General features: G+C 34.3%; 2 protein-coding genes and 1 pseudogene across 2 annotated transcripts; 2 read left to right on the top strand and 1 right to left on the bottom strand.

Moving 5' to 3' along the window:
- The first annotated feature begins 19,630 nt into the window (after window positions 1-19,630).
- LOC115983858 (NAD-dependent protein deacetylase SRT1-like) lies at window positions 19,631-31,767 on the top strand. Its single transcript, XM_031106693.1, has 14 exons — window positions 19,631-19,820; window positions 21,314-21,343; window positions 21,440-21,532; window positions 21,678-21,797; window positions 22,275-22,375; window positions 22,453-22,552; window positions 24,192-24,271; window positions 26,968-27,046; window positions 27,573-27,626; window positions 28,643-28,748; window positions 29,269-29,351; window positions 29,542-29,609; window positions 30,510-30,612; window positions 31,113-31,767. Exons 1-14 carry the CDS (start codon window positions 19,722-19,724, stop codon window positions 31,404-31,406), a joined length of 1,410 nt encoding a protein of 469 aa, XP_030962553.1. The 5' UTR covers window positions 19,631-19,721; the 3' UTR covers window positions 31,407-31,767.
- Window positions 31,768-32,140: 373 nt separating this feature from the next.
- On the bottom strand, window positions 32,141-35,852 carry LOC115985675 (CASP-like protein 4D1). The gene is made up of 3 exons (XM_031108592.1): window positions 35,740-35,852; window positions 35,367-35,493; window positions 32,141-32,383 (listed from the first exon to the last, which is right to left on the bottom strand). The coding sequence occupies exons 1-3, from the start codon at window positions 35,850-35,852 to the stop codon at window positions 32,141-32,143; spliced, it is 483 nt and encodes a 160-aa protein (XP_030964452.1).
- Window positions 35,853-52,786: 16,934 nt separating this feature from the next.
- LOC115985674 lies at window positions 52,787-55,071 on the top strand (annotated as a pseudogene).
- Window positions 55,072-72,089: the final 17,018 nt, after the last annotated feature.

Here is a 72,089-nt window from a genome sequence, read left to right as displayed (position 1 = left end):
TTCTTGCAAGCTAGTGGTGAAACAGCACTGATCTTCATTTCACTTTCGATTCTTCACCAACTCAATACTAAACCCAATACAATAAAATCCCACAAAATACAAGGAAATAAATTAATGCAATTACAACACTTTTTGTCATGGAATAAAGCCAACATAAAACATAGTTGTAAATCACAACTTTACAGGTACTCATTTTCAAAGCTCAAACTTGCCAAATTCAAGGTCAAATTCTACAAATTAGGAGTCTTTTTAAAGTTTAGCTCACGAATTTTCCAAAGACATTTTATTTTAAACAAAAATATGTTTGAAAGGTCATAAAGTAAGTTTCTGAAAGTCTAAAAATCAAATTTTGGGCTAAACCTATTTTTGGGGTCCACAACTAGCTTGAGAGGTCAACTTTGCACCCAAATTTGATATACAAGTCATGCGTGGGTCATCCAAAAGCTTCATACTTTTATAAACTTGGATTGCATATTTACATCTTGGAACAAACTGTTCCCCAAGATCATCTCCCAATTGTATTATTGGGGATAGTAACTCATAGTAGAAACTTAAGTTAAGTCGAGGACACTTCTATGGAAAAATAAAAGAACTCAATTTCACATCCATAATTTAATTTTGGAAGAACACAAGATGGTGATTTCAAATATTCAAAAGTATAATTGTAATTTTGTCTCTAACTCATTAATCACAGTTCATACAAATGATCTTAAGGTTTCAATGATCATAATGATACACTCAATTACTCAATCAAACAGTCAGATTGAAAGATATCACCAAATCAAGATTTAATGGTTGAGATGACACATGATTAATTGAAATTACTTTCGATTGGTCACTAATTAAAATTAATCAAATGAAATTTTGTGATTGGTTTAGTCTATGTCTTAAAATATAGCTTGTTGCATTGGATTAAAATAAGTGAGCTAATAAGATTTCAAGACTATCAGAAAATATGATTTTTTAAGTAATTATATTCATGAAAATTATTTTAAAAATCCTAATTATCACTTTGCCATGTGCTTTGTTATGGAAATACATTAAAAATTCGTCCAAATACAGTTTTAAATTTGGAAAACAATCCAAAAATGTACTAATCAAGTAGCAGTTTTCAGTCAACTTACGGGACGATTTTAGCATATTAAACGTCATTGGACTAGGCTATTTTTGGCAAAATTATAGGGAATTGAATTTTCCTACAAGTGTCAAAATTTTAGATCAATAAGATTTTTGAGCAAAGATATAGGATCAAGATACTGAAATGTGTTCAGATCTAAAAATAGTGCTTGAGCTATTGGTTTAATATATATTAGATTTCCATACTTGGTAGAAATCAGTAAACAGAAAGAAAAAGGTTTTCAATAATCATGTATTTTATTTAGTCTGTCAATGGAAAATTCTTGGATATGCTTCAAATATTATTACTATTGCAAGGTGGAGATTTCTTTTGTAGATATGTACAACATAGAAGGTGATAAATCATATATCTTTTTCTATTACAAAAACAATTAAATTGATAAATTTGCTTTAATGATAGTCACCACCGGGCCACATAGGAGTGCCTATATAATCTTACCTCTATTAATAGAGAGGTTGCACCTATACTCCAAACCATTAGTTTTAAACTTCACAATAGTGCTCAATCCAAAAGAGAATGGAGAAGAAAACATTGAGTTGTTTAGTACTAGCCTTTGGGTTGATAATTATTTTGGTCCTAAATGCAAGTGCAAGTCCTTCAGATGGCATAACATGCGAGGAGGCTTTAACACAATTGATAACCTGCAACCCATACTTCCTGGGTTTTGGTCAATTGCCCAGCCCTATATGCTGTAAAGGTGTACAAAATGTATCGCAACAAGCAAACACCACTACAATACGCAGGTCTTTGTGTGAATGTTTCGAAAATGCTGCAAAAGCATTTGAAATTATACCCGAAAGACTAAAACAGCTTCCCCAACTTTGCAAAGTTGAAGTTCCTGTTCCTCTTGACCCCAATGTGGATTGCACCACGTAATTTTGCCCCGCCCCGCCCCCCCCCCCCCCCCCCGGGTGCGGGTTTTCCTTGCCCCGCAAAGGTGGTAGGGCGGGGATGGGGCAATATTTTGTCCCCGCACCACAGGGCGAGATGGGGATGGGTTTAGTATTTTTATCCCCAACCCGCCCCGCCCCGTCCCCACCCTATCCCCAAACTAATAAGAACTATAATTGTAAATTTAATAATAAGAAAGTGGTGTCACTATATTGGGAGAAAGTGAAATTTATTCTTAAAGAACTCATTAATTTTTATTTGTTATAGGACAATGTTTTATTTTTTTATGTTTATTTTGTTAAAGAACTAGTCAATTATCCTTGATGATTCTATTCATGCAAAGACAATGTTTATTTTGTTATAAGAAATTTTGAATTATGTTGTTACGTATTAGACTATTTAAATACTTGGTTTATTCAAATGCTTGGATTTTAAACATTTGGTTTTGTTGTGATTTATATTATTGTAGCAAAAAATTTTATTTATATATATATATATATATATATAATTGTATTAGGGTCGGGGTGGGGCGGGTCCCCGCGGGGCCCCAAGGGGTGGGGATGGGGCAAGGTAGTTTGCTCCGCACCCCAGGGCAGGGCGGGGACAGGAAAGGGCAACAACCATGCGGGGCGGGGACGAAGATCCCATCCTCCGACCCCACCCTACCCCATTGCCATCCCTACACACACACATTGTGTGTGTGTAAAAAGGGTCATAATATGTATGAATTATAAGAAAAAAAAATCATTTTTAATGAATCTTCTCGTTTCCTTATTAATACATTTGTGTTTCTTGATGTGCAGTGTCCCATGATGCTCTATGGAGTGAAGATTTTAGTGAAATAAACATGGAGAAGCAAGCTTGCAATAAATATAACCAGTTTTTGTGGTGTAAAACTTAACTGAGCCTCACTTATTTTAACTATTTCTTATATTTGTAACATCTATTGTAAGTGAAATAATAAAAATATTCATACTTTTTTTACCCAATAAAAATAAATGAATGAATGAATAATTTATCGCTTAATGAATCTCACAATATATTATTATTTCTCTCTACTTGTTTAAATTTGACTTAATATCCACACTAATATGTTGGGGCCTTAGTAGAAATTTTGAACAAATTGATATTATCTGTTGTAATCTATTTTTATTTACAGATTATGTAATTATATAATATAATCCTACCAATTTGTAATTAATATGGCACAAACATAAGGAATGTTGCACCTACAATTTCTGAAAAATTGACTATTGAAATTCAATCTTAATGCTTATTATTAGGGGGGTTAATTTGGGTGAGTGTGTGGGGTTCATGTCATGTCAAGGTAGGGGTATTTGACTAAATGCCTCAACCTGAATCTGACACGTTTAATAATCATGTCATGTCACTTCAACCGGGTTGACACGAATGTGGCACAACCCATTTCAACTCACGTAATATTAAATATAACAACCATATAAAAATAAGTTATTTACATCCTGAAAGTAATGCATACACTTCAAATCTTCAACCCACATTCAAAATAGCATAGTTCAACAAAAATATAGCATCCATCTAGAAAATAAGCCCTTTACATTCCAAAAGAAGTGTATACACTTCAACCCAAATTCAAAATAACATAGTTCAACCAAAATATAACATCCATAGAACTTGCCAAATGCAAAGTATCAATATTGAAAGAGTTGTTGCAAATGGTAGACTAATCGTGACTATGACGATGAGTATCATCCATAGATTCTTTGTTGATGTCCAAATTCATAACATCTTCCACAAGCTCATCCAATTTCATTTGTGCAAATTTTAAGCCAAAAAATATATAATTAAGTATTAGTAGTTATAAAAAAAAATGATCATTCCTCAACAATGTTACTAGAACTAAATAATTATTTAAGAGTAATGATAATAAAAAAAATAGATATTTATAATAAGGTTTAGAGATTTAGGGTTTGTAGGGTTTAGAGATCTAGAGTTTGTAAAATTTCAATTTACAATTATATAACTTATAAGTTTTTGAAATTACTCTCATTTCACTTTAAGTTTAAAATATAGGTTGGATATAAATGGTACTTGACAAATATAAAATAAAAAGAATATTTATTTGTTATATGAGTAAAATGAGCTTCATTAAATGGGCCATTTTGGATAGACACAAATAAATTGGCGTTTCTAGCGTGCTATTGTGAGTCACACGGGTTGACCCGCTTATAACACATTAATTATCGTGTTGCTTTCAGGTCAACCTGTTTATGACCCAAACTCGCTAAGGCCCAACCCTTACCTGCAAAAACTTGTGTCTTGTTCATGTCGTGTTTGTGGGTTGGGTCAAACATTGACACCCCAACTTATTATGATAGAATCAATGGCAACTTGAAATGACAAGCCACAATTAAAAATTAAAAATAAACTAGTCTGTAATTCATGCATACACATGTAAGTATTTAAAATATATATATATATATAATTAAATGCTTATTATCATTCCTATTAGAATTGAATACTAATAAGGGTCATTATTTTTTATTTTTTGTCAACACATTTATATATATATATATATTTATATATACACAAAATAGAAATTTTACTCTAGCTTAATCTAAGTGTTTATATGTGTGAAGCTCCCTTCTGAAAACTTGAACCCGAGCCTTTACCCCCTACACCTCACAAACACTTATACTTGTGGAGTGACCACCACGTTAAGGGTGTGTGGTGTTTTGTCAACACTAAAAGACCTTGTAAAGATATTATTTGGTAGTCTCTATAGATAACGTATTTTTTCCAAACTCAGATAAATTTCAATTCAGCATTTACAATTCTAGAATATTCATTTTTTATCAGGAAAATCTGGTAATCATGAGAAATAAAGAAATTTGCACCAATCAGATGTTGAATGCACCAATTAGATAGTTTGATAGCCAAAATTCAAATATTATCCATGTTGAAATAACTTTCCCAAAGCTGATCATCAGTCAAATGAACTCAAAACATTATCCAACCACCAATTTCCATTTCCATCTCATTACACCCAGATTCAATATCCAAGATCATTTGATAGAACCTAACTAGGATTTGATAGGTGAGAAATTCAAGCTTATGAGAAAGATCATAAATTTCTTTTAAAATAACTGTTGTAGGCCCAAATCGGATTTGAGACAAGCAAGATACATAAAGACACTGAAAATTACAAACAAGCAAGGTAGAACATCTATGACAAATACCGAAAAGGGGTTTTTAGGTAAAACTTGTGTTTGGTACCCGTTTTCAAAGCTCAAACTTGCCAAATTCAAGGTCAAATTCTACAACTTAGTAGTCTTTTTAAGGTTTAGCTCACAAATTTTCTAAAGACATTTTATTTGAAGCAAATCTATGTCCGAAAGGTCATAAAGTAAGTTTCCAAAAGTCTAAAATTAAAATTTTGGGCAAAACCTATTTTTGGGGTCCACAACTAGCTTGACAGGTCAACTTTCCACCCAAATAAAATTTGCTACAAGTCATGCATGGGTTATCCAAGAGCTTCGTACTTTTATAAGCTTGGATTGCATATTTACATCTTGGAACAAACTGTTCCTCAAGATCATCTCCAGATTGTATTATTAGGGACAGTACCTCATAGTATAAACTTAAGTTCAGTCAAGGAGACTACTATGTAAAATAAAAGAACCCTATTTCAAATCCATAATTTAATCTTGGAAGAGGCCAAGATGGCCATTTCACATATTCAAAAGTATGATTGTAATTTAGTCATTGACTTATTACTCGAATTTCATAAAAATTATCTTAAGGTTTCAATGATCACAATGATACGTTCATTTACTCAATCGGACAGTCGAATTGAAAGATATTAAAAGATCAATTTTAACGGTTGAGATGTTGATTGGGTGAAACTAATGATACATGATTAATTGTAATTACTTTTGATTGGTCACTAATTAAACTTAATCAAATGAAATTTCCTGATTGGTTGAGTCTATGTCTTAAAATATAGATTGGTTCCTTGGATTTAAATAAATTAGCTTATAAAATTTAAAGGCCGACAGATAATATGATTTTAAGTAATTATATTTATGAAAATTATTTTTAAAATCCTAATTATCACTTTGTAATATGCTTTTTCATATAAATACATTAAAATTTGTCCCAATACATTTTTAAGTTTGGAAAACTATCCAAAAATGTATTCGTCAAGTAGCAATTTTCAGTCAAGTTGCGGGACAATTTTGGCATAGTAAACGTCAGCGTTTAGACTAAACTATTTTTGGCAAAAATTGTTGTGAATTAATTTTTCCTACCGGTGTCAAATTTTCAGCTCAATAAGATTTTTAAGCAGAGAGATAGGATCAAAAAACTGAAATGTATTTTGATCTAAAAAGAGTGCTCGAGCTATTGCTTTAATATATTTTTAGATGACCATACATGGTAGAAATCCGTAATATATAAAGAAAAAGGTTCTTAATAATCAAATTTTTTATTTAGTCCATCAATGACAAATTCTCGGATATGTTTCAAACATGTTAGAAATGGAAGGTGGAGATTTCTTTTGTAGATATGTATAACATAGAAGGTGATAAATCATATACCTTTTTCTATTACACAAATAATTAAATCCATTAATTTGCTTTAATGATAGTCACCACCGGGCCACATAGGAGTGCCTATATAATCCTACCTCTATAAATAGAGAGCTTGCACCTATACTCCAAACCATTAGTTTTTAACTTTACAATAGTGTTCAATACAAAAGAGAATGGAGAAGAAAACAATGAGTTGTTTAGTATTAGCCTTTGGGTTGATGATTATTTTGGTCCTAAATGCAAGTCCATGTCCTTTAGATGGCATAACATGCAAGGAAGATTTAGCACAATTGATAACCTGCAACCCATACTTCCTTGGTTTTGGTCCATCGCCCAGCCCTATATGCTGTAAAGGTGTACAAAATGTATCATAACAGGCAAACACCACTACAATACGTAGGTCTTTGTGTGAATGTTTCGAAATTGCTGCAAAAGCATTTCAAATTATACCCGAAAGACTAAAACAGCTTCCCCAACTTTGCAAAGTTGAAGTTCCTGTTCCTCTTAACCCCACTGTGGATTGCAGGAAAAAATTGCCAAATGGATTATTTGTGGGAAAAAATTAGGCGCGTGGCATGTGTTCAAAGTTATTTAGTAAGTTAGACTGTTTTTGAAAGTCGAGTTTGGTAAACTCGACTTTGGGCTGAAAAACGAACACTATAGTGGCGTTTTTTTAGTGGCTATAGCAGCGTTTATAGAAAACGCCGCTATAGGAAACCTATAGTGGCGTTTTTGACAAACGCCACTAAAAAAAACGCCACTATTGTGTCTGTATTCCAGCCCAAAGTCGAGTTTGGCAAACTCGACTTTCAAAAAAAGTCTAACTAACTAAATAAGTTTGAACGCGTGCTGTCCGTCTAAAATTTTTCAGAATTTTCACTGTTTGGCAAATTTTGCCGTGGATTGCAACACGTAATCTCTCTCTCTCTCTCTCTCTCTCTCTCATTGTGTGTATGTAAAAAGGGACATAAAACTTATGGATTATGAAGAAATATCTTTTTTTAATGAATCTTCCCATGTCTTAATTAATACTTTTGTCTTTAATGATGTGCAATGTCCCATGATGATCTATGGAGTGGAGATGTTAGTGAAATAAACATGAAGAAGCAAGCATGCAATAAATATAGCCAGTTTTAGTGTAGTAAAACTTATCTACACCTCATTTATTTTAACTATTTCTTATATTTGTAACACCTATTGTAAGTGAAATGAATAAAAATATTCATAATTTATTTATCCAATAACTCTTTGCTTAATGAATCTCACAAAATATTAACTACTTGTTTAAATTTGACTTAATGTCCACACTAATATTTCTGGGGCCATAGTAGAAATTTGAACATACCAATATTATTTGTTATAATCTATTTTTATTTATAGATTACATAATTGTATAATATAATCCTACCAGTATGTGATTAACACTATGTTTATTTCGATGGAAAACTTTATGTAAAGATAGTTTTCTATGTTTTTCAATGTTTGGTGACATCAGAAAAAATGAGTCATAGAGAAACTATCTTTGGTCAACAGAAAAAGTATGATTATATTTTTAGAGATTGTTTTCAACTTAATATTTTTGGAAAAATAACTATATCTCACATCAAGCTAAATAAGGGATGTTAGAAAATTGTTTTTTAACTCATTTAAGGTTGCTACCAAACATTGAAAAATAAGATAATTTTATAGAAGATTCTTTTTTGAAAAATGACTCATTTTTTAGAAACCATTATTGCTGAAACAAACAAAGCATAATACTACAGCTCAAACACAAGGAATGTTAGCACCAGTAATTTTTAAAAATTTGACTATTGAAATTCATTCACCACAGAAAAACAAGGCTTATAGTGGCGTTTTACAGATGACACTATAAGTCCTGAAAACACTACTATAGTTCCATTTGGGCTGTAGTGGCATTTTCTATAGTGGCACCACAAAATGCTACTATTATACCGTGGCTATAGATCTATAGTAGCATTTTACAAAAAGCCACTATAGGTCAATACCCTATGGTGGCGTTTTTAAAATGCTGCTATAGACCTTTATAATTTTTTTAAAAAAATTGGCTATTGCAAAGTTTCAAAACACCACTATAACCAACAACCACAAACAAAAAAAAAAAATGGTAAATTGCAAAAATGCTACATAATTTCCATAATTTCACATAAATTAAATATATTTTAACGTTTATAAAACATAAAATTAAATGCTCTAAAATTAAATTCTTTCAAATTTTAAATTTTAAAATTTCAATTTTAATTAAATTTAGAAATACAAAACATAATTAAAATAGAAAACAAAAACAAAATACAACTAAGAACACAAACACAAACCCAAAATAGTTAAACACAAGAACACAACACAAAATACAAACACAACAAGCTCCAAAATACAAAAACACGAACCCATAAACTCTCATCTCCTTCAACGAAATCAACCCAAATCCATTCAAGGAACCAAACCAAACACAAGAGTACAAGCTCAAGAACACAACCCCAGATTTAAACATAAGCACGAGATCAAAAACACAAGAGCACAAATCCAAGAACACAAACCTAGATTTCAACATAAGCACAAGATCAAAAACACGAGCATAGATCCAAAAAATTCAAAATTAAAACCCAAATCCAAATCCAAATCATGACATAGACACAAACATAATAGAATATCAAATAGGAAAGAACAAGAAAAGAAGAAGCTAGTTCTACTAACCAAAACAACGCAAAAAAGCAAAGAGAGAGAGAGAGAGAGAGAGAATGGCAGGGGAAGGGGATTAGGTCTAACTAGAGTTTGTCTGGGCAAGCCAGAGGCGGATCAGCTTTGGTGGGTCAGAAAGAGAGAGATTGGTGTTGGTGTCGGTGGCCTAGGTGGGTGACAGGATCAATGTTGGGGTGGGTTAGCGGTGTGGATGGCCTGGGTGGGTCAGCAGCATGGGTGTTGAGAGAGAGTCACAGATTGAGAGTTAGAGTGAGAGACAGGTATTTTGTAATTTTCAAAACGCTTTTTCTTGTGCTAGACCTATAGTGGCATTTGAAAATGCCGCTATAGGTCCCTTAAATTTTTAAAATTTTTTTTTTGGTTGGGCTATGGTGGTGCTTTCCAAAACGCTGTTATAGGCCCTTGTAAAACCAAGACCAATAATGGCATTAGAAAACGCTACTATAGATGCCTCAAATATATATATATATTCGAATTGGGCTATGGTGGCACTTTCCAAACACTGTTATAGGCCCTTGTAATACCAAGACCTATAGTGGCATTTGAAAAATGCCGCTATAGGTCCTTAAATTTTTTTTTTTTTTTTTTTTTTGGGGTGGACCTATGGTGGCATATTCCAAATGCTACTATATGCCCTTATAAGACTAGAACCTATAATAGCATTTGAAAAACACCACTATAGATCCCTCAAATTTTATTTTATTTTTTTGTTTTTTTTTCTGCTGGACCTATGGTGGCACTTTCCAAATGCCACTATAGGCCTTTGTAAGACCAAGACCTATAGTGGCATTTTTAAAACACTACTATAAGCCATTTCAAATGTTGCTATAGACCCAATGTTTTAAAATGCCACTATAGACCCTTCAAAATGCAACTATACAAAACCTATGGTAGTGTTCTTCAAAAACACCACAATAAGCCTTGTTTTTTGTTGTGAATCTTAATTCTTACTATGATAGAATCAATGGTAATGTCAAATGACAAGAAACAATTAAAAAGTAAAATTAAACTAGCTCATAATTCATGCATACGGATACAAGTATTTAAAAATAAATAAAATTTAATGTAAATTATCATTTCTACTAGAATTGAATACTACTAAGGGTCATTAATTTTTTAATATATTTTTGTCAACTCTAAAAGACCTTGTAAAGATATTACTTGGGGGAGTCTCTATTGATAACACGTATTTTGTCCAAACTCATTAAAAAACCCAAAAGATTCATTTTTTTATATGGAAAATTTGGGAATCGTGAGTAAAAAATAAATTTGTACCAATCAGATGTTGAATGAATAATTTTCATGGTTTGAGAGACAAGATTAAAAATTATCAATATTGAGCTAATTTTGGCAAAGCTGGTCAACAGTCAAACCACCTCAAAACGTTCCCTAACCACCGAATTCCATCTTCTTACACCCAGATTCAACTTCCAAGATAATTTGTCACCAAATTCCTTCTTACTAGAGCATTTATATCTGTGCATCTATTTTAATATTTCAGCAAATATATAGCTAAAGACTAAAAAAAAAAAACTCACGCATCAGTCTCACAAAACTAGTGCAAAAAACTTAGTGAGGACCAATGCCACGCCAGATGTGGCGAGACACTTTCCTCACCAAAGTCAAATTTAATTTTCTTCTCTCTCTCTCTCTCTTCAAATCAAACCTCCATGGCCATGCTCCTACTTGAACAAATCGATTCAGAGTGGAAGACACCATAACTAGTGGTGGGGTTGTGCTAATCTATGATAACTCTATGATGGTGAAGGCTGTGGCTGTTCCTGTAGCAAGTCATTGACAAGAAAATTCCCCTTTTTGGACAAAATTTCCATGATCTAGATGATCTTAGCAAGGTGAGACATGAACTTAGAAAGAGCATTGGAAATGCTGGTGGCCGATTAGCTTAGGGGTTTTTTTTTTTTTTTTTTTTTTTTTCAGTGATGGAAAAGGGAGATAGTGATATGAGGGAAAGAAAATGAAAGAAATTTTACAAAATGAAAACAATAGACTCCCCTCTCTCTACTCTGTAGAAGTGTTGTTGCTTAAGTTGGTAAAGGAAAGAAAAAGAAGAAAGGTAAGAACTGGGAAGAAGGAAATAGATAACTGAAGAAGAAGAAAGAAAAATGGATTTTTTTTTTTTTTCAGTGATGGAAAAGAGAGATAGTGATATGAGGGAAAGAAAATGAAAGAAATTTTACAAAATGAAAACAATAGACTCCCCTGTCTCTACTCTCTAGAAGTGTTGTTGCTTAAGTTGGTAAACTAAAGGAAAGAAAAAGAAGAAAGGTAAGAACTGGGAAGAAGGAAATAGATAACTGAAGAAGAAGAAAGAAAAATGGATTTTTTTTTTTTTTTTTTTTTTTTTTTTTTTGCATTTAGCTTTATTTTTTAAACATGTTAATTAGTTTTCATCTTTGCAAAACTATGTGACAAACTAGCATCTTGAGACTCTAAAACTCGATTTCAAAGATAGAACTCGAGTCTCTAAGACTCAAGTTCCATGTGGTGGCAATCTGATGTGGAAATAAATTCATGTGGAACTTGAGTATATAAAACTCGAGTTCCTGTGTTCACTTGATATGTCCTCTATTCATCTTCTTCCTCCATGGGTTATACTTCTTCCTCTATTCTTCTTCATCCTCCATCAGTGATTTCTTCTCTTCCAGTGGCTTCTTTTCCCATGGGTTCTTCTCTTCATGTGGTTTTTCTTTCTTCTTCGAATTCTTAAGACCATGGGTTCTTCTTCTTCAAATTCTTCAAAGCTCCCGTGGATTCTTCTTTCTTCTTCAAATTCTTTTGTGGAACTCAAGTCTTAGAGACTCAAATTCCATGTGGTAAAAATATCCATATCAGCAATTAGAACTCAAGCCTATAAGGCTCGAGTTTCTTCTCTGAACTTGAGCCTCACGAACTCAAGATGTTAATTTCCTTGATAGTTTCAAAACCTTGCTTACTAACGAAATAGTTTCTAATAACCATGCTAGAGGGCAAATATCCCCAAGAAAATTGGGAGAAGAAGTATATTATATTATTATGGAGTGGAGATATTTTTGAGATCTTGTAGTGCAAATTAAACTTTGGAAAGTGAAACATTGGGTAAATAATTATATTTTAAAAGAAAATTGGATAAGATGAGAGTGTTAGTTGGCAATTCGTAGGTGAATAAAGGGAAAAAGAAAAGAAAAGAAAAAGACAAATTTATTGAGGCTGATGCATATGTATGAAAAAAATAGATAGGTAAACTAGAAAAATGAAAGTTTTTTTAATTAATTTGGCTAAAAAATTGAGGAGAGTGATGTGAATGCCCTTATACCTAGATTCAACTTCCAAGATAATCTAACAAAACTTGACTAGGATTTGACCTCTACTAGACCAATTCAATAGTGGCAAATTCTAGCTTATGAGAAAGATCATGAAATTTACTTTAAAATAACTACTCAAGGCACCAAATCAGATTTGAGATGAAAAACATATCATAAAGACATTGAAAATCCAACCAAAGGACTTAGCCAATTATGAAAAAGTGTCATAAGGATTTGTAATTTTAATCATAATCAAATGACATCCAATTGGTAAAGTAAGGTGTTGTTAGAAAGGTCTAGTGATAAACCATATTTTGGCATTTTGGCATGCTTAGACCATGAAAATTACAAATGAGCAAGGAAGAGCTACGACAAATACAAAGGGGGAATTTTCAGGTAAAAACTTGTGTTTGGTACCATTTGTAAAACTCACAAACCAGATTCAAGGTCAAATTCTACAAATTAGGAAACTTTTGAAAATTTAGCTCACATGCTTTCCAAAGACATTTTGTTTTAAACAAATCTGTATCCGAAAGGTCATAAAGTAAGTTCCTAAAAGAAGGAAAAAACAAATTGCGCTAAACCTATTTTTTGGGTCCACAACTAGCTTGAGAGGTCAACTTTGCTCCCAAATTTGCTACAAGTCATGTGTTTGTTATCCAAAAACTTGTTACTTTTATAAACTTGGATTGCATATTTACACCTTATAACAAACGATTCATCAAGATCATCTTCCAAATTGTATAATTGGGGAATGTAACCATAGTTGAAACTTTAGGGAAGTCTATGGAAAAATATAAGAGATGCACACCTCAAAACACGTCGTTTTGAAGTATATATTCCCACCTTGTATTAAGTGTTTTTCCTTTATAATAACATCATATGATACGTCGTGGCAAGGAAATAACATAAGTGAAAATAATATGTTAAAATTTTATGATTTTTTTTCAACTATCATTAGGTGACCAAATAGTCACATTAAATGCTAGGAGAAAATGGGCAAATGCCCCTTTCAAAAAAAAAAAAAAAATCTAGCATTTTGCCCCCTTTCTCAAACTAATTAGGAAAATACCCCCTGTTATAACTCAATTGTCCAAAAATCGAGTTTCAAAATGCCATTATAGGGTCCTTAAAACGTCACTATAGGTATGGGGCAATTAAACTTAAAAAATTAAAATTAAAAAAAAAAAAATTTGCATGGAACTTGAGTTCATGGAGCTCAAGTTCCAAAATACGGCTATAGGGTCTTAAAACGTCACTATAGTGCTCCTTAAAACGCTACTATAGGACTCTCGATTTTTATTTTATTTTATTTTAATTTTCAATTTGTTATAACTCGATTGTCCAAAAATCGAGTTTTAAATTGAAACTCGATTTTTAGAAAGTCGAGTTTAAAAAAAGAGGCATTTCCCTAATTAGTTTAGGAAAGAGGGCAAAACGCTGGATTGTTTTTTTAAAAAGGGCAGATGCCAATTTTCTCCTTAAACGCTAAATACCTTATTACTTTTGCCTTCCAATTTTATAAAGCTTTCAATTATCATTTATGTAAGTACTAAATGCATTTTATATTCTCAAACTTTCATTTCCAATCAATTATGGAAAACAAAAACAAAAATGATGAAACCAATCAAAATAAACATATGAAATGATGCTGATTAGTTCTAAGCATTAGAAGAATTTTAAACGATGTGTCTGTTTAATTAATCCATTAATTATGAAAGGATTTTCAGTGGTGATTTAAGGGTAATTATTGAGTATACTCAGAGTACCATAAATGTATACTCCTTCCTCTCATATAACTATGGGTCTCACTAATTAAATTTATGGTGAGACCCACAATTCATGTGAGAGAGGGGAGTACATATTTATGATACTTCGGAGTATTCAATAATTTTCTGTGATTTAAAGAAGGAAATTAGGAGAAAATTTAATGTTGAAAGCTTGTAGCTAGTCAGGGTAAATCAAATACAGGGTAGGGTTCTATGAAAAAAAAAATACATGGTAGGGAAAATCAAATTACAATATATTTCTTATTAAAAAAAAAATACAGTATATTTATATGCATTATACCAAAAGGAATTAATTAATTCACGAATTATGTCAGACTCTTTGAGAGGCAATTTGAAAAGGACAAAATTTAGTTATAAAATTGGTTGTAGCCTTAGACAACAATCTTACTCAATAAAATAAACATTACCATATATTTTGAAAATTTACCCCTTGAATTGCATGTTCTTTATGTTTTTAATACACATGTCAGATTTTGTATCAATCGGATATTATTTACTATATGATCTATAAGTTTATGTTTTATGCATAATTTTAAACTACAAAAACTTGCAATTTAAACAATTTATTGATGACATAGCTATTGATTTTTAATTTTTTAGAAAGTTTGTGACCAAGGAAAAAATAAGAAGAATATGTAATCTAATGGCGGATTTGTCAAAATTCACCTCCAATAAAAAGATATTGAGTAAGGTTATAGTCTAAGGCTACCACTAATTTTGTAACTAAACTTTGTCCATTTAAAAATGCAATAATACACATTTAAAGATTTATTTATTTATCTTCTAAAAAAGAGACTTATTTATTTAGGAGTTATTTGAGGGGACTCAAATACATAAGATTTAGTGTTTCAAAAACAAAATACATAACATTTAAATTTTACACATGGCAAATATGTATGACGCTTACAAATCATTTTTACCATATGCAATTGTAAGTGTATATCTTCCTGAACAAAAAGTGAAAGTCACCACAAGTCAAGCATTAGATTCTCAATATATACCTAATAAAATAGTGTTTGCTTTTGCAGTAAAAAATAAAATAAAATAAAATAACGTTTACTTAAGCTATTGCTTTAATATATAATAGTTTGTAATCACATGCATATGCATTAGACACATTTACAAATGAGTCTAACTAAATACGTATTAAAATTAAGGAAAGAAATACATTTTGGGCCAGTTACTATTTTGATCCCTACTTTTTTGGAGCTCCTATTTTGGTCCCTATTTTTTTTTTTTTTTAATTTGTTCTCAATATATAGTCCTTAACATCATCTCATTAACGAAAAATGTCTACGTAACCATTAAAATAATACAGTAATAATAAATGCCACATCAACATCCACATTAGCATCTAATTTAAAAAAATTAATTTATCAATTTAAACAAAATAAAAAGGGAAAAATAAAAAAAATTAAAAACTCAAAAACACGTGAATTCAGATATGGGTTCATCTTGAATATGAACACAAAAATACAAACCCATAAAATTCAAACACAACACAAAAATGCTAATAGAAAAAAAAATTGGAAAAGTAAAATTAAAATGCTAACAAGGAGAACAAAGAACATTACTCAAGGAATTTCTATTCTGAAATTTGTATACAAATTGTTCCACAAAAAGCAATTATACATTCCACCAAAAGTTGTTATCCTAATACAACATTTCTCATAACATAGATTCAACCAAATACACAAAATTTCATCTAATGAAGATTCATTTCTCCAAACTTAGTCAATCAAAAACCAATCTAATCAACAACAGAACACCCACTATATAGAAACTAAAAGAAATACCATCAACATAAAAACACTCACTAGATTGTGTGATACCCACCATTTTCTTTGCTTATTCTTGTGTCTCTGGTCAACCATAACAAAATCGATTGACTTGATTTGCAGATGAAATTGCCTCATCTACTCTAGGCTTGAGAGAGAGAGGGAGAGAGAGAGAGAGAGAGGCAAAGGCCTCTGTGCTTCCATAAATTCTAGCCAAAATCACCAAACCAACTCCTCAAAACCTAGATTGAACACAACCTAACTATCCAGCACCACAGATCCACCATAAAACTCGACCTATGGCCACAAACCCCACAGATGGGTTTGTGTTTTGATTTGGTTGAGAGAGAGAGCTTGGGTTTTTGGGGTTTCTAAAGGTTTTGATTAAGTATAGTATTAGGTTGATTTTTGTGTCCACCTAAATTAAAGATTGGTAAATTTAATTTTTGTGATGTTGTGTTTGGTTGTCAAGAAAGTCAAGAAAAGTTGGAAATGTTACTACAATTTTTCCCCTCTATATTTAAAACTGGGAAAATAAATTTTTTGTTTTTGTTTTTTTATTTTTTTTTTCAATATCAATTAAATTGAGAAAGTATATTTTTAATGTGCTAGTGCACTTTGTGTTATGCAGACACTTTCCATTAGTGAGATGATGGTAGAGACTACATTATGATAAGTTGAAAAATGTAGGGCCCAATTATAATGGGAAGTATCCTAAAATGTAGTGACTAAAAATGTATTTTCCTAAAAATTAGTAGTAAAAAATTTCTGAAGATCTATTATGTTTTGATTCCCTTATAATGTGAGTATGATGATATTAGTCAAATAATACTTTTTTGGAGCATTAGTATGACAAATTAGAACTAGTTGTTCCTAAGGCCTCATGATATTCATGAAATTTTGGGTTTGAAACCTCTTGCCACCCTTATGAGATTCCTCCCTATAATAACCTAGTACTCCGAGGGAATAGTCAGATATTTGAAGAGGTCTAAACATCCTTAAAATAAAAAAATAAATAAAACCTCTTTAACACTTCAACATCAAAATTATTTAAAAAAAAAAAAAAATCATTAGAAACATCAACTAATATGTGGTTTGTATATAGATACAAAATTTTTAACATGTAGTGAGCGAAACTACCTAAAGAAAGGTATCAGATTCAGAAATTTGTATTGAAAGAAAAACAATTTAAAATTGTGAAGCATCTTAACTAACCGAGCACAATTGAAAATAATTTTGACATTGTGTGCGTTTGGATTGAAATGAAAATGAAAATTATTTCACTATTCAGCTTATTTTTGCTACTATTTATGAGCCCTACTGCACTTTTTTGGCGTTATTTATGGGTCTCACTATACTATTTCAACTAATATTTATTTTTATCTACGGTATTTTCAGCAAGAATTTTTCAGTTTCAGCAAAATAAGCAGTATCCAAACATATGGGTATGTTTGGATACTGCTTATTTTGCTGAAAACTGAAAACATTGTAACAAAATAATTTTTAAATGTGTGAATAGTGTTATGGGACCTATTTTTAATGAAAAAGTTATTGAAAAAAAAAGTTTGTGGGTCCCATAAACAGTGCATGAGACCCACTGAACAATGCCATTCCAGTGCAAATTTGGTTGTCAATGAGATGGTGGGTCCCGTGCATAGCAGGTCTATGTTCACATGCTTCTCAATTAAAAAAAAAAAAAAAGGCATGAGACACCAGAAACGCAAACGCAGGGTACCCAAACGCATACTATGAACCATAAATTTGTCAATTTCTCAACAACCAAACATAAGAAAATTGCTACCAATATTTTACACTATAGCTGATAATAAGAACAAAAAAGAAACTAACCTTAGAATTGCTTCTGCCTCTGGCATCACAATTGGGCTTGTTAGGGAGAAAAAGCCGTAAAATGTGGAGGGTTAGAGATAACTAAGTGAAAGGTGAAATCAACAATGAAGAAGAAAACTAAGAAGAGACATGGTTTTGAAGAGAGGAAGAGGAATGGATATAGAAATCTCCATTTGGATTTTTTGGCTGAGGGGATTTTACAATTTCCCTTGCAAAACTAAGAAGCGACACGATTTTGAAAGCTCTATCCGCACTGAAGTGACATTGTTTTTTGAAGTTCAAATTATTTCTAAACTTAGGCTTCAACTTCATTCTTTTGCTAAATAAATGAATATACATAACTTTTTTTTTGTTGAATCGAGCCTAAATTGTTTATAAATGGGCCAATTTATTAACAACCTAGCATCACTAGAAAAACATAGAGGTATCGTATTATTATTTATTTTTGGCAAATTACGTTTTGAAATCCCATATTTTAAGCAATATAACAAATTAGACCTTATAGTTTAAAAAATAACAAATTAAACCTGAATTTTCAAAAAGTTACCACCCTTCCTTAAAAGTTACCATGATTTTTAGTAGAGTTTGTGGTTTTCCTTTGCATTAGAACTCAATCATCTCTTTCCTATATGTGTGTGTTTATTTCTCCTAAAAAAAAATTATTATTGAAATGTCAAAACGTAACATATTAAACCCATATAATTTTAAAAATAATAAACAAAAGTTTCACAAAGTAACAAATTAAGCCTATGTATTGCGTTTCTAATTTAATATGGACCAAGTGTTTGATTCAAATATAATAGTTTAATTTGTTATTTGTGAAATTATAGAGCTTTATTATTATTATTTTTTATAGCGAAAGATTAGACATTTTTATTGATTTGAATCAAGATGATACATCCGCTGTAGAACAGAACCAAAAGTTCAAGGGGGATCGTCCAACCAAACCAAGGCATTAGCATGACCCTCGGCAAATACAAGCTAAACCATTTGTCACACTATTAGAATCTTTACAAACAAAAGAAAAACAACAATGCCGAAACTAGGATAACATACAAAAATTTGGTAACTTTTAATGTAGGGTGAGATAAGTTATACTATATTTAATATACTTTTTGAAGTAACGTGAGATATTTACCCTTTTTTTTTTTTGGAAACAAAAACACACACAGAGGCAAGGAAGAGGGGATGGGGTTCTAATACAAAGGCAAGCTACAAACTCCAATAAAAATCTATTGTAACTATGGCCACATGTAGTAGTTATAGGGTTTAACAAGTTAATTTTTGAAACTTTAAAGGTTTAAATGGTTATTGTTTAAATTATAGAATTTCACTTGTTACACATCTTAAACTAGGGGGTGAGGCAAATACCCGCACAGTGGGGCTGGTTTAAATTGTCATCCCTAAAAGGAACCCATATTTCAAGGTAACCCCATATTTATCTAGTAGTATGAAAAGTCCATTGAGTCCTACCCACAAACCTAACCATTCTCACAAATTTGCACGCTTATTGTCCAATGTTATAAGGGTATATTCTGTCATTTCAAATTGACAAAGATAGCCCATATGAGTACGACTCTTTATAGTGGAAATGTTTGACGCAACTATAAATGTTTCACCTTCAAGCGCAAGGAAGAGAAATCATAAAATAGTTTATAGGCTCTGAGAAAAAAACACACACAAACATGTCTCTGGGTTTTGCAGAGAAGCTTTCTTACAATGAAAATGTGGGCTCGGTTGGAATGTCTGAGATTTTCGACCCACCTCATGTTTTGCAACAAAAAGTAAGGTTCCAATATATTCCCACCTGTCTTTTTAGTTCAGATAATTGTTTATGTGTTGCATGTGCTATTTTATTGTTGTTTGTGAATGTTCTTGTATTGTTGTTATCACTATAGACTTATTATTTATGATTTTGAAAGCCCATGAAAGTGTTTTTTTGTGCTTGTATTTGTAGGTAATATGTCATATGGGTAAACATAACATTGGTTTGATTCGATATAGGATTGTGCTTGATGGGCTAAAATTGTTTTTGTATATGAAAGGTTTTGATGGGTGTGTGTGTGTGTGTGTGTGTGAATTTTGTTCTTCTTGTTTTCAATATGATTAAAGTAGTAGAACCAAATGCAAACTATCGTATTAAACGTGGAAAGTTTCATCTGTTTGGTCTAATGATAGGATTTGAATGTTTAGAATGTGGAATTTTAGAAGTCTTGATTTTGTTTATGTCATAATTCTTAAATGTAGGAGGCAAGTAATTTGATGAAGGTGATAATGGTTTGAATGTTAATGTGAAAATGCAAAATTTGGCTGTGCCACAACAAATGGTACAATTTTTAGAATTCTTTAAATTGAGGGACACCATGTATCCTTCTTTTTTTGACATTCAGAAACATGATTCTTTAATGCCAGGCAATATCTTCCATTTATTTGTGAAAATTGTTAATAATACAACAACAACAACAAAGCCTTACTCCCAAATCTTTTGAAATTGGCTATGGAGCCTCAACACATTAGCCAGGGTTGGCCATTTTCTATTTGAAGTCATACTCTGTGTCACATTCTTAATTTAAATGTCCATTTTTTACTACTTCTGTTAATGTTATTTTTGGTCTTCCTCAAATCTTTTTCATTCCCTCAATTTGAATCAACTCACTTTTTATCTGAATATGACCAAACCATCTCTAGTGACTTTCCCTCATTTTTTCGTCAATAGGGTCACCACAATTTTTAAGCTGATTTCCTCATTTTGAATCCAATCTTTCCATCAAAATCAGTAAAAAAATAAGTATTCTTTTTTAGGCGGATCAGCTATGGATACTCAACAGATTAGTTAGGGTCGACCATATGTATTCTTTTCTTCCATTCTATTTTATTGGAAGTCATACTCTCTATCACTTTCCTATTTGGCATGTCCTTTTTTATTACTTCTACTAATGTGAATTTTGGTCTTCCTCTACTTTTTTTCATTACCTCAACATAGATCAATTTAGTCTTTCTTACCAGTGCATTTTTTATTCTTTTCTGAACAAGAATTATCTGTGTCCAGCATGGACATGCTGTGAATTTTTGGGTGTCCGTGCTTCTTAGGTCTACTGTGAAAGATCTGCTTTAGGAATTCTTGTAAAGGCCAATGATTGCTGATATGATGATTGGGATCACTGATAACTTCTTCATTATGTAGATTAATTATATTATGCTGGGTGATACATATCTTGATAGATTACATGATCTTGATACTATTGTGCTGACCATTCCCTCTATTATGCAATGGCAGATTGAAAATCTTGCGGCTTTGATTCGGAAGGTGTAGTACACTTCAGGACTAAATAATCTTAATGAGTCTTCATGCATATTCTAAAGCATTTTACAATTTTCTGAACCGTCTTTCCTGTCATTGCAGAGTAAGCATATTGTGGCATTCACAGGTGCAGGAATATCCACTTCCTGTGGAATACCTGATTTTCGAGGTCCCAAAGGAGTTTGGACACTACAGGTGAGAACCATGATTAGGTTTGAAGGTCTTTTCAAATTTAAATGAACCCAAAAGAATCATTGGATGAACCTTCGACCAGCCTGCCTCATAATGTTTCTTATTTATAAAATAAGCTCATTTTAGCGCTTTATATGATTCCCTGCAGCATGAAGGAAAAGGTGTGCCTGAAGCATCATTGCCATTCCATCGTGCAATGCCAGGTATAACACATATGGCTTTGGTGGCTCTGGAGAAGGCTGGTATCTTGAAGTTTGTCATTAGCCAGGTTTTTTTTTTTTTTTTCCTTGTCTTTGTGACTCAATTTTCCTGCTTTTGAAACTAGATCATCCTAAACAATGCGCAAATAGTACTTGGCCAATGCAAGGGTGATTATATCTTAGCAAGTAGGAATGGTGGATTAAGGATATATCAAGTTACTCTCTTTTTCTCTATAGTCAAAGAATTCGACTCAAAATATGCTGTGTTTTTGTGTCATACTTGCACTTCCATTTATCAATTGCTTTCTGATCGAATGGAGTGCATGAACACTTTGTAAATTTTTTGAATAAGAAGCAACTTGGATATGGTTTTGCTGAATATGACAGCAGCCACTTTGAACCTTCTATTTATCCTACAAAGCAAAAATCTTAGATGGTTGATTTCTCACAGTCAGCCTTGTTTTCATCCAAATGGGTTATAGAGTGCTAGATCTTAGGATATCTTCTTGCCTTACTGATAGATGTCTTGTTATTGTACTTTCTAGAATGTGGATAGCCTCCATCTCCGATCAGGAATTCCCAGGGAAAAAATTGCCGAGTTGCATGGCAATTCATTCAGAGAACTTTGTCCTTCCTGTGGAGAAGAGTAAGAGTTATACTTGGGATGATTTCAGTGGAAAGTTCAATGTTATTATGAAATAAATTAAAATTTTAATTATGAAGGTATTTGCGAGATTTTGAGGTGGAGACTATAGGCATGAAGCAGACGTCACGGCATTGTAAGTGTGGGGCAAGACTAACGGACACTGTTCTTGATTGGGAGGTATGTATTTCCTTGTTTGCTTGGTTACATCAATTTTTAAGCTTAATAAGTTCCCTCCCCCCCCCCCCCCCCCAAAAAAAAAAGCTTAATAGGTGTATTGATTACTTGATTTGTTGCTTTGCTTGAATTCAGTCATCTGGTCAATCATAATAATATACATACATATTATAAGGGAAGGCACTGTCAAGGTTCTCCAAATAGTAAACCTCCATTAGGAGTAAATAAAAGACCTCCATTGTAGTGTTCGTATATTCTCTATCTGAATAAGTACCTACTTGCTTTGCTTGGCTGGTGAACATTAATGCTAACATGGATACAACTAACTGGGGCGTACCGTTAAGGAATAAGAATGACATAATTGATCTAACATTGTATTGTAGCCAAGAGCCTTTTTGTTGGCATGGTGGCACCTCCTGGTGTCTCTAACGGATACATCCTGGGTTCAAATCCCCTCCCCCAACTATTGAATATTGTGTGTGTGTGTGTGTGTGTGGGAAGCTTAAAAAACTGATTCCACAATTTTGTACTTTTATTAGTTGATGATTTGGTGCTTGAGATGAAGTGACAAATAAAGCAACAGAAACCATCTTCTGATTACAAAGTCTCTTGGTGGCTGGGTGCATATCATGATGCTTCATGACAATTGAACACCATGTGAAACTAATATCAAAGTATTCACATTTTTGTTTGCATAAACCTATATTAAACCATCTCAAGTAAACTGTGTCGTGTAGAAGTTCTATGTTATTTGGTGAGCCAAATTTGCAGCTGCATGACCTCTGACTATAGGCATGAGCATATTTTATTTATTTATTAATAATACACTATATTATCTAAAATTACTAAGCCGTATTTTCACTTTGCCTTATTCTGTACATATCCTGTTTTTCAACATCTGTTGTGTGTGCATATCGGTATTGTGCCAAACTCTGTACCAACTGCCGTTTTTAATTTCAGGAATGAATGGTGTGAAAGCCATACCGCGCTTTCATAGAATAACTGGCCTTGATTTCTTTATTTGAGTTTCTTTTCTTTTTCCTTTTTATTTTCAGTCAACCAGAATTTAATTTATAATCAACTTTACTGATGAAATTTTTACCAAGGAAAATTTTTATCTGGGTGTCTTGGAGGACAATGGCAGGCAAGAAAGTTGCAAAGATTGAGGGATTCTGCCTTTATGTTCCCCCCCCCCCCCCTTTCCAAATCCTTTGTTTTGTTATGCTGCTCTGTGGCCCTATCTCATTTAATAGTATATGGAGTTTAGGGTTTAGAGTTTAGTTAGAATGATTAAAATTTATCTAATTAAAATAGTCATGAGGTAAGAAAAGTTATGTTTTCTATTTTTTGAATTAATGTTGGACCATCTGAATTTCTTGATCATGACATCAGAATGCTTGATGTTGAATTGTTACATCTATTGGTGGCAAGGTATGGAAAGCACTATAAGATTAAAAGTTTTAAAAATAATCTTGGTCATAGATCAGCATAATTATGTTTGTGTCTGATAATTATTGTCAACTGTTAGAGAACGGGGTAATGATTCATAACGAATGGGTGTTTGAGAAGTAATTAGATGGTTTGAGAAGTTAAAGTTATGAAGTTGATAATGCTGATGCATGAGTCTAATTCTTTAATGTAGGATGAATTGCCCCTAAAGGAGCTGAATCCAGCTGTGGAACAGTGTAGGATGGCTGATGTTGTATTGTGCTTAGGGACCAGGTAGGCTTTTACCTGCATTGATGCTTTCGTTGATCACTTAAAAATTTTTGTTATGGAATTTTGTAGAAGTTAAATTTCCTTATACGATTAGCTCTTAGTTTTACAATGTTTTCAGTTTTAAAGGATCGGTGGGTCATATATGATCAACCTTTTCTTTGTTTATTACACTTATATTTGAAGTTCCTGTAACCTTTTTCTCCCATTTAATTATCTCCTCTGAATTGATTATTCTTATGCAAGTATCTGAGTGTTGTCAGAATTCAGTAGAAGATAAAACTGTAGTATTTGATTGAGCTAATATTATACTATCTATTGCTAGTCAACCTCATAAGATGTTTAAATTTATCATTGTATTCTATCTTTAGACTCTTGAGTGTTTCTTCCTTTTAAGTGCTAAGGTAAGAGATCAAAAGGGTTAAGGTGGTGCAGCCATAGAATATTATGGTGATTTGAATTACATTTTATTATTCTTGGGAAGTGTGCTTAGGGTTAATTTCTTTACACTAACACACATGCTTAGCGTTTTTGATAATAACATTACTACATTATTTCAAATTTACTCCTAATATAGTAAATACTACTTATAATAATCCCCATCAAGCTGGGCCACACGTCATATAAATCTGAGCTTGTTACATAGCTAATCTCGTCTAGCTTTGCATAAGGCTTTAGTAAATTCAATTTGAGTTCTTGTAGAAACATTGGGGTAGCAATAACTCTACTTCCCATATTTTACTGAACAAGATGGCAATTCAGCTTTATATGCTTAGTTTGCTCATGAAACAGGTTTCAAAGAAATATGTATTACTACTTACTTGTCATAATACATATCAATGGTAACTGCAGTGCACTTTTTTTTTTTTTTTGGATAAGTAACTAATGTTCATTAAGCAAAATACCCAGGTACACCAGGAGAACTTCAGTGCATATTAAGCCTTAATTCCTTAAATAGGTGCTTAATCTGCATAAGCTCACATGATGTAGGAACTATGGCTCGATACTCAGCTTTTGCACTTGAGCGGGACATGACACTCTGCCTTAATTTATCCAAGGAATCAAGTTTCCCCTTAGAAAGGTGCAATATCCGGTAGTTGATCCTTCTCTTTGAGGGTGAATCTTGCTCAATTGGAATATAAATGTTTCTAACCCTGAATAATCATTAGCCTTGTACAAAATTACATAATTGGGATATGCTTTCAGATACTTCTCAATTTGAAGAAAAACCACTCATTGTGGATGACTAGTACCTGCCATAAATTGACTCACAAAACTCTATGCCAAGATAAATCTGGACAAGTAATGGCAAGATAGTTTAATTTGCCAACTAGATGACAATATCCCTCAACATGTCCCATTTCATATGGACATTATATTGATGAGTTATTTTTGGAAAACCCTTTGGCACCCAAAGCTAATTTTTTTTGCTGCATACTATCCTCAAACATATGGTCAAACTGAGGTCATAAATAGGAGTGTTTAGAACCTATTAAGATGTCTTGTAAGTGAACATGCTATGAATTGGGATTTCATTCACTTCGGCTAAGTTTAAATGTCATGTAAACATGCTATGTCATGGTTTGTATCTGGCCCAAGCAGTTTCCCATAGGAACCATTAGGAAACTACAAGCTCGTGGTGTTGGACTATTCAAATTTTAATACGAGTTGGATCAAACCCATATGTCATTGATATCCCATCTGACTATGGTATTAGCTTAACTCTTAATATTGAGGCTTTGGTGCTTATAAAGGTCCAGCAGTCATACAAAATAAACCTTTTCACAAACCTTCCCCTAACCCAATCGCCAATCCTAGCCTTAATCTGGCCCCACTAAACCTTCCACCGACACATAAAGAATCTATTAATGTCCTTTGGATTAGCAGATTGTTTTCATTAGGGATGGAGGTGTTCAACTTTTTTTGGTTCTCTGGCGAGGATGGCCAGAGTTAGATTACCAAAGGAGGACCTGCAGCAGCTTGATCTTATCCTGTTAGGAGACCCACTCAATAGGGTTGAGTTCCTCCCACCCAGTGTCAATGCAGATACTGACCTTCGATCATGTGTGTATACCTTCATTGACATAGTCAAAGGAGCCACCCAGTGACATTGTGGTTAGATGGTGGAGGATTGTTTGTCACTAATTGACTGGTTTGAATGCTACCTAGAGCTATGCTTGATTGGATTGAGTCTCTCCCACCCTGGGGTAGTTGGTGTGGACACCAAATACTATACTGATTTGAACAAAATTTTGTAATTATTTGAATTTTGAGCTAGTTTGATTTTTGTTTTGATTGAGGATTTTATGGGGTTGTAGTTGTGGCATGGTCGTAGCTTTGCTTCTTAATGTAATCCTGGTGGGTATTAAAAAGAAGCTCTAGTATATGTTTGGGACATTGAATTTTGAACTTAAAATCCAGCCATAGGTGGTGAAGTCTAGGGTTTTTTCCCAGTTCCCTTTATTTTCCCTTCATTTTCTATTTGTGCTACTACTGATGCTGCATCATAGGTAATGGCTGAAGGTGAAAGATCTTGTGCATAAATTTCAGATTTAATATCTGAAGTCTCCGTACCATCTCTGTGTTGAATTATGGTTGTTAATGATTCTGACATTAAAGGAAAATGTTATTGATTACTGTCTTTCCTTTTAAACTGTTTTGTTCATTTAATTAGACATCAGGTGCTTAATATTATTGTGCAGTTTGCAGATAACTCCAGCATGTGACCTTCCTTTTCAAACTCTCCGTGGTGGGGGTAGGGTCATAATTGTAAATCTTCAGGTACTTCGATATTTTCCTCTAGGGCTTTTCTTTTCCTCTCTCTGTTACATCTACGTTTCTATACCATCCAAAGTGAAATCTAGAAATGTGACAGATTGCGAAGTTTTTGCTACTAATGCCTCTTGCAAGTAAGCAAGGTCTTATAGTAATGAAACTGGATGTTTCTCGTATTTTAGTCAATGTTTTTTCCACCCAGCATTTGAGCTTTATTGAAATTTTTTTCATTTTCTATAATTCAGGCAAGTGTATGGTCAGGACATCTGATGATCTTTTTTTTTTTTTTTTTTTTTTTTTGCTTTAAACCCATACATATACATTTTCCAAGACAGTTCAATGTTTATTTTGGTTCTCCATCCTATGATTTTTTTGCGGGAATAACATTTTTGCTTTCGTTGTCTATTGCTTACTCCATGCTGCTATTACAACAATATCTTTAGTGCAGGATACTCTGTATGTCTTGTTGACTTATTATGCAGCTACACCATCACCTCAATTGTTCCTCATAAATTTCATTTTGTATCTGCAGCAAACTCCAAAAGACAAGAAAGCAAGTTTGGTTATCCATGGTCAAGTTGATAAGGTATTATTAATTTGGATCAAAATAGTACTTTTGGCAAAATTTTTCCATCACATTATGGAATTTAAAAGCCCAGATGTTTAGAAAATTAATTTGGTAGAAAGTATCTGATTCTCTCTCTCATATCACAATAATCCTTCATAATGATTAAATTCAAAACTTCGTAACATCTTAAGCTTTTGGGGCAAGTGGTAGTTTATCATGATTTCAGACTAAGTGAGCTTTAGTTTAAATCATGTCTCTACTTTACATCCGATTTAAAAAATTTCATAATACTACTTTTTGAGCCCCAATTATTAAGGGGGAGTTTGGGTCCAAGCATGATAAGTGTTAAAATATGGTTAAATGATTAAATTCACCATTTTCTAACAACTTAAGATGTTTAGTGTATAGATTTTCTTGAAAGTATTTGTTTATCTCTCTGCCTTTCTCTTATCATATTACATAGTCCTTCATTACACTAGTTTTTGTGACTATTGAGTGCAGTTTAAAATTAAGAAAATGATTTTGAGTTATATTAAAATTGTTTTTTTTTTTTTTTTGGTAATTGTATGTACATTTGATACAGTACGCCTAGAACTAGGTAACTCAAGGTGGCTGAACTACTGAAATTTCATGTTGAAGTTTGGGGAGGCCCCTAAGATCCATTAGATCGGTAGGTCATTGATGGGGGAATACTTATCAGACAAAAAAGAAGAAAAATAAAAACCCTCTGTAGCTTGAAGTTTGGACCCTAAACAATTTGAAATATCATGCTTCTGGGGCACTGTACTTTGCAATGCTAGAGTTTTACATTCAAAAAAATGGGTTGTCAGTCATGTGGTACAATTGGTAGAAGTCCATTTTAAGGAGCATGGTTACAAATTTTGCATTGGAGATGGCCCTTTCAGTGAATTCGAAGTATTTATTTTCTACATTTCCTTATACATCAAGAAGATAATTACTGCTCATATGTATAAGACATTTGACTTGCTTTGCCCATTTTGTAACAAGCCTGTTACTAACTTGATCAAGAGCAGGTGATTGCAGGGCTTATGTATGATCTTAATTTACAGATTCCTCCATATGTCAGAGTTGATCTTTTCCAGATAAATCTTACTTATCGTCAGTTCCCCAGATTTTCAGGTAGCTTTGCTAGTTTTAAGCTTCCCTGTTTTTAATATTTGATGTAAATAGTCTTGGTGGGGTGGCTCTAGTCTTTTTCTTTTTATATCTGTATAAAAAAAGGATAAATAGAAATCTAAGGTGACATCCCAAGGAGTCCCATGCCTTTCTTGGTTGGACAAACCCAACTGGCAATTTCCATCTTCCTGAACTAAGGAAGCAGATTATCTGGTGCACCAGAAGAAGGACCAATTTTGCTTACACCATCCAATCATCTCATGCCTATTGAGAACAAATCAAATCAGGTGGTTCTATTTACCAATCTTTCTGACTCACGGATTAGTGCATTCTGCAGTGGTGGCCTGGACCAGTAAAAACAAAGTTTATCCTTTATGTTGAACCAATTAACCAAGGCAAATGTTTTAGTTTTTTCACTTACAGTTAAATTATTCTTCTAGTATCATCATGTGTGCCGTTAGCTACATAGATCCAATGATTTAATGTAGCTGGTTTGGATTCTGGTGCTTTACTTGCAATGCAGACAAAAAATATGTGAACTGGACTCTCAGGGTAACAAGCGAACATGGGAAGAATGCTCCATTGCAATTCATCAAATCAGTTGAGGTATAGTCTTCCTGTCAGTTTTAGTATTTTAATATTAATGTTTCTCATTGCCCTAACTGGTCAGAGCTGAAGACGCGCTTCTTCTATCATCCTATTTTTGATTTGACTGCTACACTTCTATTCAAATCTGTCTATCTACATTTTATTCCTTGGTAGATTTAATTCTGAGATTATTCATTTGCATGTTTAGGTTTCCTTCTTAGACAGGCCAAATCTCAGGACAGCTATCCTACTTAAGCAACCATTTTTGCTGAAAAGGTATCCTCTTTCAGATTAAGTACTGCAATTGCTGGTACATGGTGAAATTTTCTCTCTTATTCAGACGTAAAGTTACAGCTTCTTCATATTCAACCATTGTAAAAAAAATTTCACATTGGTAGGGAAATAATCTAAAACAGCATTAGACAAATCTGATTTTTCATTTCAGAAGTTCACCCACAGGCATTGAAATGTTGAATAACAATAATTTAATATTTTTTCTCTTGGCCTTTTTAAAATTGTTTTGGAGTAGACATGGTAGACTAGAAAGGAGGGTCACCTTCTTCAATTTTTAGAACCCTTCTTCAATGTTTTGGAATATCTTTTATAGAACATAGGGTTAGAATAATACCATTTGTTAGGCTTAGAACCAGAAACTTGAGCAAGTTGGACCTCTAAATCCTAAAATAAGGAAAAAATGGTTGATATATATAGCTTGGAAAGAAATTTTACTACATCCTCAAAACTACTGTGCAAAATATGAGGAATGAGAATATTAATAAAAAGAAGGGAGAAATTTTAAAATATTCATTGAACTGGAGATGAGCTTTCTTCTCTTTTCCTCCCTAATTAAAGAAATGAGATCCTGAATTCCAATTTAAGACTTGGATGTGTTGTTTAGAAAGAATAATTATCTAATGATAGTTGCTTGAATGACCAAATAATTGGTAAGCTTGTCCTGAGTTATATCATTTTGCTTGCCAAAAGCATTGAAACAAAAAATTTCACTGCTTGTGCAAAATCAATGGCTAAGGCTTGTAGAATTATGGTGCTGCTACTCTGCATTGGGACTGCCTAGTTTACCATTTAATGTAACTCTTATGTAATTTTAATATTTGCTTCATGTGACTATTTTTTATTTATTTTTGATAAGTAATTGATGTGACTATTTTTATACAGGCAATTAATTAGTACAAGACCATTTAAAATATCATTGAAGATCAATTTTAGTGATGGTTGTGGGTGTCAGAGCACAAAAGTTGAGTTCCCTGTCAACTTTCAGGTGCAAATTTCTTCTTTTTCTTTCCTTTTTGACTAGGCTTCAGGTAAAAAACTTAGTTCTTGATTTTGTATGCCTACCTTTTTCTCCCAGAAAAAATAGTGACGGTGGGGACAAAGCTCATAAGCTTATCCTTAAAGGACGTTGTTTATGTATATTTTACTTGCTTCTTCAGTTACCATTTCCCTTTTTTTTTTTCTTTTTTTCTTTTAGAGTTTGTAAGAAATTAATCTTGTTACTGCAAAGGATTCTGAGATAACTCTAGAGTTAGAAATTGTGCGGGCAATTTAACCTTTTAGACTTTGGTGATGCATAAAATTGGCAATATGTTTCCTGTAGATGTTCTGTTTAGTTGATTGTTTTGGCATCCTAATGTATTTTGTTTTTGGGTTGGGGAGTTCTGTTGTAGCATTTTACCTATTTGTGTTTATGTGTCAAGTTAAATATTCAGGAAAGGCTAAATCAGATTAGGATAAAACTTATTTGTTTTTTGTACCATACAGGTGTTAGCAGATAGCATCAACCATGATAAGGATGATGTGATTCAGAAACTGAAGAAGACAGCAATCCAAGATCAATGCTGTGGGCAAATTTCATTAGTTGAAAGAAAGAATCTTTTACCTCCCACAAAAGAAATCTCTATTTATGCCATTGCGACTGATTTTGTTGCATACAACACTTATTTGTCAAGCACTGGATTATCGGAAGATATTCCCAAGAGTAGTGGCTATATAATGAGAAGGCTCAAGGATAACATTAATACTGAAATGCCTCTCAAGAAACTAAAATGTTGTTGAGTTGATTATTTGTTCTCGTTTTCAGTTTTTTTGGGTGTAAATTTTACTTTTGGGAGCCAGTGCAACATGGGGAGAAGAATGGGGTCTAGATGATATATAGAGAAGTTAACCTTGCATATACGCTGTAGTGTCCAAGAAAACTTGTACTGGCATTGGGTCTCCATTGCTGTGAATCTGGAATTTTTTGTGGGGGAACATAATGAACCCATTCTGTAAAGGTTTAGGCAAAAAATTGAATGATGGAAATAGGGTTTCTCATGAGCTTTCAATCATCTGTGGGCTTGTATGTGTAGCTTTTTATGTTTAACTGAAGTTGATAGTATTTTTTGATATGGAGTAATGAATAATCTATTCTAGTCGCAACCCGTATCAAGTTCGGGAAAATTGAATGTGTATGATGAATTTTGACAATTTATACATGTCAATTTTTTACAAGTTACAAAACAAATGAAATTTTGTTCAACTTCCATTTCATCTCTAAGAATAAATCATCCCAGTTTAGTCCTTCAAAAATTTAAAAGGCATCAATTCAAAGATGAAATTATAATTTCTTAAATTTGGAGGATAAATATAAACTTAAACCAAATTAAAACTGCAAAAAAGAGGATCAAGGGGCTAGCACCAATTCTTCTTCTTATTTTTTTTAAAGGTAAAAGTACGGTTGATAAAAATGACCTCAAATAAAGTCCTTAAGGAATGAAAGTGGTAGATGGCCAAAGGACAGTTGACAACAACTAAACTTTCTTTTGAAGTGCATAGGAAGACATGATTGACAATGAAGCAGTGCACACAATCGCGAGGAGAAGGGAGCCAGCTGATACAAGTCCATTATTGTAATAGGTCGTACTTAATTTTCCAGCTGAAACAAATTCATCATTGTAATAGCTCATACTAAATTTTCCATCAACAAGATCTTTGAAATCTATGCTTGCACCAATTCCTACACCTGCCGCAGTGGCTAATAGGTATGATACAACCTGCCAAAACCACCATTAATGTCAAACTCCCAAGTAAAAATGTAACCAAGTTAATGTGAAAATATTGTGGATATATCATTTCTTTAATAAGTTAGAGATACTAAAAATATATTACTCCATAATACTTATAAATTGATGTGTCACTAATAATTTTATATATTCGACTGGTGATATTAGGGGTACTACAAAGCACCTCTCTAAGTTAGAGATACTATAAATATATTACTCCATAATACTTATAAATTGATGTGTCACTAATAATTTTATATATTCAACTAGTGATATTAGAGGTACTACAAATATACTATTGCTATATAACACGTATCACCAATTTTTTTTTTTTTTTTTTTTTAAATTATTAAACATTCATTTATGAAAAATGCTAGAATTACAAATTATTTTATAAATTGCCGATTTGAAAAGTAATTATTAATAAGTAAAAAAGTAATGTTAGTAGTGAACCCAAGTAAGAACAAATAATAATTAGTCACATTAACAAATTATAAGAATATTGTAATTTGTAAAGTAATTTGTGACCATAGCATTACTCTTCATTTATTAGGTTGAAATATTTTCCGGTAACTATATAGTAGATTTAATATTTTCCATTTTCAAATAAGAAGCTAGCATTTTCTGGTCTAGCTTCAAAATAATAATAATAATAATAAAAGCTCTGACTGGGGACCACTATACAAGGTTTTCAGACCCGGACCGTTCATTGAACCGTAAAAGGGAGAGGTTCAAGGGTTTTGAGGTTGGATCGAGGTCGAACTGGGGTCGAACCGTGATGACGTCATAATTAATTTAATAATTATTTTAAATATATATAAAAACATTAAATTAATAAAAAAAATAGAAAAATTAACTAAAATAGCCTAATTCATTTAGAAAAGCTTATTTCTAAAAAATACATAAAACTTACAAAAATACAGTACACAATTACACATTGTTACACACTAGACAAAAAAAACTCCTTCCCATCAAAAATGCATGAAAGAAACAAGTCACTAGACAAAAAAACTTTTCAAATGTAACATCCTTTCCACAAGTTAATTGAACCATAATACAAAAATTGATCCCTAAAACATCCTAATCCCACATTCACTTTTCCTTTTCAACTTTCCACAGAACCTACTCATTATGCAACAGACCCAAAAAAAAAAAATAATAATAAAACTAAATAATTAACTTGTATTGCTGGGAAAGCATAGGGTTTCTGAGAATAATGTCTTCTTATCTGGGAAAGCACAGGGTTTCTGCAAGTCATTGGTACTTTTATTACTGTTTTTGCTTCTTCTCATTTTGACTAGCTATTAGCTTACTTTTGTTTCACACTGTTTTTGCTTCTTCTCACTTTGACTAGCTATTAGCTTACTTTTGTTTCACATTTTGATTAGTCATTTCTTCTTCATTGTGCTTGTCAAGTATGTGAGACATTAGGGCCAATTGTTTTCAGGACACCATCATAAGAAAAAGCTAGTTAAGATACTATAAGGCGTCTGCCTGTTCTATCACTGAACTCATTTTGAAACAGGTCCATGGTCCACCTGTTCTATTCTTGAGGGTCATTTTTCTTCTTCTCTTTTTATTTTTTTATTAATATGTGGTCTGATAGCTGTAGTTAAGTAAATTTGAAATCTAGCATATTCAGATGCTATGTTAATTCTGGGATTTCAATTATGTTGAGATTGCTTTTAGTAATGGGGCAAATGATTTGAGAATAATGTAAATATTATTGAAACCAACAGCAATAAAAAATACAAAAAAAAAAAATAAAAAACATGCAGCAAGAAGTTGCAGACACAACAAAGTAATTTTGGCAGACAGAAACACCAATTGACCCAAATCAATTTTCACAATTACAATAATATCACAAGCCTTGTCTTCACATACACCAACACTTCAGATCTATATCATCATCCACAATCAATTTTCAATTGACCCAAATCAATTTACACACCAACACTTCAAATCTATATCATCATCTACAATCAACTTGCAAATATTAACAAAGAAAAAACAGATTAAAGTACCAACGACGGCGACGGCGATGGCGACGAGGCACAGAGTGAGCTGCGACAGGGACGAGGGAGAGAGGCAGAGATGAGCGTGAGAGAGTGAGCTGCGATCCGGGTTGAGCTGCGACGGCAACGAGGGAGAGAGGTAAAGACGAGAGAGTGATTGAGACTTTGAGAGAGTGAGGAAAAGATCTGGGCTGGGCTGCAACAGTGCGACGGCGACGAGGGAGAGAGTGATTGAGAGAGTGAGGATTGAGGAAGAAATCTGGGCTGAGCTGCGACAGTGCGACGGTGACGAGGGAGAGGTAGAGACGAGAGAGTGATTGAGACTTGAGAGAGTGAGGATTGAGAGTGATTTTTGAGAAAGGCAGAGACGAGTGAGGATTGAGAGTGATTGAGAGAGGGTTTTAGAGTGAGGCTAAGAGTGATTTTTGAGAGAGGGTTAAAAAAAAAAAAAGGTGGAACGACGCCGTATAGGGGAAAAAAAAAAAAAAAAAAAAAAAAAAGAGGCTGAAATTAGGGAACCGTCCAAACCGTGTGAACCGGTCACGGTTCACAGACCGCGGTCCGGACGGTTCCATGCTTTTTTCGCATGGAACGGTTCCTTACCTTAAATGGACCGTGAATCTGAACGGTTCCCGGATTTTCCGGTCGGACCGTACGGTCCGGTCCGGGTTTAATAACCTTGCCACTATATTGTCTAAGTTTCTTACTTAGAGGACAAGCCTTTCGATCAGGATATACAATGAGTCAGGCCGTTTTTATCAGTTGCAAACATGCAAATGTGAAAGTTTAATTAATTATTATTATTATTATTTTATTTTTTATTTTTTAAAAGGAAGCTATTAAACACAAAACTAAGCCTCAAATATCCTAGAGTGCCATGACAAAATGAAATAAAATAGGTAGAAATTAGTAGGAAATCAAAGATAATTTAAACAAAAGAAATTATATGATCGTTGTACCTTGTCACCATAAAATTCAAATAGAGTGAGGCCTTTATCATTGTTCATCACAATCCAGAACATTACAAATGCAATTGTTTGCAAGAGAGTATATCCAATGCCATCGACGCTAATACCAAGCATGTAGCTGCAGTTTACAAAAGTTTAACGTGAAACTAATGAAATACTTAGTAAAACAAAAACAATTAATAGAGAAAAGAAATATCAGCTTTTTTTTTTTTTTTTTTTTGGAGAGGGAGCTTGTTTAGACTTTAGAATGAAATAGAGATCACTTCTTCCTCAATATATATATATATATATGTGTGTGTGTGTGTGTGTGTATGTATGTATGTATGTATATAGATCACTTGCCATCAATGCCATAATGAAATACTTACCATTAAGTTTATGCACCTTAAAAAGAGATATTGCCAATAACAAAGAAGAAAGCATAGCCACTGTTAAAGGTTGAGAGTCAATTATCTGAGAATCAAGACTCAATTTCATGTTTTAACTAGCATTTTCATTGGTCAAGAAAGTAAATATAGATGATACTCTTTGTACATCTTAACTGGGGAAAAATAGAAGCATTTTATAGATTCACATATTAACCATGTATGCATAAGAAACTCACCTTATTTGGATCTTGAAATTCTTTAAAAGGGACAACTTCTAGTACTTAATTCATGACCATGACAATCATTAGATAAAGAGAAACAATTACATAATGCACAAACTCACAAGTTTACAACCATATAAGATCAATGAAAATTCTAACAGCCTATAATTCATTAGTTAAATTTCACTTTGTTGAGAGATCCTTTATTAAATTGCCTCCCTAAAAGGGGGTTCACTCTCCTTCTAGTACTTACAACAGCCCACAATTAACTAGTAAGAAAATGTAAAGTCACAGCCACACACACAAAAAAAATAATAATAAAAAAATAAAATCTGGGGAAAACAATGTTCTAATAATCAAACCTAGTTGTAGTGAGCTTTAATTCTAGTTGTAAAATGTGTACACTCTGGAAATACAATAGGTTCCACAAGTTTCCTACAAAAATGAATGAAAATCAAGATATTACTTTTGCTAATTCTTCCTTACAGCAATGAAAGGATTTTCGTCACTAATACTATCCACAGCAATACCGACAATGACGAAATATTTCGTCACTAAAAATTTTAACTTTTAGCGATGAAATATTTTGTCACTATAGATTAATTAAACTCGCGCCAAAGTTTCCCTCCACTGGTGCCCATTTTTCAAATCACAATAGCGACGAAATTTATTTTTCGTCGCTAAATGTTATAATTTTTTTCATTATTAGTGACGAAATATGGGTGCAGAGACAGCCAGGAGGTTTGCCTAGAAGCAGCCACCCTTGAAAGAGTGCGTAATAGCTCACTGATCGAGCGCTCTTAATTTTTTTCATTATTAGTGACGAAATTCATATTTCGTCACTAAAGCTGTATTTTTAGCGACGAACTCACTAATTTTTGTCATTAAAAATACATTTTGTTGTAGTGTGTTATAAAATATAATAAATTACATTGTTTCATGATAGAATATATTATTAAGGTTAATTATTGTTATACACAACTAGTAACACACAATCATACACACATGACACAATCTATGAAATCATGTCATTATAGTTGTGAAATAAACACGATTTCACAAAAACGCGATTTCAGTCTGTACATACACATTGTGTGCGATAATGATATGAGTAAAAATATTCTTAGCATGGAACCCTCCCCCCCCCCCCCCCCCCCAAAAAAAAAAAAAAAAAACAAACAAACAAACATAGTTATGCTTCTAAGAATAATTTCTGCACAAATACAGTAGCAATATTAGTGATGATGCATAGTAATTTTTCAGTGCCTACTGCATACCTGTAGCTATGAAGGTTGTTCAACATCACTATGATACCATCAGGTCCATTCACTGGGTGTTCGTATTAATAAGAACAATTATGAGTGATAGTAGTAGGAAAAGTAAAGAAAGGCCCCTCAAAGAAAGTATCACAATTTGAGATTTTGGTAGTGCCATCTTCACCAATTAAAGCCTAGCTAAGCTAACACTTTGCTAATTTATGATGTCTGTAAAATTGAGACAATCTATAGTGTAAGGACTGAATTTGGATTAGATCCAATATAGGATTTGGGTTTATCCTAACAACCCCAAATAGTGAATTTGTAGAGCGTGGGTGAAAGAGCTAAATCTACTCCAGTTGAAGAAAGACAATAAAAGTTGCTGATTTAAGATCATTAAACATAAATAAGATAAAAAAAAAAAATGTCCTCAGCATGGCCTGAGGAGCTTATGTTATAATGTCTTGTTGATGAACAAAGTTACAAGAGTTCGCAGTATTATTACAAAGATTTCTTGATTTTTTTCCCATCCTCCTCCTTTAGGCCACCTTCCCATGCTATATACTACAATCTTGGTATCATCCCTACCATACACATGTAGGTTAGATTCTAGGAACTCCTTCTTGTCTCATCTAACACCTCCCAGAACCATTAACTAGTAGCTGTAAGGCTGCTTGACCACTGTTCAGGTATCACCTCCATATTAATGCGGTCAGAAAGTTAGTTGGGAGACATTTAATGTGGATGTAGTAGCTTTTGAAGATATTTGTTGCTTCCTTTTGCTCATCCTTTATCCAATGTCCGACTCTTGGTTGTGATGCAACCTTGCAGGATGTCCGGGATGACAAGACATTCTTACTGACTTCAAATCTCTGTTTCTGAGATAACTTTTCTCCTCGAACGCATTTTGGACTATCACATACAATCTTTATTTTTTCTTCTTATACCATTCCTATTATAACCTTATTTGACCATCCTCGGATTGATTGATATCCTTGGATTGGGCCATAGGCCCAATTCATACAGTTTCAATAGTACCTTTTAGATAATTGGCCCCTATAATAGCCCTTCAAAATCCTGCTTTTCAACTCCTCGAGAGGAAAGGAGGATTTTGATATCCTTAACCCATCCCGTCTGTGGCTATGCCCTCTCGAACTCTCAAATGCCTTTTTACCTACTTAAGGCATGCTCTTGACGCTTCGGCATCTAGAGCATGCCATCATTAAATTTTGGCGGCTCCCTTGTCCCCCATGTTCAATGGCAGGATATAAATCCAACGGTGAAGGATTTTCCTAGGTTTACGTGAGGGAATTTTCCCGCTTTTAACTTCTGTGCCACTATAAATAGCTTTTCAAATCAATACATTTTCCTACTTTCAACAATCACATAGTCCTAGAACTCATACACTGAACATGTCACTTCCTACTTTCAACAATCACACAGTCCTAAAGCTCATACACTGAACCTGTCACACTCTCTCACCTCCCTATGCATCTACAAATACTAAAAATTTGTCCAAGGACCTTCTTTCCAAACCTATAAGTTGCCTTGAATCCTCTTAGTTTTCATTTCAAACTTGTTAATTTTTCTTCAAAACTTCTTAGAAAATGGGTAAGTTCAAGCATTTAGTTGAGTCCGAGGAGGGTATGAAAAGATTTAGGGCTAAGTATAGAACCCCACCAACAGTGGGCATGAGATACGCTGCCCAGGGAGGAATGGGTAGATGCTAGGAAAATAGGAGATGTGGTCATCCCCATGATCACCTTCATAAAGGGAGGGATGACCATTCCCATGGGCACTATCACTAGGAACTATCTTAGGTTCTTTAGACTATCTCCCACACAATGCGCCCCAAATATGTTTAGCGTATTAGGGAGTATAGAAGCTCTAAACAAGAGAATGAACCTAAATTTGACCCACCATGATGTGAATTGGGTATACAACTTACACCATCTAATGGGACAAAGATATTACCTTAAGTCTTGGTATCCCATAGTAATGTTAATCCACTGCCTCCCCACATTCAACAAAGGCTTAAAGGAAGACTTTTTAATCTTTTATGGGGAATGGCATGATGACCTACCCTGTTCGACTAAGGAGGGAGAACCAGGTGGGGGTATAGTCGTAGATTTATGTGTCTTGCCTTGTATTTCTCTTTTATTTTCCAATATCCTTGCTTCTGACAAAATTTTCTTTCATTTTAATGATTTTGTAGATAAGCATTCTACTAAAACCCTAGCTCAGCCTAGTCAACAAAGAGAGCTTAGATACAATTTTACGGTCTGAGGTATATGTAAACGAAGCCAATGGTCAACTGCGAGTGGCGCACCTAATTCTTGGGTACACACCCATTTCTCTCGCATTTCAGGCCCCTAAGTACATGATAAAAGCCAACGATCCTCGGTTCCATCGTATTAGTGCTGCCTACGAAGGATTTATTGTTCCAAAGGGTATTTCCATTCTTGAAGGTACACCCTTTACTCGGCCACTCTTCGAAGCCACCCCTTCAGTAGGAGCATCCTCGTCCCAATTCATTCTTGAAGAAGAAGAAGAGGAATAAGAAAAAGAGAAAGAAAAAGAAGAAGAAAAAAGTCCAGAGGGAATTGTAGATTTGTCAGATTCCTCAGTGGAATTTGAAGTGTTCAACCAAGCCTTATCTCCCGAGGGTATATCGGCTAACGTTGACTTCCAACATCAAGCAGAAGTCACCACTTCGGACGAGATGGGTATCTAGAGGAAATCCCAAAGAAGTTTGATGGAATTAATAGAATCCCAGCTAGGAAAAGGTGCACCGGGGAAATCTACCCAGCCAAAACTTCTTCCTCCTCCTCCCAAATCACCTCTTCCTCCTCCTCAGCTGTTTCTGTTATCCAGACCTGATCCTGCTGATCCAAAGAGGAAGAGAGAGCAGAAGAGAAAAGATGTAGTGGATGCTGGGAGGTCTCGTCCTACTCATAAGGATGAGACCCAGAGAGCTATAAAACAGTAAAGGACCAGCCAAACATCACAAAGAGGTATGGAGAAGGGGCATAATCAGCCCCCAGAGCCTCAAGCTTGGCCTCCAACACCCATGCTAAATGGCGAACCCCTGAGAGATGATGCATCACTTAAGGATTTCAATGGGGGTATTGGATGCCATGTTGCCTCAGCTTTGGAGGGGGCTCTATTACTCCCAAATGATATGGCCGAGTTGAGGAACATCAAGAAGAATGAGGTTTTCCTCAACCTTAAAAGATATTTGGGCATGGAATGATGCTATCCTTCTTTTTTTTTTTTTTTATTTATTTTAAATTTGGTATGTTACTAACCCTTTTCTTTTAGGCTATCCAAGCCACTTTCAAGATTAAGGAGATAACCAACTCTTGCTATCAGAAATTGGACGACAAGCAGAAAAGGCATTTAGCGGTTGTGCAGTCGTTTAACATTGCTAATCAAAGCAATGCAGACTTAAGGAAAAAGCTGGCCGAGGAGGAAAAGGCCTGAAGGAGTGTTTGACTCGGCTCTTGAGAGCGTTGAGAGACAGGCTAAGGATCAGAGGCAGCACCTTCGTGAGGCCAATGACCAGCTGGCTTCTTCCAAGGAGCAAATAACAGCCCTCAAAAAGAAATTAGAAGAAGCCCAGAAGCTCAAGGATCAGGCTAAAAACTTGAGAACTGAGACCGAGAAGGTAAAAATAGAGGCCATTAAGGCTAGGGACGAGGCTGAATAGCATGGTTACGACGTCGACGTAGCTGAGACCGAGGATACCCTCCGAGTAGAGGTCCCTACCGTATGTCAAACCTATTATGCTTAAACTTGGGAGGAAGCTCTCAACCAAGCCAGGGTTGAGGCTTCTTCTAAGTTGAGAAGGCCAGAAAACATCTACTTCCCACCAGCCATATGAGCCTTGGAGATTTCTTCCACTTAAGGGGAGGTGGCCTCTATAGTTGCTAACTCGGTCGAGGAAGCACAACCTCAGGATCCTCTTCCTCCTAACCAGTAGGAGCAGTCAAAGGAAATCTGAAGTTTCAAAGGAAACATCCTCGGACAAGGCCACAGAGGTTCCACAAGATAGGGCAGCTTCCCAAGATTTTGAACAGGTCTTAGCTTCAATTACTATGCCTGCCGAGGGGAAGGAGAAAGCAATTCCTACTGAAGCAGACAAACCAGCTAACAAAACCTCCAAGGACAAGCTTCAGATAAAATTGAAACATTGAATCTTGATTTTGTAATGTAATCATGATTTCTGTAATGGAATTTATTTTTTTCTAAGACATGTTTTAATGAAATATGCATTTTTACTTTTCAAATTTGTATGAGTTGTTATTTATTTTATCTTTATTTTATTTGTTTTATTGTTTATATTGTATTTCTCTTTTTAAGTAATTTTCATTTTGATTGTACTTTGTTTGAACATGATCATATGCCAGGAAAGTCCAAAGTTGCTTACACAAGAGAAAAACAAAGTTTACACATATTTTTAATTGGTAATCAGAGTGGATTGTAACCATTGAATCCATAGTAATATTAAGACATATTTTGAATCTACCAATTCTAACAAGTTTAACTTCAAGAAAATGTTCTAATGTTTGATCAAATAAAGCTAAGTCCAAGGCACTTCAGAATACTTTAAGTAATGCTTATGGGCTTATTGTGGTCTACATCTTTATTAGGTGATAACAAACCTTATGATCAAAAAAAGGGATCAGGGGTTTATTTCCTTCAAATACTTAAGTTCGTGTCAAACTAGCATTTTAATAGGTACCATAGTGCATTAATTTCCATTAAGTCTATGGTCTGAAGAGCCTAACATGACTTAATTTCTGTTTAATACTTCAATAGATGTCAAAGGGTATTAATTTTCACAAAGTCTGTGGTCCAAGGGACCTGACATGACTTAATTTCTGTTTAATACTTCAATAGATGTCAAAGGGTATTAATTTCCATTAAGTCTGTGGTCCGAGGAACCTGACATGACTTAGTTTCTGTTTAATACTTCAATAGATGTCAAAGGGTATTAATTTCCACTAAGTCTATGGTCCGAGGAACCTAACATGACTTAGTTTCTGTTTAATACTTCAATAGATGTCAAAGGGTATTAATTTCCACTAAGTCTGTGGATCGAGAAACCTGACGTGACTTAATTTCTGTTTAATACTTCAATAGATGTAAAAGAATATTAATTTCCACTAAGTTTATGGTCCAAGGAACCTGACATGACTTAGTTTCTGTTTAATACTTCAATAGATGTCAAAGGATATTAATTTCCACCAAGTTTGTAGTCCGAGTGTGATGCCCCGATTTGATTAATTGATTGTGTGATGTGTGTGAGTGTGTGATGAGTCTCACATCGAGTATTTACTGGGTTGAACTGGGCTTTATTAACAACTACAAGGAGCCTCAATCGTGACTAGTCCTTCTGAGGTATAGTGCAGATGTGGCTAGCGCTTTTCTTTGGGTCGTTATATATGGTATCAGAGCCGGCCCAGTAACTCCGTGTGGGCTCAGAGACACTACCCCACAAAGTGGGCCCTAACGAGGACGTTAGGGATTTAAGTGGGGGAGATTGTGATGCCTCGATTTGATTAATTGATTGTGTGATGTGTGTGGGTGTGTGATGAGTCCCACATCGGGTATTTACTGGGTTGAACTGGGCTTTATTAACAACTACAAGGAGCCTCAATTGTGACTAGTCCTTTTGAGGTATAGCGCAGATGTGGCTAGCGCTTTTCCTTAGGTCGTTACACCGAGGAACCTGACATGACATAGTTTCTGTTTAATACTTCAATAGATGTCAAAGGGTATTAATTTCCATTAAGTCTGTGGTCCGAGGAACCTGACATGACTTAGTTTCTGTTTAATACTTCAATAGATGTCAAAGGGTATTAATTTCCACTAAGTCTATGGTCCGAGGAACCTAACATGACTTAGTTTCTGTTTAATACTTCAATAGATGTCAAAGGGTATTAATTTCCTCTAAGTCTGTGGACCGAGAAACCTGATGTGACTTAATTTCTGTTTAATAATTCAATAGATGTAAAAGAATATTAATTTCCACTAAGTTTATGGTTCAAGGAACCTAACATAACTTAGTTTTTGTTTAATATTTCAATAGATGTCAATGGGTATTAATTTCCACTAAGTCTATGGTCTGAGGAACCTAACATGAATTACTTTCTGTTTAATACTTCAATAGATGTCAAAGGGTATTAATTTCTACTAAGTCTGTGGACCGAGAAACCTGACGTGACTTAATTTCTGTTTAATACTTCAATAGATGTAAAAGAATATTAATTTCCACTAAGTTTATGGTCCGAGGAACCTGACATGACTTAGTTTCTGTTTAAATTTCAATAGATGTCAAAGGGTATTAATTTCCACTAAGTTTGTAGTTCGAGAAACCTGACATGACTTAGTTTCTGTTTAATACTTCAATAGATGGAGGAACACATGATATATGATTGGGACAAATTAAAGAAGGACTAAACAAGGCTACTTTTATTAATAATAATACCTCTTTAGGTTGTTTACATTCCAAGGATGGAGTACAATATTTTTTGTCTAGATTATCCAAATAGTACACACCTATTCCTGCCACTGAGGTGATTCGATACGGCCCTTCCCAGTTAGGCCCCAATTTTCCCCAGGCTGGATTCTTGGTAGTCCCCAAAACTTTTCTCAACACCAAATCTCCTGAGGCCAACGGTCTTAACTTTACATTGGTATCATAACCTTGCTTGAGCTTGGGCTGGTAGTAGGCCAATTGGACCATTGCATTCTCTTTTCGCTCTTCGATCAAGTCTAGACTTTTTTCCAGCAACCCATCGTTACCATCAGAGGTAAATGCATTTGTTCTCAACATCGAGAAACCTATTTTCAGAGGGATTACAGACTTAGCCCCATATGTCATTGAGAAAGGGGTTTCTCCTGTTGACCGTTGAGGCGTTGTTCGATATGTCCAAAGGACATGTGGTAATTCCTCCACCCATTTTCCCTTTCCATCATCCAACCTCTTTTTAAGTCCATTCACTGTAACCTTGTTGACAGCTTCAACTTACCCATTTCCTTGCGGATAGGCTGGAGTAGAATATCTATTCTTTATCCCCAAATCAAAATCGTACTGCCTGAAGGCTTTGCTATCAAATTGAAGTCCATTATCCGAGATGAGGGTATGGGGAACCCCAAATCGAGTAACGATATTCTTCCAAATAAACCTTTTGACATCCACATCTCTGATATTAGCCAAAGGTTCAGCTTTGACTCACTTAGTAAAATAATATGTGCCGACCAGTAGATACTTTTTATTTCCTAGTGCTTTAGGGAAAGCGCTTACAATATCTAAACCACATTGAGCAAAAGGCCAAGGGCTGGAAAGAGGATTAAGAACTCCTCCAGACTGGTGAATATTTGGCGCGAATCTCTAACATTGATCACATTTTCTAACATATTCTTGTGCTTCCTTTTGCATGCCTGGCCACCAGTAGCCTTGAGTAATGGCCCGGTGAGATAAGGATCTTCCCCCTGTGTGACTTCCGCAGATTCCTTCATGTAGTTCTTCTAGGATTGACTCTGATGCCTCGGGATGTATACAAAGCAGATATGGTCTAGAAAAAGAACATGTGTACAACTTTTTATCCTCGGACAACCAAAATCGAGGAGCTTTCCTTTGTACTTTCTCAGCTTCTAACTTTTCTTCATGTAATGTATCCCTTTCAATGAATAGCAGTATAGGATCCATCCAGCTCGGCCCAACTTGATTTGATGGACCTGGAGCAAGTCTTTCTTTGTTGGGGTAGGGGTGCATAAGTCTTTGACAAGTATCACTCGGGGCAAATCCTGTGCTGAGGAAGTGGCAAGGATAGCCGAAGAGTCTGCATGGGTATTTCCACTTCTAGGGATATGCGATAAGGCAAAGAATTCAAATTTCGTTTGTATACACCTAACTTGAACCAAATATTCCTGCATTCTTGTATCCCGAGCTTTTAATTCCCTTTTTACTTGGCCTAAAACCAGTCTTGAATCTGAGAACATTTCCACTGCCTTTCCATCCATTTTCTGGACCATCACCATTCCTATCAATAAAGCTTCATATTTTGTTTTGTTGTTTATAGCCGAGAGCCCCAACCTCAAAGACTTTTCAATGGTGATCCTTTTAGGGTATACCAGAACCAGCCCCACTCTTGATCCCCACTGGTTTGCTGCTCCATCCACATATACTTTCCAAAGTGAGGGATATTGTGCAGAGATTAAGCCAACTGATTTTTCGTCCATGCCATGCTGCTTCACATCTATTTCTTCGGGAAATTCAGCAAATTCGGCTACTAAGTCAATGAGGACCTGGTCCTTTACAGAGGTACGTGGCATATACTTGATATCAAAAGCTCCTAGAATTGTGCCCCATTTGGAAATCCTTCCGGTATAATCCATGCTCCGAAGTATTGATTTGAGTGGAAACTGAGTTAGGACAACCACGGTTTGTACTTGGAAATAATGGGGGAGTTTTCATGTAGCATGCACTACTGCCAAGATGGCCTTTTCCAGTGGTAAATACCGCACTTCAATTTCATGAAGTGACTTGCTTACGTAATAGACTGGTTGTTGTATGCCACTGTCTACTCGTATCAAAACAAAGCTCATCGCATGAGAGGCTACCGCCAGGTAGGCAAACAGAACCTTATCCACCTCAGGACTGAACATGATGGGCGACCGAGATAGGTGCTCTTTAAGTTGTTGAAATGCTACAACACACTCCTCGGTCCATTCAAATCCTTTCCATTTATGCAGCAAAAGAAAAAAGGGTCTGCACTTATCTGCTGACCTGGAAATAAATAGATTCAAAGCAATAGTCATCCCGGTCAGTTTCTGGACCTCCTTGGGATTCCAAAGTGCTTGCAAGCCGTTAATGGCCTTAATCTGATTTAGGTTTTCCCCAATTCCCCTGTGAGTCATCATGTAACCCAAAAACTTTCCCAAACCTACACTAAACAAAAACTTGGATGCATTCAGACGCAACTTATGCTTCCTTAGAACTTCAAAAATGTTTGTGAGGTCTCCCACATGCTCAGACACCACCTTGCTCTTTACAACCATATCATCAATATAGACTTCAGTGGTCCTGACCAACTGTGGTTCGAACATTTTAGTCATCATTCATTGATAAGTAGACCCTGCATTTTTCAAACCAAAGGGCATCACTTTGTAATGATGGTTTCCAGTGGGGGTGACAAAAGTTTTCTTTTCCTGATCATCCAACGCTAATGGTATTTGGTGATACCCTTGAAAGGCATCCAAAAAACTCATCCGAGAATGGCCTACCGTCGCATCCACCAACTGATCTATCCAAGGCATAAGGAAAGGATCTTTGGGACAAGTCTTATTAAGGTCCGTGAAGTCCACACACACACACCATTTCCCAGTTTTCTTTTTTACCACCACTGTATTAGCTAACTACTGAGGATAGAAAACTTCCTTGATAGCCCCTGCCTGTTTGAGTTTTACTACCTCATTTCTGATAGCCTTGGCATGCTCTTTTAACGGACGCCAAGGTGGCTGTCTCTTTGGAGTGATGGAAGGGTTAACATTCAGATGATGACAAATAAAACTTAGATCTACACCCAAGGCTTTATACGCACTCCATGCGAACACATCAACATTTTTTCTAAGGAATTCAACCAATTGTTCCCTCTCCTATAGAGGTAATTGAGCTCCAACTTGAAAGAACTTCTCCGGATCATTGCCAGCAATTACCCTCTCTAGATATTCACATTTTGCTTCATCAGCTGGTCCATTGAAGGGCAACACCGGAGTTTCTGATTCCTGTAAACCATTATTTGCGCTGGCCGAGATTTCAGCCTCAAGCCGATGTTGGATGGCTGCTAGCAGGCATTGTCTGGCTGTAGATTGATTTCCTAATATTTCCAAAACCTAGCCTTTGGATGGGTATTTCATATTCTGGTGAAGAGTGAAGGAGATGAACCCCAGGGTATGAAGCCAGGGTCTGCCCATAATGGCCGTGTATGGAGAGAAAGCATCTACAACAATGAAGTCCACCTCCACCACATCCGAGCCGATTTGCACAGATAATTTGATCTGACCTTTCAGAACGACCATTTTACCTTCAAAACTCACCAGAGGAGAACTGTAGGCTATTAAGTTTTCAGGTTTCAAATTTAGCCCCTTCTATAAGTCAGGGTACATTATCTCAGCTTCACTGCCTTGGTCAATCATCACTCTTTTCACATCATACCCACCAATTCAAAGTGTAATAAAGCATCATCATGGGGCTATATGGTTCCAAGCTTGTCCCTGTTTGAAAAACCTAACACCAGTGGAATGCCCATCTTGACTCTCTTAGGCATTGAGCTGGATTCCTCAGTTGGGTAATGAGATACTGACAATTACTCTGGAAGGACAAGATCCGGTCCTCCCTAGGGCAGCAAAAATGACATTTATTGTGCCAAGAGGGACTCTTGAAGAAGCATCTCCCCGAAGCTCTGAACCCGTTTGGATTCCTCGACCACTAGAATGATGCAAGAGTTGCTTCAACTTCCTTTCCAGACTAGTTGGTCTAGACGGTCCCACAAGTTTCTACAATCCTCAGTAGTGTGTCCATGATCCTGATGACATTGGCAGTAAAGGTTTTGATTGCGCCTCATAGGATCTCCTGCCATCTTATTCAGCCACTTAAAGAACGGCTCGTTTTTAATCTTTTCCAGAACCTGTTGTACTAGTTCTCGAAATACGGCATTAACCACTTGGGTGTTGGCAGATCTTGACTGCCCAACAAAATCTTTCTAAAGTCGATTATTATTGTACCGGTTCGACTTGAAATCCCTCCTCTCTTAAGGGATCACCTTAGCCTTTCCTTTCCCTTGTATCTGGTCTTCCTTTACCCTTCTGTACTTGTCGATCTGATCCATAAGTTGGCACACACTAGTAATAGGCTTACCAATCAGAGATTTTCTCAAGTCATGCTCGGCTGGAAGGCTAGCCTTGAAGGTACTAATGGCCACATCGTCATAGTTTCCGTCTATTTCGCTAAACATCTCTTAGTATTTATCTGAATAGGCCTTTAGAGTTTCCCCCTCCCCCATGGACATAGATAATAAGGATCCCAAAGGCCAAGGAACTTTGCTGTAAGTGATAAAGCAAGCACCAAAAGCCCGGGTGAGTTTCTTAAAAGAGTCAATAGAATTCGCCCTTAAACCATTGAAACACCTCATTGCCACTGGGCCCAAGCTAGATGGAAAGAACTTGCACATCAAGGCCTCATCTTTAGAATGAATAGCCATCCTTTGATTGAAATAACTGATATGTTCCACTGACCATTATAAATGGTGAACGTAGGTTGATGGAATCATCGAGGAAGACTCACACCTTCTATGTTTCGCGTGAAGGGTGACTTGGAAACCTGACTCAACGCCTTGTTCATGGCATAATTCCTTAGACCTTTGCGAGACGGGCTCTTATATCTACGTCTATGGTGATACTCCTCGTCGTAGGAGAAAGTCTCACTGGGAGGAGTTCTGGATCTCCATTTATAACTAGCACCATTTGTCTCCTCAGAGGATAGCTCGGAGTTGGGCGATGAATGTCTTTGCCATGCGTGGTGCAATTCCCTATTCAATTTCTCGATTTCACGTTGCATGCCCCTATCATTCTTTGCATGGGAAACACGGCTCTTCCCTCGAAACTAGCTTTTAATAGTATGAGCTGTATGTACACTTCCCTCACGATCTCCTCTCTGTTCGGGGCTCCTACGTGGATTGTTATGTTGAGAACCCTTTGATTATGCTTGGTGTAGATTAGCATCCACCTGGTGTGGTCCTATCGCTGCCTGGTATAGACTCGCTTCTTCCATCTTAAAAGTTGTACCCGAATCTCTTTCAGAATAGATCAAGTCCTCTCCACAGATGGCATCAATTGTAAGGACTGAATTTGGATTAGACCCAGTATAGGATTGGGTTTTAGCCCAACAAGCCCAAACAATGAATTTGTAAAGCGTGGGTGAAAGAACTAGATCTACTTCAGAAGAAACACAATAAAAGTTGCTGATTTAAGATCATTAAACACAAATATGATAAGAAAATATGTCTTCGGCATGGCCTAAGGAGCTTATGTTATAATATCTTGTTGATGAATAAAGTTACAAGAGTTCATAGTATTATTACAAAGATTTCTTGATTTTTTCCAATCCTCCTCCTTTAGGCCACCTTCCCATGCTATATACTACAATCTTGGTATCATTCCTACCATACACGTGTAGGTTAGATTTTAGGAACTTCTTCTTGTGCCATCCAACACCTCTCGAAACCATCAACTAGTAGCTGTAAGGTTGCTTGACCACTGTTCAGGTACCACCTCCACATTAATGCGGCCAAAGAGTTAGTTGGGAGGCATTTAATGTGGAGGTAGTAGTTTTTGAAGATATTTGTTGCTTCCTTTTGCTCATCCCTTATCCAATGTCTGCCTCTTGGTTGTGATGCAACCTTGAAGGATGTCCGAGATGACAAGACATTCTTACTGACCTCGGATCTCCGTTTCCGAGATGATTTTTCTCCTCGAACACATTTTGGACTATCAGATACAATCTTTATTTCTTCTTCTTATACCATTCCCATTGTAACCTTATTTGACTATCCTTGGATTGGTTGATATCCTCGGATTGGGTCGTAGGCCCAATTCATATAGTTTCAATAGTACCTTCTAGATAATTAGCCCCCACATATAGCTATTTATAATATATCCAGTTATTGGTTGTTCCGTCGACTTCTACCTTATTAGCTGTAATTGACCTTTGATATATATCAAGGCCCCTCAAGTATATAATTAGAAACCATTGAGAAAGACAATTTTCAAGTGCCAAAGCCGAAACTCAATATGATCCAATTGAATTCAATGTTAAAAAAATAGTTCTATCTTTAAGTTTGTGGCTCATTTTCTCTCCAAATATTCATGCTTTTACTGCTATATTGGTTACATCTTTTTGGATAATGTCATCCACCTGCATTTTGTTCAATTTTCCTATTTGGAACTATCTGTTGGACTGTTAAAATTAGAGAGTGCTATTTTAAGAATTGAGACAAAATGTTCAATTAGAACAGTCATAGCAACGTGTATTATTGACTTTCAGCATTGAGACGTATCTGCAAGGTAGCTGACAAAAAAATAGCTTTCAAATTTTGTCCACTGGTCAACTCAACTTAAGAGTAACCATCAAAAGGGTGCATGCAAGCCTAGGACTAGGAGAGATCAATCGGAACTGGACAGCCAACTGGCCAAGCAACCTATCTGCTGAATACACAATGCCTCACATAATAAGCTCATGTAACTAGGGATGTGCATGCAACCTGCCAACCAAGGAAATCAATTCGACCTAATTAACCCAACCCAACCAATGCTTCAGGTTGGTTTTTGTAGTTTGTCGATTATATTTTTATATTAAGCCTTAGGTGGGATTAAGTTTAGTTTGATAGTTTTCTCAACCCACCAACCAAACCCCATCCAACTCATCTAATGAGCGTGTTGAGGTTGGGATTTTCTTAAATCATTAGGGTTGAGTTAGATTGAAAAAAATCCCACCGGGCTCTTTTTTCTGATTCAGCCAAACCTAGGTCCAATTATAGATACTGAAACTGAGGCCTACTAGGGCTTATATAGATGCTAAGAGAATAGAGAGTTGGGCTTGGTCCCACCACAACCAAATGATGACATTTTACCGGTCCAATCTGTGCACAAGCAAGCAATCCAACAACCATCAAATATACGCAAGAACATGGGGAAAATGGCCCATTAGCATCAATTTTTGAAATATTTAGCAACAGAGCACTTTTTCAGAAATAATTGGGGAAATACCACTTTTTGTGGTACTCGAGCTTGGTGAGCTCGAGTACCCCATTTTTCTGCTCCAGCGTGGCACTACAGTTTTGATCCATTTGCTTCTTTGGGTTGATGAGACTTTGAGAATTATTTAGCCAATGAAAACATACCACGTACTTATTTAGCTTATTTCACAAATGTTATCTTCTTCTTTGGATTTTCTTTCTCTCTCCGCTCCCTCTGTAACTCTCTCTTTTCACGTCTTTTTTTTTTTTTTTGACCTTTTCCATTGCTCTTCCCCGCACTGATCCATGCATCAACACAGTGGCAATGGGCATTAAATCTAAAAGTAAAAAGAGAGCCAGAAAACAAGCATAACAACCTCAAAAAGTAAAAGAAAAACTTAAAGGTGTGGAAATTCCTTGGGTTGCAAATGGGCATATTAACACTAACAACAAGCTCAAGTCCCGCAGAGAAGTCATTGATTGGTTCAACTCTGTCGTTTCAAGTACATATATATTTAATTAGGGAAAAAAATTATCTCTATTCTGTTCAATTTGTTTTCTGGGGTGAAGGGTTTTTGGGTTTGATAGATCTGAAGGTTTTTCTAATTTGAAATGAGTTTTTTTTTTTTTTTTTTTTTTTTTTTTTTTTTTTTTTTTTTTTTTCCATTTGAATTTTTTTTTTCTTCTTGTAGAATCAGAATAGAGGGATGAATAGCAACTGGGTTAAGAAACTGGTTTGCAAAGATCCAATTAGTAGACACGGCTTTTTCATCCGTAGCAATTTCTTTCTTCTTTTTTTTTTTTTTAATTTTATTTTTCGGTAGAACTTCATGGTTCTGTTTTGGCTTTTGTTCTCTTTGTTCTATTTCCTTAATCTATACAAAAACAGATCTGAAATTTCACGTGAGGTGTGGAAATTTTATTGAGCGGAAAAATGACAAACTTTTGCGGTTTTTGGTTCTGTTCTCTTTTTCTTTTTTGGTTGATTTTTCAATTCAGAGGCTCTCATGGGAAAAAAACGTAGGAGATAATATCAACTTATTACGGTTTTCTTGGTCCTTTTTCTCTTGCTCTTTCTTGTTGATTTCTTTTATCGATTCAGAGGCTTTTCGCTAATCTAGGGGAAAAAAAATTAAGATCCGTAAAGGTGTGGAAATTCCTTGTGTTTTGCATGTTTGAACATAGACTATCAAATTTATACGGTTCTCTACTATTCCTCTCTGTTCACTTGCCCTATTTTCATTGATTTTTTTTTTTAATAATATGGTAAAAAAATGCCCAGATAGTGGGCCATCTTAGGCAGATTGGTACCTGAGTTTCCTGGGCTCGGGTACCAGTCTACATAACTTCGAAATCAACAGGAGTGGCCCAGCTTAATTTTGATGTCATGCAAATTGGTACCCGAGTCCAAGAAACTCAGGTACCAATCTGCCTAAGTTCATGATCATGCAGGTACTAGGCCAACGTTAAGTTCAAATTAGGCAGATTGGTACCCGAGTTACATGGGCTCGGGTACCAATCTGCGTAATTTCAAAATTACGCTGGCTTAAATACCTGGGTGATTATGAAATTAGGCAGATTGGTACCTGAGCTTCCTGGGCTCGGGTACCAATCTGCCTATATTAAAAAAAAAGGCATAGTACCTTGGATTTTTTTTGGTTTAATTTTTTCCCCAAGCAGATTGGTACTCGAGGTCACTAAACTCGGGTACTAATCTGCCATTTTTTTTTTAAAAAAGGGGCTGAAAACATTCATTAAGAATCTATGCAACAACACAAAGGAAAGCAAGAACTGAAGTCACAGCAAAATTTGCCACAACATGAGAACACAGGTGCTTTGCACCTTCTACTGAGAATTGTCTTCCATCAATATATAGAGTGCACAGACAAATCAAAAAGGAAAAAAACCACCACACCCTCAACAACAATGGAAAAAAGTTCATCTCATTTTTTTTTTCATAATAGCTCAGTGCTAAGCAAGATTACATAATACTCACCAAATAATACATGGGCTAAGTTATTATTTTCCATGTACTGATAGACTAACAATAATTGCTCCCCTTCAATACAACATCCATAAAGCTTCACCAGATTTGGGTGTTGCAAACAAGAAATCATGCCTATTTCATTTAATTATTCACAATTTCCTTGCTTTGATTTAGATGAGAGTTGCTTAACTGCTATGACAGTACCATCAGGTAGTTCACCCTGCACCGAACCTTATCGGATAAGCAGGAAAATCAATACTCAATGGGATCAGCCATGTAAGAGTAATACCTTTTTTTTTTTTTTTTGCTAAACATTTGCTAAACGAGTAATACCTCGTACACAGGACCAAAATCACCTTCTCAAATTTTGTTGGAAGAATAGCAATCATTAGTGGCTGCTTTTATTTTTTTTGAAGGTAAAAGTTCTTCTCTGCAAATTTAGTCCTGTAATATCTGTTCCAGGAGGCATATATGAAGCCGTATGATAAGGAATTGTCAGTTTTCTTTGTAATTACTTTCATGATTCACACTTAAGGAAAGATGATATGCTCATATGAAAATTATATGCTCAGGTGCATAAAAATTGTAAATTTTCATTGTAACTGCATAGAAACTAATCATTACTTGAATAAGAAATGGAGAATTCAATTTAGTAAAAAAGAAATCAACCCTAACAATTTAACACGACAAAATTTTGAAGAAAAAAAAAATTCTAAGAAGTTTCATATACTCTGATAAATTACATATTGTCCCAAAAACTTAAATTATTTGGAAATGGTGAATTAATCACTTAACCATAAATCCAACAATCGCTCTCATATAGACCCAAAATGCCCCTTAATAAGTGTGGTCCAACACATGGGATATTTAACATTTTAAATAGGAGCTGGTTCTCACAGTTTCTGCATACAAACCCTAAGTAGAAACTGCAGACTCAGATTAAAGAAAAGCCAAGCTGCTACTAAATGTGCCATGCCCCTTAATAAGTGTGCTCCTAAGTTAAGGGCTCTCATTTTTTTCCCCTATGTACAGAGAACAATGGTGACTGGTGATGCCAAAGAGAGTGATAGATGATTTATTTGGTTTTTATAGCTGGTCTAGCAAACATAGAAGCTCTCTTACTTATAATGGCACCACCTTTGTTTAATGTGGACCATATGGAGGGAAAAGGAAGTGAATGTTTAATGAAAAGGAGTCAACAGTTCTAGAGATAAAATCTAGCTTCTTAAGATCATTGTTCGAGTGGTCCCGATCATAGGAAATAATGAGTAAATTTCTATTCTTAGATTTCATTGATTCACTCTCTATTCATAGGCAATGATTAGTGTTTTCATTTTTTATGAGTATCTTCTACACACATCCAGTGTGCATAGAGTATCTCCCCTTTCACAACTATTGTAGGTGGAAAATGGGGTTGAGGAGGTCATGTAGATGGTCCAAGTGAAGATGCAAAGTTTTCAAACGATTTTGATCTGGTTTATATTGGAAGTAGCTGCTCTCTTTTGGTTATAGACAAAGGAAACTAGGCAATTCGAGAAATCCAACTTAATGATGATGACTGTTCTTACGACTATGATGGTAGTTTCCACCTAGGTATAACGAAAAAATCAACACTTCCCTATGTCATTTTTATTTCAAGATCACAAAGGTGTGTAAGATGTGTTTTGATATTGCAGGGATAGCAATGCTTGTTGCAGCTGCATTTTTTGGCTACATGCTAGCGTTGCTGCAGCAAAGGGTGCGAGCAATGTTTTCTTCCAAAGATGTAAGTTATCCTAGGATATGTGTTTTCAATCACTAGTTACTCCCTAAAGAATTTAAAAAAAAAAGGGTCGTACCTAGTGCACAACAAAGTCAGCCTTATTATAATGGATGGGATGGTGATAATCGTCAAGTTCAACAACAGCAGCAACATATTTAGCAACAACCACAACAACAACAGCAGCATCATTACAGGCACTTCTCATCTAGCCCTCAAACTTACTATGAGAAGAGCTGCGAAACAAATGAAATAGTCTTCGGAGTAGTTCGAGAACAGGATGGACGTCGTGAATTTTATTAGAGGGCACTACAATATGGAGTTCCTAGCTATAATCACTACAATATTCGGCATCGATTGAATTACATGGGTTATTCTCAGGCCTATTGATCATCCTACACCTACATTTTATTAGAGGGCAACAAAAGAAGCTTGTAAACTTTTAGTATGTGAGATATGAAGATGGGATGGTTAAAAGCGGATGTGAAAGGCAGGCATGACTGTTTCAGGGTTATCGTTTTTTTTTTTTCTCATAGGTAACGTCTTCCAAAATTTCCTTAGTAAAAGAAGTACATATATGTAATATATACATCTGTTGGATGTGTATTTTATTTTAACTAGAAATTAAGAGGACCAAATCAAAGCTAGTCTTTTAGCTTCTTTGAAATATCTTTTAGCTTCTTGAAAATTGTCTGATGACAGCATAAGACCTATTAAGCACTAAGATTGTGCGGAATTTACTAAAGCATCTTGCCATCTTCTACATGCAAGGCTAAAGGTATAAGTAAAATGTTAGCATTTATTTGCTCCTATATGTGTATGTAAGAACAGTGTGTGTCCATAACCATTCAAATAGCATTTGATAGAACTTAAATGCATTCATTGTAGTTAAATGTTTATATCAACTAACCATGAACTGTTAACTATGATTTTTCATAGTTGTAAAGTTTAATTAGAAAATAAAATTAGAAAATGTTTATAGCACTTACTGCACTGCAATTCTCATCTCCCCTAAACTCATTTTACCTAATAATTAGAAAATAAAAAACCCAAAAGACAAGCACAACCAGACCAACATTCTAGTAATCACCAACAAATATATATTAACTAACTAACCAAATTGATCAAAACCCAGAATCAAATTAATTTCGGATCAAAACCCAGAATCAAACTATGCATAAAAATAACAAATTTACAAACAAAAATACCCACAAGCTGAACATGCAAGCTGAGCGAGACATACCTTGTGAGAGGGAGACCGAGAGCGAGAGGGAGACGGAGACTGAGAGCGAGACGGAGACGGAGAATGAAGCAGATCGCGAGATTGAGAGGGAGAATGAGAGTATTTGCGAGATTGAGAGGCAGAATGAGAGTATTTGTGTGGAAATAGCTTTAGATTGAGAGGGAGATAGCGAGATTGAGAGGTTTGGTTTGTGGGTATGTTTTGCTTTGGGTAACAGATGGTTTAAGCTCTGGGAACATATGGTTTAACTGTGGGGTAATAGGGAGACAACGTGGGTGAGCAGTACTCGAGCCTCCTGAGCTCAGGTACCAAGTTTATTTTTAAAATTTTTCTGTTCCAACATCATTCTGTTCCAACGTCAGGTGCCACGTTGGAACAAAAAAATGGGGTACTCGAGCTCTCCAAGCTCGAGTACTACCAAAAGTGGCACTTACCTATTTATTTCCCAAACAGTGTTTCGGGCCTAAATATTTCAAAAATTAATGCTAATGGGCCAAAATCGCCCAAGAACATAGTATAACATCAAACTATAAAGCAAAGTACTTAGCAAATGTTATTTATATCTAGCCATAGAACTGTTACAAATTTCCTTCAAAAAGGACCCAATCACAAGGCCTAGGGCCTAACTCTCACAATCTTTTATAATGGGCTTAGAGCTCTATAAAACTTGAAATTTGGGACTTCAGAACACATGGGTCCTTCATGCTTAACCAAGGCACATGCTTGGTTTGGGCTGGGGTTTTCTCTCAAATTTTGGGTATTAACAAACCTGCTAATCTGATCCATCCATATAGTAACACCACTTAACCTAAAAGATTAATTTATAAACTTAAACCCAACTTTGGTTGCTTAAATCATCCCTTCTATATATAGGTCAAGTTTCTTTCCTTTCCTCTTTTTTTTTTTTTTTTTTTTTTTTTTTTTTTTTTTTTTTTTGTAGTGATAGCAATGGAATGGTGAACAAAGTAGTGGAAAAATGGAATAGACTCACATGACAACGGTTTGCATCTATGCTCTCTCTCTCTCTCTCTCTCTCTCTCTCTCACACACACACACACACATATATATATATATATGACATATATATGACCTACACCAATTGAAAAAAAAAAATCTCCTAGAAGCAAACTACCTCCAAACTAATCTGATAGAACTTGAATAAATCCTATCCTAATCTAATCCTAAGCCTAAATTTATTCATATAAGCATAACCCTACAATCAACTAAGAATAAAGTTAAACTAATCAATATATATATATATATATATATATGAAAGCAGAGATCTCATGCGGGAGTGTATGAAGTCTTGCCAAGTGGCACTCTAGCTTTGCATTTAGCATTTTTTTACCTCTTTCATGGTCTCAAGCATGTTCACTTTTCAGTTTTTTATTAAAAAGTGGGAATACACAATTTGATCGATTCACCAATATTTCTTACTTTTTTTTTCTTTTTTGATGAAGTTTCATACTTTTCTCAGAACTCATAATTTTGAGAAAATTTTGTATTCTATAAATTTTCTTAGCACAATCCCTCAGACAGTTCCATTATTTTTTCAAAGAAGACCTCTCTTTTGAAGAAATTGTTTAATGTAATCCTTCTATATACAACTCTCTCTTCTTCCCTTTCCCTTCCCTTCCCTTACTTTTTCCTCCCTTCTTTCCTTTTCATCTCCCTTACAACCAAACAAGATATTAGTTTCCAAATTCAACTAATAAAAAAAGTGGTTTGAGGATATTAATAAAAAGAGTTTGAATTTGGTAAGAATTGGGTGTAAAATTCATGTTTTACACCATCTAATAAGAGATGTTACATCAGTTATTTACTTAAAACTCAGTGCATCATACCACAATTGATAACATCTTAATAAACTCCCAATTTGGTTGAATTTTTAGATGAGCATTATAATTGATTGAGTGTGGTTGTTCTTATTCTTTAATATATGATAAGATGATGTGGCATGTTGAAATTGGAGGATGTAAAATTTGGGTTTTAAACCACATCCTTATAGAATTTAATCTTTAATAAAAATATGTAAAAAACATGTTTAATTACCATTTTAGTCTTTAACACTTGTACTATGTATCAAAATGGTTTTTAACATCTTAAATGTGTCAATTTTGTATCTAAACTTTTGGTATTGTGTCAAAATAATCTTTATTATTAAGTGGTACATGAAAAGAATTGATGTATCTAACATTAATATCAAAATAACATTTTTATACCATCTAAGCTATCCTTTGAATTATCACGTGTCCTTATTTAGAAAATAAAATAAAATATTTGAAAATATATTAATTGCATCTCCATAAGTTAATGAGATGTCATTTTATTAGCAGAAATTGAAAATTTCTTTTCTTTTCTTTTCCATTGCTTTCTCGGCAACCAAATGGGGTCTAAGTCTTGACATTTTAGTTAAAGTGCTCATGAAAATCACCTAAAAAAAACATACTATTTACCTAATTTTAAAATGAAAATTAAAAAAAAAAAAAAAAAAAAAAAAAAAAAAAAAAAAAAAGCCAAATGTCAATTTTTTACATTGTCATTTTTTTAAGAAGATAAAATTATTACCAATTATATTATAAAAATCTTGTAAACTAACATGGTAATGAATATAATTAGTGTCATGTCAACAAGGTAAGAAATCAATTTCCTAATTATTTTTCTATTTTGAATTTAAAAATTGATACATGCATTTAATAAAAGTAGTGTGTAACCCTGTGCATATGCACATGTACATTTAAAAACAATCATAATTATATATATATATTTAGAATCTAATTGGATCTAGACTCTTCTGTTTTTGTACAAAATAATTCACTTGCTATAAAAATTAAAATATTAGACGGGATACATGGGGTCAAATTGAACTCCAATTAAAATTCAATTTAGAATTTAATTGAATTTAGACTCACAAATTTAAAAATTAGATGAGACACATGGTGCAAAATTAGACTCCAATTTAGAATTTAATTAAATTTTCTCTCAATTTTAGCTCTGTGTGTGTGTATAGCAATCTACCATCAGTCTATTTTAAATTACATGTTGTTCATAAAATCACAGTGCCATATATGGCCCCTTTTTTAGGAGCCATTATCTCATAAAAAAAACTATCTCATAAATTTTTTTTTTTTTTTTTTTTTTTTTTTTTTTTTTTTTTTTTTTTAAAGTTAGTATATTGCAATGTATTTGGAATGGTGAGTCTATTGGTATTTGGAATCAATTTTTTTTTTTTTTTTTAAAAAAAACCTTAAATTGGACACATGACACAAAATTAAACAATAATTGAAATCTAATTGAATTTTCTCTCAGTTTTGGCTTTAATTATATATATAGACTGGTTATTGGCCTGTGCGTTGCACGATTGTTTTTGGTAAATATTATGACTGGAGAACATTTTTTTGGGAAAAAAACTTCTTTTATTTTTATGTAGTGATTTTAAAAAATACAATGAAGGGTTTTATGATAAATTTTTTTAATTTTATGAAATATATTTATATAAAATAAAACTCATAAAATGCATAAGATATACGTAAAGGTATACTTCATGACTACACATGAAAGCTATTGTTATTTCTTAATTTCTATTAGCTAGATCACATTTCTTAAATAAACTAAAAAAACCATTTCATCACCCCGTTATACATGTAATGATTGGAATGTTGTTAGTACATGATTGCTTGATAAAAAATATTGAGTAAAAATTATTTTAATACTATTTAAGAAATTTTTTGTGAAATTTTCATTTTCATGTCCATTTTTTTAACCTAATAGATTTAATTTTTCACGTTAGTTTGATTTAATAGTATTGTGTTTATACTTTTTTTTAACTACAATTGATAATTCACAAAATGAGTAAACAACTTATTGAGTATTGCAAAAAATACAAATATGAACATCAATATGAGCATGAACATGAAGGGAGATTTCTATTCATTTTCTTGAAGAAAAAATTTACTTATAGAAAATTCCAAACTTTATTTGGTAAAGAAGAATCAAAGTTATAGATAGCAAAATCAATAAACCAAAAAAATTAGGAGCCCAAGAGGAGCCATTACTCATTTGAAACAATCCAAAATACTCAAGGACTAACTTCCATCACAACTGCTTTAACTCAAGGAAAACAATATATATCTCTATATCTTTCTTTTTTTTTTTCTTTTTCTTTTTTAGAAATTATTACAATATGCTGCTAACCTCGCAATTTGAACCTTTTTTCCCTAACTCCTGCAATTTAAATCTTTTCTCCCTTAAACCCCAGACACTTTATGTATGGGAAGGTCCAATTCAGCTACATGGCCCTCGACATATATATATATATATATATATCTCATTTAATAGATATAAAATTTCTTTAAAAAATAATTAACATGTTTATCATAATTAAGGGAAATCCTAACGGGTACTTCAGTTGAGCATATGTGAAAATGGCATATATATACCACAAATGGTAAAGGAGAAAGAAAAAGTTGCTAATCCCTTTTAATATGGTTAATTGCTTTACCTCAATCAGTCACCCAAACAGCATACCGTTTATTCATACCACAACCATAAATGACAATGTAGCACTAGCCATCTGTAATTGCTAATCTGAAAGAATAGATTTCTTTAATAGCTCTATCTTCATTTCTTTTGGTTAATATATCTTTATTGAGTCAAAATCAAGCCACAAAAATCATATAAAAATCACCAAATTAGAGTTTAAAATTATAATTAAATTTTTAAAAGAAATCTATGCACATTTGCACAAAAATTCCATGTAACTAAGTCACACTTAGGAATATTGGACCCTTTTTCCTTTTTATAAATAGGGGGGGTCTCTATGGGATGAGGGGGGTAACAATTTTCTCTCCAAAAAATTTATTGTAGGAACACAAAAGTTTTCCATTGTAGACTTTTCTTGATTAAAGAACATAACTTGCCAACTAATCAAACTAGAGTTTGTAGTACCTACAGCAATTTCACAACATCAAGAACAAACCCTATTGTATACAATGTCAAATTCCATGGTCTCTTGTTACATCAAATGAGTGTTTAATTTTTCTTGCAAAGTATTGAATAGTAAAGCTTTTGTGCCATAGTCTCAATTACAACTCTCAATCATGTTGGACTTGGATGGCATCTATCAACAACGTATCATTATGAGATGTAGAAAAAATTTGGAGTGTATACAACATTTAGTGTGAATGTGAAGAAATTTCATCCTATTCCAATTGCTTAGGTTAGTAAGGGACCTATTCCAATTTTAATGATTCTGGAATTTTGTATACAAGTAATAATCAAGGAAACTTCCACCTAAAATAACTCGGACTTTTGGCAAGAGAAAAAATTGATGTCTAGACAAATCAAGCTAAGGCTGACCAAAATGGACCATATTCTTAATTTCTTATCTCTATTTGTACCATGTAAAAGACTTATAGTCAATGCTTGGCGTATAAAAGTTGAACATCTTATTTAAAGTACATCCTCTAAAAGCTTGAGAAAAATTTCATTTAAACCAACACTATATATAAATTATAAAGAAATCAAGGAAAAATTGTCAAAAATAATGAAAATTTAATCTATGCTTAAATTCTTATTAGGATGAACACAACAGCAATATCCTTTTTAAAAAAAATAAAGATAAAAAAATCTACACTTATTTTGTACATATGATAAAGTCCTATAAAAAAGTTTTTTGAGACTCATGTTGATTAGTAATTAGAAGTTATAAATGAATAATCATCAATATATATATAAGTAGAGATCTCATGCGGGAGTGCATGAGGTCATACCAAGTGACGCTCTAATTTTGCATTTAACATTTTTTTACCTCTTTCATTAAATTTTTTTTTTCACCGTTACCCAAAAGTTTACATTAACTTATTTTACTATTATCTCATTAGTCTTTCATTAATTGCCTAAGCTTACATCACACATTTCTCTCTTTTTCATGTCTTTTAACTTACCTACCATTTTAATATTTTTTTTAAAAAGCAAAAAATAATAATAATTTAGGACTAATAGTAATAACTAACCAAATAAAGCCTTGGAGAGAGATAGAGAGACATAAAAATATTATGGATTGTTAAATAAAACGCATTGTTTCACTACAAAATCAAAACGCATTGTTTCACTATAAAAGACTTGAGACTAACAAAACATTTGAAAGAGAGAGAAAGAGAAATCTGAGGGGATGTCGCCTCCATCATATTGGCCTCCCACCACCATCAAGACACCGAAACCCCTACGGGTATTTTTTTATTTTATTTTTTAAGTTAGGGGATTAAATATGATTTAGGTTTGGGTAATTTGGTTGGATAGTTTTTGTTTTGAGTATATAACTAAAGAGAATATTTGGTATGCAATGTAAAGCCATATTCTACCATGGTTTTAAATCATTTATAAGACACGAGCATACAGACTTGCGTACACTATGTTTTAGTGTCGCACTATCAATGAGTGGAAGACAGTGAGAGAGTTGGACATACTTTTATTTCATAGTATTAAATATGTGAATGCAACACAAATTATTTGATTTTCACGGTTCTGTTACTCTTTTGCATTTATTGTTTGTTTCATGATTTAAAAAAAAAATAATAATCTTAACTCTTTTTTTAGGGGGAAAAATTAATCTTACCTTGAGAAGGCTATAAATATGCAGTGAAACAACAGTTATAAATTGTACACACATAACCATTATAATTATTCAGTTAAAGGAACGAGTAAAAAAAAAAAAAAAAATTGGAGGAATATTGTAGAATAAAAGTTGTTACAAAATTTCTCTCTCTCAGAAACCTCATGCGAGAGTGCATGAGGACCTGCCAAGTGGCACTCAAATTTTTCATTTAGCCTTTGTTTTTTTTTTACCTCTTTCATTAAGTTTTTTTTTTTTTTTTTTTTTTTTTTTTTTGGGTTACCCAAAAGTTCACATTATCTTATTTTATTATCTCATTAATGGCCTAATCTTACACCACACCTTTCACTATTCTTCATGTCTTTTAGCATACCCACTATTTTAGTATTAAAAAAAAAAAAAAAAAGTAAGGGCTAATAGTAATTACTAACGAAATAAGACTCTAGAGAGAGATAGAGAGACACAAAAATATTGTGGATTGTTAAATAGAATACACTATTTCACTATATATTACCAAAATAAAAGACCTGAGACTAACAAAACATTTGAAAGAGAGAGAAAGATGATTTTGAGGGGTCACCACCTCCGTTATACTGACCTCCCACCACCATCAAGACACTGAAACCCCTATGAGTAATCTTTTTTTCTTTTTAAATTAGGGGCTTAAATATGATTTAGGTTAGGTAATTTGGTTAGTTAGTTTTTGTTTTGGGTATATAGGTAGAGAGAATATTTGATGCACAATGTAAAGTCATATTCTTCCATGGTTTAATTTTAAATCATCTATAAGACACATACATACACACTTGCCCACACATGCATACAACACAAATTAGTTTATTTCATGGTCCTGTTACTTTTTTGCATTTACTTTTGGTTTCATGAATTAAAAATAATAATAATCTTACCTTAAAATGACTACAAATATGCAGGGAAACTACTAAACCAATTTTTAATATCTCAAAATTTATATGTTTCTTTACTTTAATTTAGTCTACTTTTTCTTTATAATTTATATACAACGTTATTCAAAACTATATTACATAAAATATCACAAAATTATCCGTGCATCGTATGGGCAACTTACTAGTCAAAGATAAAGATAGTGCTGAAGTATGAGTGAACTGGAAGAATTCTACAGCAATTAAGATTTTAGAAACCTAAGATTTCTTCGCTCACCTCTCTTTGAGCTCTATATAGTCTAGTTGGAAGGATGTAAGTTGCTAATAGATAGAGGCAAAAGCTACTCATTCTCTTCAGTCGCTCACTACAGAGGATAAGGAAGCTGGTTTGAGGATTCAACATCTACTTATGGGTCTTTGAAAAATACTTATTCTCATTAAATCACCTCCACATGTACTAAATATACCCTTAATGCTGTGTAGCATTACTACCCTAATGAGTTAAAATCTCTTCAAACAAGTTAGAAAACTTCAATTTAATTATTATATCATGGGATTGGTGCCCACATTGGCATTGCAAGTCAGGTTTCTAATCCATTTTTAAGTATATACACGCTGTAATTTTAAACCTTGTTAGTTTGGTTTACGTTTGGATGAACGATAGGGTGGCGGTGTATATATCTTGTAAACTCTTTTTAATTAACCAATAGAGTCGGGGAGGGGTTGGTGTATATCTTTTAAACCAATAGAGTTCATAAAGCAATAGGAGTCCCAACTCCAAGTGAACTAAGAGACGTGAGTCTCTAAGAATAAAGGCGGTTGCTTTTGTTATATAAATAGAGACATGCGTGTGAAATAATTAGAGGGAGAGAGTGCCGCTGGAATAAGGTAAAAGAAAAGAAAAGAAAGAAAAAACGCAGTGAGAAGAAAAAGATCCGTGTGTGAGAGCAAGGACCTGTTATACATGTTGATGGTTAAAGTATATATTTTTTGTCAGCTTTTGGTAATGTTGCTTTGTCCTTAATTAACATGATGGCTGCGTAGAATTGTAAGTATGTGATTTTTTATGTCTTTTTCTTTCTGGTCTATAATGGTCTTTGTCTTGCTTTGTGTTTTTGGAGAAACGTCTGATGGTCCTTGTTAATTATATATATATATATATATATATATATATATATGATTTCTTTTGTTCAGGCTAGTATCAAGAAAGCAAGTTTCGAAGTAGTAAATCGTGTTTGTTGGTAAGACTCTAATAATTTCTTCATATTTATGATGCATTAAAAGTCATGTTCATCATTGAACATTTAAGGTACGAATTTTATGATTTACAGGAAATTTGAATCTCAATTTGAATTGATGGACAAAGTACCAATTTTAGAATTATCGCATGTGTTGCAAATCTATATTTAAAGTGAGAAAATTTTAGAATGATAATTAATTTTCTATGTGGTTAAATGATTTGAATCTTTGTATAACCTATTTGGTATATGGAAGTATAATGATTTCTGAAAGTTCAATTAGTGAATAAAACACTATGAACGTTTAGACTTCTAATTTACAAATTACCAATTCATGCTTAATGTCAAACAATTAATGTGCGGAATATGAACATATTCTTAAAACAAAATTGATAAACAATCTAAACCAAATAAAATCACATCCACAGTAAAAGTTAAATGGAAAAGCTTAAGAGAAGAGAAATGCAAATACAAGGACAACACACGATGTGTTATCGAAGAGGAAATCAAAACTCTCAGCATGAAACCTCTCCGCCACCCTCCAAGCGGTAAACAATCTACTAAAGAATGTAGTTGGGATACATAAATAGCAGAAGACCCTCCAAGCCTAATCTACCCAATGTACCTAAGCTCTCCAAGCTCCTACTCCAACGAGGTTACGTCGAACATATTTCTTCTTTAGCTTACTGGATTCTGCTACTTGACCATAGCATCAACCAATATGAAATTGGTCCTTTCTTAACTGCATCCCAAACACCAAATGGCTTTCTCACATATATGGGTATGGTGAGAAAAGGTTTTGGTAATGTACCTTTTAAGGATTTGACAATAGAGAGGAAGAGAGTAGAGGAATTTGAAGAGTCTCTATGTGAAGATTGTGGATGAATCAATCTTGTTTTTCTCTAGGGTTTCTCTCTCAAAATTCTCTCTAAAAGCTCTTTACATTTTGTGGATATAAGGGTCTATATATAGTAGGGTTAGAAAGGAATGCGAAGAGTCAGTTTTTCCCAAACAGGTTGGTCTGGCAATTAAGCTAAGTCGTGAGTTCAAGCCACGAGCTAACGGCCTGGCCAGCCTAGAACTTTTGTCATGTAGTGCAACAGCTAGCATGACTCTTCAGCTCCCCTGCATGCTTCACACATGTGCCAACTTTGGAGGCTTGCCAGTTGTGAGTCACTTGCGAGCTCCAGCTGCGAGTCTTTGCATTCTTGTACAATCTTGAGCATTTCTTCACACTCTCTTACTCACTACCCTTACATAATTTCCACCTAAATACAGGGTTACTAATTGCTAAAATACAAGCAAATTTGGCACGGAATAAAGCCAACAAGATGGTTGATAAAATTCAACCTTACAATCTCCCCCTTTGGCTATTCCGTAACAAAATATTAAAACAAACTCTAGACTTAATATGTGAGTTGGAAATAGCTGAACAAAACTCACTCACACCTAACTCTAAAATTTAATAAGCTCTTGAATCATATGAACAAGTAAATCCTGAAACACAACAACACAATTTGATTATTGTATGCAGAAAACTTGTAAGGCATATGAGGCAAGTACAATGTGATTAAGCAAAATGGAATGAGAAATAAACCATGGCTTGACCAAACAGGCAATTACTATACAATAGTGACCACAATGCTCATTCACACTTGGAATGAACATACAGACATACAAACCAATAAGCTCAATGCAAATCACTTGCATGCCCAACACTCAGCCAATGCATAATACATAAATTATATGTATCTAGGAACAAAATCCTACAAGAGCACAAGAGTGAGAAAACTTAAAGAAAATGCATAACATTTAGCTAGAAGTATTAGACAACATAACATAAAGGCTGCAAAGCATGGTATAAACCATAAAAGCCTACAAATAGCACATGGAATCAACCTTAAAAGCTTACACAAGCAACATGGGCACAAAACAAGACATTTTAAATAGCTAAGCATAAATATGAACTATGAGCAAAGCAAAAACATAGTTAATATAACACAAAGTTCTTTCTCTATTTCTTCCCCTAACATATCACTCCCCTTATCATGAATTACAGGAGCTGTGATGAACTTGGAACATTTATACCTGTAACCTAAAACACTTGCACAAAACACATTAGACCTTCAAGGTATAGCAAGTAATAAAAGGACAAATATAATGAATTTCTTCCCCTACAAATGTGCACAAGAAATAGTATACTCCCCCTTTTTGACACGAATAGACAAAGGGGTCAATGAGAAAAGAGGACAAGAGATGAAGGTATGAATAGTGATAATGATGCATGAGGACAAATGAATGTGTTTGAAAACGACCTTGAAAATAACCCTCAATATGAAAAACATGCAATTTTTGCGTCTGAGCCAAGTCGCGTGAAAGTCACCAAAATAAGCAGCGAGAAACCTAGAAACCAAAAATTTGAAAATTTTTCTAACTGTTTTTCACAACTAGAAAAGTCTACCCACGAGAGAGTCGCAAGGTGGGCTGTGAAAATCTCTGTGTACCCCTCGCGACTAGACTTTCCACCTGCGAACAAGTTGCCATACTGAACTGCGAGAAACATAAAAACCCAAATTTTGAAAAAAAATATTCTAAGTATTTTTCGTGACTGGGACATTGACCCGCCAATGAGTCTCCAAAAATCTCTACTGGGCTTACGACTAGGGCATGTGACTGAACCAACCTGCAACTAAGTCGCCAGAACAGGGTAGCACAGTTTTTGAAGATTTTGACAATTTTTGCAAAAACAAAATACTTTCCAAAAACAACTAAAACACTCAAAAATCTTTTTGTGTTTAATCAGCAAAAATTGAGTATGTGAAAACACATTTAATCAAGTACAATCACATAAATGAATATGGCATTTGTTGAGCATAAACATGTGTAATGTGTGTGGATATCAACAATGAGATAGTCCTTAGTCTAAAGTGAAGTTTCAATGATCAATTCAACCAAGACATACACAATTAGCACTAGATAATGCGACTCATCTCAATTATAGAAATATGCATATATGACCTCCCATAAAATTTAATAACATAACTTTGGAGCTTTTTATTTGGCTCCATATACATCATATCATTTGATCTTTTTGAATCAATACATCTCATTGTGAAATCGATGCCTGAAATTTTTGATACTTCAATTTGATGAGTTAGCCTTTGGCTCTTTGGGCATCATATAATTTTCATAAACGTCGCTTTCCCTTATTCTTAGTCAAATACTAGTATGTGCGCAGGCTTTTGTAGCTCAATATCTCTTTTCATTTGGAGATTTACATTTGGTGAGTTCTTTTAATCAAGGACAATAACATAAATGAGTGGGAAGATATATAGGCACAAGTATATGCATGTCTCAATATCAACAAAACCATTCACTAATTAGTCATGACAAGTTTGAAGATCTATTTACAATAATCACATAGATGTCAAGATTTTTTCCACAATGATATAAGTGCATAAGGAACAAATTACACTCGTAAATGCACAAGGCCACTAGTACAAAGGTACAAGGCAAAACATGTTTTGAGACAAAATCCAATAATGTCGATCAAACTTTTTGATCTTCTATTTTTTATGAGTTTTTGGATTTTTTGACACAAGAACTAGAAAAGATTGATAAAAAAAAAAAATGTAAAAGCATTCAAAGTAAAAAAGCAAATAGACACAAATATCAACACATGCTGGAATGATAATAAAAGGTGCACAATCAATCAAAGTCACAAAGCATAGGAAGTATTAATGCATGGACATGTTGTAATGCTTATCCATGTGTACCCTTCTTCACACACACGACACCTGCATTTGGGTTGATATCCCTAGAGGATTAGGTATGATAATTGTGACTTTCAAACCTTCTGGTGAAGCTGTGAAGGCATCAATCATCTTCAGCACATCCCTTATTCCAAGATCGCCTTCTTGACCTTTTGATTGCTCAGCAATCCAATTCCCTTTGCCATGTCTTGGTCCTCTTGACCTTTAAGCATTTGAATTCTTCAATGCTTGAAGCTTATGACAATTTGGTCTAATGTGTCCTGGAATTCCACAATGATGGTAGAAGTGTTGAGTTCTAGAACCTCTTCGTGACTTTGGGAGAGATTTCCCTTTACTATTAGGTTTGACCACTGATTGGTTTAGAGGCTTAGTTAAAAACCGTTGGGTAGTCACATTCGACTTCTTTCCTAGCTTCACTTTTGCAACAACTGAAGTTTCTACCACTAGTTCCTTAGCTTTCACAAACTTCATTTCCTTGGATATATTAACCGTTGAACTGCTCTCTCCGGTGTATCCCAATCCACTTCCATCAGAGAATGGTTTTTGATGAGCAAGCACTTCATCAGGCTTCTTAGAGGAGACTTGCTCTACTTTAGCATTGGCTTGAACCACCTCAAGCTCAAGGAATTTTATCTTTGAGTAGGCTTCAGTCAGCTATCCATTCAGCATCTCCATTTCTCATTTGGTCTCCTTGTATCGCACTAGAAGACTTCTATAGTCTTCCTCTGCCCTCTTCATCTTTTTAATGGCTGCCTTAGCCACTTTTGCATATCCACTAGTCTTCTTAAGGAGGGAATTTTAGGTCTCTTGCAGTCCCACTGTACCTTCATCTTCCTTATCATCGAATTCTTTTACTATTACCATTGATTCCAATTCAGTGTGCTCACCAAGCTCTTCCACCAACACACTCAAATCATCCAAAGAGTGCACAGGTGCAATGGTCATGTATGCAGAGTAGTTTCTCTTTCTAAGGCGAAGACCCTCATCTAAAGATCCAATGATGTTGCTACCCGGATGGTTTTTGATCACTCTTGATGATGGCTTCTTTGAGGTGGACACTTCATCATTCCAGGAGATAAGAGGATGAACTTCTGGAGAAGTGAGAGGACTTGAAGTTCTAGACATTGATCTTGCTTCCAATCTTGAGTTCACAGGAGTTGATTCCTTTTTCTAGTGTAGGTCCTTCAACTTCAATATCTTGGGCTTCACCCTCAATTGTGAGTTCTTTAGAGCTTGGCCCTTCTCCATCATCAACCATCTCTACCTTTGTTATAGCATCATCAACTTCCACATTGATGGACTCCATTACCATTTTTGTTCTCATGTTGAATACTCTATATGCCCGGCTATTAGTAGAATACCCAAGGAAGATGCCTTCATCACTTTTCACATCAAACTTTCCAAGGTTCTCACGATCATTGAGAATGTAACACTTGCTTCCGAATACTCGGAAGTACTTCACTTTTGGCTTCTTTTCATTCTAAATTTCATATGTGGTCTTCTTTGTTCCCGCCCGAAAGAATATTCTATTACCAATGTGACATGAGGTGTTCACAACTTCTCCCCAAAACTTTCGAGGAATTTCCTTGTTGAGTAGCATAACTCTTGCCATTTCTTGAATCACCCGGTTTTTCTTCTCAACCACCCCATTTTGTTAAGGAGTTTTGGAAGCTGAAAATTTCTTTTTGATTCCATTCTTCTCACAAAACAACTCAAATCTTGAATTCTCAAACTCCTTACCATGATCACTCCTTATCTTGACAATAGGAACCCCTTTCTCATTTTGTAGTCTCTTGCAAAGAATTTTCAATTTCTCACATGCTTCTGATTTTTCTCTAAGAAATTCAACTCAAGTGTATCTTGAGAAATCATCAACAATGACCATAATATACATTTTTCCTCCTAGACTTTCAGTTCTTATGAGCCCCATTAGATCAACATGGAGAAGCTTTAAGCATCGTGAAGAGGTGATCACATTCACCTTGTGGTGAATTGCCTTTGTTTGCTTCCCAATTTGGCATGCACCACAAAAGGTCTTCTCTATCTTTCCAAACTTTGGAAGTCCCTCAACAACTTCAAGTTTAGATACTTTAGCTACTTGTTTGAAACTTGCATGCCCAAATCTGTGATGCCAAAGTTCCAACATGTCAACACGAGCACTTCTACAAGAAATTGGTGTCATAGGAACTACTCCGTAGCAATTGTCGGTAGTCCTATTTCCCTTCAAGACTTGAATCCCTTCTTCATTAATGATTATGCACCCCTTCTTTGAGAATTGAACAAGTAAGTCTTCATCACATATTTGAGTGATGCTTAAGAGATTCCCCTTTAGCCCTTTGATGTATAAGACATCCTTCAATAGAGGTAATCCCGGTATCTTAATAGTTCCTTTGCCAAGAACTTGAGCATGACTTCCATCACTAAATGTCACATAGTCACCAACCTTCTCTATGAGAGACTTAAACAGTGATTTATCCCCCTGTCATGTGACGAGAATAGTAGATATCAAGATACCATAAACATGAATTGAAAACCTTTAAAGAAGTGTGCACAAATAAGCAAGCATGGGACAAGCACTCTTGACCTTCAAATAGAAACTTATCTTCATTTTCCATGCTCTTGTTAGATTGAATTCTCTTTTTCATATTATCAACCTTATCACACAACATTCTATTTCTTCTTTTATACTTTTTAATCAAATAATTAGACTCATAATATGTTATTCTCATTTTCAAAATATTTCAGCATGTGAAAAAACATTCTAGCATGTTTCTTTGTTTTTAATAACTCTAGGAGTTCATTGTTAGGATAATCTTCAAAGATACTCATAGAGTCATTATCACAAACACATGGCATGTTACACTTAACATCCAAAACATTCATAGAAGCATATAAAGCATTATCCATGGCAAAACACACAAGGGGTCAAGGATCACACTTAGGTATTTAAACCATAACAAGTGTACCCGCTTTGATACCAATTGAAAGTTCAATTAGTGTATAAAACACTATGAACGTTTAGACCCCTAATTTACAAATTACCAATTCAAGCTTAATGTCAAATAATTAATGTGCAGAATATGAACATAAGCTTAAAACAGAATTGATAAACAATCTAAACCAAATAAAATCACATCCACAGCAAAAACTAAATGGAAAAGATTAAGGGAAGAGAGATGCAAACACAAAGACAACACACGATGTGTTATCGAAGAGGAAACCGAAGCTCTCGGCATAAAACCTCTCAACCGCTCTCCAAGCGATTAACAATCCACTAAAGAATGTAGTTGGGATACATGAACAGCAGAAGACCCTCCAAGCCTAATCTACCCAATGTACTTAAGCCCTCTAAGCTCCTACTCCAATGAGGTTATGCCAAACCTATTTCTTATTTAGCTTACCGAATTCTGCTACTTGACCATAGCATCAACCAACATGAAATTGGTCCCTTCTTAACTGCTTCCTAAACACCAAATGGCCTTCTTACAGATATGGGTATGGTAAGGAAAGGTTTTGGTAATGTACCTCTCAAGGATTTGACAATGGAGAGGA

The sequence above is a fragment of the Quercus lobata genome, chromosome 4 (assembly GCF_001633185.2).
Source record: "Quercus lobata isolate SW786 chromosome 4, ValleyOak3.0 Primary Assembly, whole genome shotgun sequence".
Classification (NCBI taxonomy): domain Eukaryota; kingdom Viridiplantae; phylum Streptophyta; class Magnoliopsida; order Fagales; family Fagaceae; genus Quercus; species Quercus lobata.
The sequence above is the reverse complement of the archived record's forward strand: the minus strand, read 5'-3'. Positions and strand labels throughout refer to the sequence as shown.

What these genes read in the sequence shown, in the direction of transcription:
- LOC115983858 (XM_031106693.1), top strand. Translation starts at nt 19,722, where the DNA reads ATGTCTCTGGGTTTTGCAGAGAAGCTTTCTTACAATGAAAATGTGGGC. An exon ending in AAGGAGTTTGGACACTACAG is followed by an intron (nt 21,533 to 21,677) that starts GTGAGAACCATG and finishes GATTCCCTGCAG; the next exon opens with CATGAAGGAAAAGGTGTGCC. An exon ending in GTATTGTGCTTAGGGACCAG is followed by an intron (nt 24,272 to 26,967) that starts GTAGGCTTTTAC and finishes ATTATTGTGCAG; the next exon opens with TTTGCAGATAACTCCAGCAT.
- LOC115985675 (XM_031108592.1), bottom strand. Translation starts at nt 35,852, where the DNA reads ATGAAATTGAGTCTTGATTCTCAGATAATTGACTCTCAACCTTTAACA. An exon ending in GTGCATAAACTTAATGGTAA is followed by an intron (nt 35,494 to 35,739) that starts GTATTTCATTAT and finishes TGTAAACTGCAG; the next exon opens with CTACATGCTTGGTATTAGCG. An exon ending in TTGAATTTTATGGTGACAAG is followed by an intron (nt 32,384 to 35,366) that starts GTACAACGATCA and finishes TGGTTTTGGCAG; the next exon opens with GTTGTATCATACCTATTAGC.